General features: G+C 41.4%; 3 protein-coding genes across 8 annotated transcripts; 2 read left to right on the top strand and 1 right to left on the bottom strand.

Annotated features, from left to right (window-relative positions):
• The first annotated feature begins 5,069 nt into the window (after positions 1 to 5,069).
• LOC107397329 (meteorin-like protein) lies at positions 5,070 to 12,030 on the top strand. Its single transcript, XM_015977287.3, has 5 exons — positions 5,070 to 5,354; positions 5,985 to 6,168; positions 6,243 to 6,468; positions 9,663 to 9,722; positions 11,407 to 12,030. The coding sequence occupies exons 1-5, from the start codon at positions 5,260 to 5,262 to the stop codon at positions 11,721 to 11,723; spliced, it is 882 nt and encodes a 293-aa protein (XP_015832773.1). The 5' UTR covers positions 5,070 to 5,259; the 3' UTR covers positions 11,724 to 12,030.
• An 8,867-nt stretch (positions 12,031 to 20,897) lies between these two features.
• Positions 20,898 to 35,287, top strand: LOC107397326 (polymeric immunoglobulin receptor). 2 transcript variants are annotated; one of them, XM_054738800.2, is made up of 8 exons: positions 20,898 to 22,026; positions 23,789 to 24,115; positions 25,305 to 25,622; positions 25,715 to 26,023; positions 28,129 to 28,152; positions 28,416 to 28,520; positions 28,615 to 28,670; positions 34,865 to 35,287. In XM_054738800.2, exons 1-8 carry the CDS (start codon positions 21,990 to 21,992, stop codon positions 34,949 to 34,951), a joined length of 1,263 nt encoding a protein of 420 aa, XP_054594775.1. In that variant the 5' UTR covers positions 20,898 to 21,989; the 3' UTR covers positions 34,952 to 35,287. The 2 variants fall into 2 exon arrangements, with proteins under 2 accessions (XP_054594775.1, XP_054594774.1); XM_054738799.2 differs by having other exon boundaries at positions 20,920 to 22,026; positions 34,829 to 35,287.
• A 246-nt stretch (positions 35,288 to 35,533) lies between these two features.
• LOC107397330 (uncharacterized) lies at positions 35,534 to 48,127 on the bottom strand. 5 transcript variants are annotated; one of them, XM_054738801.2, is made up of 9 exons: positions 48,009 to 48,103; positions 47,880 to 47,925; positions 47,554 to 47,607; positions 45,931 to 46,008; positions 39,715 to 39,825; positions 37,240 to 37,323; positions 37,061 to 37,153; positions 36,879 to 36,977; positions 35,534 to 35,836 (listed from the first exon to the last, which is right to left on the bottom strand). In XM_054738801.2, exons 2-9 carry the CDS (start codon positions 47,896 to 47,898, stop codon positions 35,661 to 35,663), a joined length of 714 nt encoding a protein of 237 aa, XP_054594776.1. In that variant the 5' UTR covers positions 47,899 to 47,925; positions 48,009 to 48,103; the 3' UTR covers positions 35,534 to 35,660. The 5 variants fall into 5 exon arrangements, with proteins under 5 accessions (XP_054594776.1, XP_054594777.1, XP_054594778.1 ...); XM_054738802.2 differs by having other exon boundaries at positions 47,880 to 47,920; positions 48,009 to 48,101; XM_054738803.2 differs by lacking the exon at positions 47,880 to 47,925 and having other exon boundaries at positions 48,009 to 48,127.
• Positions 48,128 to 57,566: the final 9,439 nt, after the last annotated feature.

The following is a 57,566-nucleotide window of genomic DNA, read 5'->3' as shown; positions in this document are numbered from 1 at the left end:
AGCAGTAAATCAAACCCAGAACGAAGAACGATTCATGATTTTTGTCCATGTAGTGCCACTTTTGTGCTAAAATGTCAATTATTCTCAAGTCATCATCAAGTCAACAGTTGCAAGTTGATTCAAGTCGCAAGTCATTGGCATTCAAGTCCGAGTCAAGTTGTAAGTCCTTTTAGATTTTATCAAGTTATGTCAGAAGTCATTAAAATAATGACTCAAGTCTGACTCGAGTCCAAGTCATGTGACTGGAGTCCACACCTCTGGTTGATGATTTTCACCTCTCACGGTTCTTGCTGGTCTTTCACACATTTTCTTCAGATGATTCAGTTAGGTTTCAGTAATGTAAAGTGTTTCCCTTCATGTCATTGGTGCCCAACAGGTCCTCGATGGCCAATACTGCGTGTTTCATTTTCATGGTTGGGCTTCTTTTCGGCAAGTTCTACTGACGCCTGTTAATCTCTTAAAGATTTAAATCACAAAAACATTCATAAGATCCAGGATCGAGCTGCAGGACGAAAGGTGGACACCACTGGTTTGTTTTTTTCCTTGCTAACAAGCTTTAGATAATTTAGGGGGTTGTCCACTGATTGGAAGGTGAGTGTGCCAATCCCAGGCTCCAGCAGGCCATCCTTGAGCTAATCCAAATCCTGAAAGTTGGGTGATGTACCAACAGCAGCCCACTGCTCATCCAAGTGCAGAGAAATCACTTCCCAAAGGGATCAATGAAGTATCAGTTACAGCAAAGGATGCAGTAGAACATGAGCAAGATCAAACCTCCACCGTGTTGTACCATAGGCTGGATGTTCATCACTTTAATGAAAACTACATTTTCAAACATGTCTGATTCATGAAAGGATACAATTCCTTCAAACATTGTCCGTCTTTCAATATTACAGTAAATGTGGACACCTCCACTGCCTGAAACTCGTATGAAACCTTTTAGATGTCATCAGTATGAGTGTGTTGAGGAACTTTTAATATGTCCGTCTGTTTTGCTGCTGAACCAGGATCAGTCTGAGTGTGAGCTTCTGTTTTTCTGTCCTTTTTAGGAAGGTGGAAATGAAAATAACCTTTGATGGAAACTTTTATTTTAGTGGTTCTACGAATTTTAGATTTTTAACCTGATGGGGTTACGCATGTGGTTCAATGCTGGTCCTTTTTGGCGGCCATCCTGTATGTTTCAGATGTTTCTCTGCTCCAACAGCTGATTTGAATTAGTCCCCTAATTAAGGAAGGACATGTTGAACTAGTATTGAAACAAAACATGCAAAATGGTGACCCTCAAGACCAGGACCGGACACAACTATGGATTCAAAAGTAAGGCTGTGTTCTATCTGACTTTTCAATACGTTGGTTCTCAGTGTCAGACTTCACATTTAGATGATGGAGGGTGTAGTCAAACATCTTAAAATAACGAATGTCTGAAACTGAAAGAACAGTAATTTTTTGGTTGTAGAAATTTGTTATAAACCATAAAAAGGTCAAAAAGGCGGAATTGCAATCTGTCAGCTGCATAAGGCCCGAAACCATTTCTCCCACTTTCACTACCCCACAGCATGAGGTGGCAAACCTCCTTGCTAAATGTTCTTTCCTCTCTTTCAACAACTACCGTTGATGCCCTTGAGCAAGACACTTAGGCTCGATCTTGCTCAGCTGCTCACTGTAGATAAATTAATATTTCTCCAAAAGAGAGAGGAAATAAAGGTCACGAGGTCTGAAATGAGAGATACGGGAATGCGCGTGAGTCAGAGGAAGCATTGTGAGGACAGACGGAGCGTTCCTCCTGTCAAGCTGCTTGAGGAGAGCCAGGTGATCCCGGGAGGGATAAAGGGAGAAGGTCAAAGGCTCTGCTGCTCTGTAAATACTTCACATGATGAAGGAGCATCTGAGGTCAAACGGCACATCAGCAGTAAAACAATGGTGAAAGCATTGAATTTGAGCTCAGAGCTGGAGTGTTTTAGTCGTGGTGAGGGACGGTGTGTGCATTAGCTCCAGGAAGGGGGAAGCATGCATTACAGATCTGGTTATTGAAGAGTAGCGCCAACTCTTTATTGGTGATAAATGTGATACTAAATACTTATAAATGTGTTATTAAGTCACTCATCCGTGAAAAACCTGCACCAGTGTTCAACACTACTAAGCATAACATTAAAATAACCAGTGAGTCCAGCTCCTAATACTTAGGACTCCTAATACTGCCAACACTACGGCCTGTTGTTGCAACAACACTTAGGGAGAAATGTGAGTGTGTATTTGTGGAGAGGGGAGTACAGGAGTGTGCAGGACTTTATTGCAGTGTACCTCTAAAAGCGTTACACAGCTCTGGAAACGGAGCGGGAATGTGACGACTGAGTATCACGCTCCCTCCCCTCTGACTGGGTTCTCACGGGAAAGCCGAGCGAGATCCAAACAGGCGTTTAGAGCACATGTGTGACTTTCTGTCTGGTTGAATCTTTCATTCTTTTCTTTCCCGAGAAGACTGTCACGCAGCAGGTCTATAAAAAGAGTGGTAGAGCAGTGTCAGCTATAGAGCTGCCATTAAAACGGGGTACCAATGGTGAAGTGACACTTAAAACCGTGTTTATGTTTACTCAGGTGGTTATTACTGTTAGTCTAAATCAGGGGCCTGTGACCCTCATGATTAAAAGCACCATTCTTTACCAACTCATCTACGAAACACTATTTAATTAATGTGGACACAACATCTACTCAAGCTTGACAATCCATATAAGGGAACAGATCAAGTTTCATACACTGAAGCGTGTTGTTGTATTGTGACATTTTATTTGTCTTTAGAGAAGAAAATGTGTACAAGAAAAATGTTTTAAATGACTGAGTTGCTTCCGTTTTTTACTTATTTGTAGAAAATGAGGAAAGTCTTCATTAAGATGGATAAAGACTTTAGGTTGCACCTTAATGCGTTCAACAAACCTGAAGCCATGCATCAGGTTGTTGATTAGCCATGACTATAATAACCTTGAAAGACTCAGAAAAGGGTTGAATGCCTTCTCCAGGTCAGGGACGAGGTCCTGCCCCAAGTGGAGGAGTTTAAGTGTCTCAGGGTGGAGGCCGACCGATATTTTTTTTTGAGCTAATGCCGATGGCTGATATCTAAAGTTGATTATTAAGGCTGATATATACACATTTTAGCAGCACATTGATTGTGAAAGACAACTGAACAATCACTGTGTGCAATATAAATTAAATAAGCCAATAAATCTCTTAATATTTATTGAACATCAAATACTAAACAAATTGAAAACATAAAAAAAGCTGTGTGTTGGGGTCTTTTGGGTCTTTTCTTCAGTCTAGTAGTGGCGGTTTTTGGCCACAATGGTGCCTGATTTTTTTTCTTTTATGATCGTCTTTTAAAAATAATTTTGGCCGATGGTCGATATAGAAAATATTTAATATATTGACCTGATATATTGGTGGGCCTCTGTCTCAGGGTCTTGTTCACGAGTGAAAGATGGAGCGTGAGATCGATAGACGGATTGATGCTGCGTTTGCAGCGATGCGGGCATTGTACCGATCCGTCGTGGGGAAGAGAGCCGAGCAGGAAGGCAAAGCTCTCGATTTATCGGTCAATCTACGTTCCAAACCTCATCTTCCCTTGCACAATTTGACCAAAAGAAAGAGATTGCGGACACAAGAAATGAGTTTTCTCCACAGGCTGGCTGGGCTCTCCCTTAGAGATAGGGTGAGAAGCTCTGTCATCTGGGAGGGGCTCAGAGTAGATCCGCTGCTCCTCCACAACGAGAGGAGCCAGTTGAGGTGGCTCGGGCATTTGATTAAGATGTCTCCTGGACCCCTCAGTGAGGATGTTTGGGTGCATCCAACCGGGAGGAGACCTAAAGGAAGACCCAGGACACGTTGGAGGGACTATGTTTCTCATCTGGACTAGGAATCCCAGGATTCCCCCGAAGGAGCTGACCCAAATGGCTAGGGTGAGGGAAGTCTGGGCCTCTCTGCTGAGGATGTATGGAAAACAACCTTGAAAGACCTCACTATTGTTATAATAGTTTGTTTATTCAAAAATTTTCTGAATAATTGGCCGCATACAATCAAGTTACCAGATATTGATGTCGGGCAGCAGCAGATCAGGAGGCAGAGAACGTTGTGGGATTGATCTTGGCTTCCACCAGAGAATGCTGCTGGTGTGTCCTTGGGCAAGATGTTGCCTGCTGGTGATGGTCGGAGGGACTGCTGGCACTGGCGCCAATGTTCGGCACAATAATGTGAAAAAAACGTATAAATTATAGTAACTACCTATCTAAAAAAAGAAAAAGACTGTTATACCAGTGTTTCTACATATTTGACTGGAAACACGCAATGGTTACATTTAAAACACAAAATCGTTTTACACAAAGGTTTTTCCGCTTTTAAAAAGAGAAATATTTCAGCTGGGGGCTCAACAAACACATTTTGGTAAAACCCAATCACATATAGTAAGTTCTGGTACTGAAATGATGTGAATGTTTACAAAAATAAATAAAATGGCAACAGTTATGGTTTTACAGGCATCCTGAATATTGTTACTGAGTTGTGATAAGTGCCATGCACATGTTGCAAAGAAATTGCACAAAAAACTACTAAAACAACCTTTTTTGGTTGTTGTCAGCAGAAGCCACATGTGGCCAGAGCTGCAGGTTGAGAACCCTACATAATTAAGTTTTTAGAAAGTTTGTGAAAGCTGTAAAGCAATTACAGGAAAGCTGCTGCTGCTCCAAACCTACATGCTGATTTATTTTTTTTCCTACAATAGGATCCATGTGTTTCTAAACCAGCCCACGCCCACAGAGGCACAGGCTGGAGGTTTATAGTAAATCTAAAGCTAACCAGGAAACAAGCATTAATATTCTTCACACAGTTTGAGTAACATGGCAGCAAAACACGCATAAAGTTTAGCTTTATTCGTGTTAAAGCTGCTTTATCACTTATCCTGTTTAATCTGTGGGCGTGGCTTGGAACGAGAGCTCGCGTGGCGGAGTCAGCGGCTGGCACGCGCCCCTGGAGTGCGCGCAGCGAAAGTTTTAAACCACCGCGCATGCGCACTTTTACTTCCATAGACTTCAGTGGAGTTTTCTGCTTCAGGAGCAGCCAGCTTTACCTCCCGAGATGTAGCCCGCTCAGCTCAGCTGTAATTCCCAGAAAGAGTTGTATTTAACTGGATAATTTCGGTTCGGAAGCTTCAGCTCGTCTGGCTGAGCTGGTTTGGTGTCCGGGCGGCTATCCGGTGACCACCGGAGCGGAGAGTCCACCATGCTCCGGCCGTGGGCAGCTCAGTGGGTCACGGCCGTGCTCCTATGTCGGGCGGTGGCTCAGTACTCCAGCGACCAGTGCAGCTGGCGAGGAAGGTGAGCGTGGAGCCATTTATCCTTTATAATTTAGTTATTCGGTCATTCCTGTTTAGTTAGAGTTCCGTGTTGCTGTTGGGTATCTCACAAGAGGTTTGCATTTTTCTGAAGAGTCAGGTTTAAGATTAAAATCTCCGGAAACCGCTGAGTAATAAAGTTGGGTTAAAAAAGGAAATCCAAAGAATTTGCTCTACTTGTGCAAAGTCTTATTTAGCTGAAAGTATGCTTCTGCAATCACTTTTCTGAAGATAATGGCAAACAGATCCAGAGAATTACCAGTATTGGACAAATTTCTGCAAATGTTTCACTACCTGAAGCAGGTTTTGATCTCAGGAATGTCTTTGCTCCAGTTCCTATCTTGAGTAAACAGCCGCATGTCGCCTTTGTTCATTCTTTCAAGTCTCAAAGTAGTAAAATATAAAAGCTCCCACCTTGAATTGTGTGTTATAAAGTTCATTAACCTCAAATTTCCAACAGTTTCAGTCTGTTTTCTCCACAGGTGTGAGATTTGTTATCCAACAATCCTCCTGATGGGTTTAAAATAATCCCCTCTGTGTTTATGTTGGTGGACATGTTGATGCTTTTAAAGACCTCCTTTCTGTTTGTGATGGATTCTTGTCTCATCCGCAGTGGTTTGAGCCACGAGTTTCACCGCAGAGACGTGGAGCAGGTCTACCTTCGCTGCTCTCAGGGGTCTCTAGAGTGGCTCTACCCCACCGGAGCCATCATCATCAACCTCCGAGCCAACACAGATCCTTCATCGGGACACACAGCAGGTGTTCACGTGTGCATCAAGCCCCAGCCTTACTCCCAGGTAAACCTAAACTAGAAATAAATCATTAGAGTTTAGTCATTTGGTTCTGAACAAGGCCTCCCGTTCTCCTTCAGGGTTCTCATGTGTACCTGGAGCACAAAGGGGACCTGAGGCTGCTTCTGGCAGAAGAAGACCATGTTCTGGGCGAGGTGATCTGTTTCAGCCTGGCAGAGGGGGCTCTGTTTGTAGAGGCCATCCCACAGATGGACATCAGCAGGAGGATCACATCTTTCCAATATGAGCTGGTGCCCAGTCATGGACCAGGAGCACACATGTACCCGTACCTACACCCTCATTCAGGTATCAGAACCAGTTTTCTTTTCTTCTGTTCTTCCTAAAAAATATTATTTTATAGCATTTACTGGAAAGACTCGTGAGCAAGATGACTTTCCAGTTTTATGCTGCTCACAGAGCGGTTAGAAGAGTTCACCAGTTTCAGTTTCTCAGTCTTTCAATGTGTAAGAAATAGTTTTACTTTTAACCCTCTGATGCATGAATTATGAAATCTTCAACCATGATTTTTTTTAACAATTTTTTTCCATTCATCTTTAGGTGTGAATGAAACAAATTTCAACAAATAGTTTTTGTAAAATTTTATAATTTACAAATAATTTATTACATGTCCACATCAGTGGACAGCGTGCATTCTGAGCATGAAATATGTTGGTTTGACTTACTGAAGTCCAAATGGAGGGGCTCAAATGCAATAAAGTCTTCAACAGCTGTGCTTAATAGCAAAAACAAATAAATAACTATTTTGAGTACTTGTCCACTGTAGTGACCGTTATGCATCAAAGGGTTAAAGTCACACTAAGGCCTGACTCCCTCTGCGTGGGTACGGAGACAGGCGACACCATAATGTGTCGGTGCAAGGGCTTCCTGATGAGCTTTTAGAGACTGATGGAAAAATTCCCATATTTCAACTATCTGTCGCAGGTTTGTGACCGGTCAGGACGTTACTTCCTTTAACTTCACTGACGGCACCGCCATTGCCCCCTCAAATAACAGAGGGAGCCAAAGATATTTAGCAGCAAACGTAGAACAATTTGAAGAATGTCTCGTAGAAAAAGTCCGAAATTACTGACGTGCATTCAACCGTGAAGGAAGGAGTACAAAGATAAGCAGCAAGAGTTTTATTCGTGGGCGGAAATGATGGGAAACTTGGGTTTAGAGGTGGCAGCCGCATAAAGAGGTGGAGGAGAATGAAGGACAAATGTATCTATGTTAAAACGTATCTGAAATACACAAACAGTATAAACACAAGGGATTGGTACCAAATTCAGTACATTTTAAGGCACCAACTGAGGACTTGCAAGACAGCAATTTGCCAAGATAGACAGCAGCGTGTACACAAGAGCGTAATGTCATCAAGTGCTGCGGGCGAGCTGTAAACAAAGGAAGCAGCATGTCGGAGGGAAATCCTTTAAAGTTTGGGTCCACTTAACTAAACGTGATGGGTGATGATGACAACATCGACAACGATCCAAGTGAGACACCATCGTCCTAATTTGCTCCAGCAGGTAAATAAATGGTTTAAGGTTACGTTAGCTTGATATTTTAGCTTCCGTTAGCCAATGGTGCGTTCGCTTTCTCTTTAGAACTCGGAAATTCCCACTTCTGAGTAGGAAAAATCAACAGTTTGAAAATGAACAGCAAAAGGAATGAAGACAGAATAAATTTAGTTCACAGCTAAGATGTTCACTTCAGTTTAATTTGCAGTTTTTAATACTACAAGGAAGCACCCATCGCACAATTTCTCCAGAGGGGAAAGGAGAGGATAAGGAGTACATGGAGCTGAGTTTTAGTTTGTGAAACTCCACAATATTAAAATACAAACATTTGTACGGAATCAAAGTTCGTTTTTGTTTCATTTGTAGTTTATAACACATGGTCTCGTCATCAAGTTAGATTAGGGGTACACGGAGCTCGGTGTTCATTTTTGTGTCATTTAGAAACAGTTGTTGTTAAAGGTTCTCGCACTGAAGAATTTTGTACGCTACGATGATAAAATACAAACAGTAGTATGTTATTTATCGTGATAATTATCAAATATGGTTTTATGTTGGGTTATATTGGGACAGCAGCAGCTCAGGAGGTAGCGCGTATTGTCCAGTAGTCGGAAGGTTGCAGGTTCGATACCGGCTCCAACCAGAGAATGCTGCTGTTATACCCTTAGGCAAGACACTTAACCCGCTTTGCCTGATGGTGGTGGTCAGAGGGACCGGTGGCGCCAGTGTTTGGCAGGCCTCGCCTCTGTCAGTGCGCCCCAGGGCAACTATTAAACACTTTAACGTATCAAAAATTGGTATAGTTAAGTACTGGTGTCAATTCCAAGTTAGCGGTAATTGGTACCGACTAGATGAAAGTCAAAGTTCGCCATCCCTAAAAAACGCAATAGTAAACACACTGTTGTGGACGGGATACGTGGCTGTGGTGCCGCGATACTCACTAATGAGGCTCCGTTGTCCTCGTGGAGAGTTGCTTTGTGGCACTCGCCCAGCACATTTTGCTCGTTCTTCTTTTGAACTTTTATAAAATTCTCCCAAATGTTCGATCTCTGTTGTCAGCACGCCGTGACTGCTTGGGCTTTTCCGATGACGCCACAGCTGAACCTGAATACCTCTGCTGCAAATGTGCATCAAGAGCAGCACAGCGGCAGTTTGGAGAGAAAAACAAAGCTTCAAACAGGAAACGATGATATTGTTACATTTGTTGTCTACGATTTTCGTGAGTCAACGCAATTATGACCAATCGGCCAATCTCAGCAGCGATAACATATGAGAGGTTGCAACACTGAGTGAGACTGAGGTGATTTGACCAAAACTGCAAGAGCATCATGAAAAGCGGCGGGTAATACGCATCAATTCAAGGAATGTTGGTCTTTAATCTTAAACGGTCTTTACTTCTTCATCCCACCACCATGACAGTCTCCTCCCCCATTTCCTCCCCCCTCCACACTCCCTTGTGTCAGGCACACGTATGAAAACAAGCAGACCAATCACAAAGCCTTGTCAGGGTCAAGCACGGGGGTCAGCTAGTCCTCCCTCAACTGTCAGTCAAAAGTCCACCCCCCTCCTGCTCCCTTCAGCAGGAGTTGTGGGGAGCCCACCCGCCACGAGTGAAGTGTGGTGGTGGTGGGGGGGGGGGGGGGCGTAGCTTCCTTTATAATGACTGAGAAGAAAGCTTCCCCCCTGAAGTTTCCTGTCAGAGTGTGTGTCTGGCGGTTTATAGCTGTTTTTATAGCTGACGGGGTCAAAGGGTAATTCTCTGAGTCAGTCTGCTTTTCCTCTGGTTAAGTCACCTGCTTTTTTCAGCCAGATCCACGTTTTACTTGTTTGGATGTCTCCTAAAAAAAACGCCACAACTGCACACGAATAAGAAAAGAACAATTTTAGATGGAATAAGGTCACTTGTTTGCTGAAATTGTAAAAATGCTTTTCATGTCTAAGTTACACAACATTTAATGTTATTTCCTCCCATGTTTCCTTTCCTAGTTGCATGTAAACCCTGCTCGGATGAAGAAGTCCTCATGGCTGTGTGCTCCAGTGACTTTGGTAATTATAAGAATCCAAAAACCTACATTTTATCTAAAACAATTCAAAATATCCATTATGCTGCATATTTATCCCACAAAGAAATGGATGTTAATGTTAACTTTTTAAATATAATTCATAGAATGATAAACTTTTGAGGCTAAATCTCATTTGTTAAATATTTGCATAGAAAAAAGTAAGACAGTAGGAGGTTTTGCATGAGTTATGAACTAGATCTTTATTATCCAGTCCACTACTACCGACTGAAGTTTGCAAGTCTTTTGAAACTAAAGAGATACTTTACAAATGTTCATATTTTAAACTATTTTCTTGAGCCAGTTTGTGCTAAAATGACCCTTTACGGGGTTAATGAAAGGCCACCCAGCTCCTATTGCTCCTTGATGTTCTGACATAACTGGTGCTGCAGTTTCCTGCATGTTTTAGATCGTGAACACGGCTGATTTGTTTGATTTAGTGATGAATCAATCCTGTAGACACTAATGAGGGCTGGGGAGACATTTCAGCTGTTAGATTAAGGTGTTAAAAAGATGAACGCACAGCGAGGAGATTGGCTTTGCTTTTGATTCTACAAACACACACTAGGGGGTGTAAAAAGCAAGCAAAACTGCCTAATTCCCCTTTAAAATAAAACAAAGCTGATGGTGGTTTTGGCTTCTTTTTAAAGCACCAACTTAGAAAGTAGTTGATTTTCTGGCCTGGCACAGGTTGCTGACTGGTAACCACTGTAGGAAACGATCACATAGCGTCACATTGAGGGGAAAACAACCTTGTTTTACAATTTCATTGAATCTCTTGCATGATCTGAGAAATGTTTCCAAGTCAGGAGATTTATTTTGATGTTATATAATATCAGTTTAAATATACAAACATCATAAACTCCTGATCAGACCAGAATTTAAGTATTTTTAGCAGAAAAACTTTAAGTTCTGTCAGAAGAATGTTTTTGTTAGAGGTTGTTGAGCAGATATCAGCAGTGTGCAGCAGTTACACGCCTGCACGACCAAACAGAGAAACTCTGTTTAACAAGGAAAGGAAGTCTGCAGTTTCAGAGCTTTAAAAAGAAAACATGCAATTATTTACTGAGGAAAACTGACAACTTTTGTGAAAAAGTGTGTAAAACACATCCTCTCAAAGCGCAGTAATGATAAACACCATAAAAGAGCCGTAAACCGGCGATGTCTGCAGCTGTTATGTAGACGTGAACCCAGACGTAGATCACGTTTCACCCTAAACGGGACCGTCTTCACCATTTCTGGACAAGTTCTTGTGCCCCATTTAGCTACGTCCTCCCAATAATAGCCAGCGAGGTGGTGCTTGGGTCAGGAACCAGCCTCAAAGCCTTCCCACTTTCATTTCTGATGTTTGCAACCAAAGTGTGGAAGTAATAAAACAAAAAGGGTCAATTTCAAACCAACTGAGACATAACTAAGAACCGTTGTGACTAAATTGCAACAAGAACATTATCAAGACAGTTGCACAGCCCATGATCCAGCCGTGCTCCATACGTGTCCTATAAATAAGTTTTTTAGGTCCTTCTAGCTTCCAAATGTCACAGCCCACTGAGGAACTAGCAGCTAGCCTAAAAGACCTGAACTCTATTTTGCTGCTGTCAGAAGTCACTTAGTTCAGATATTTGGATGATTTTAAAGTTTATCTCCTTCACGTCTTGTTTCGTCTCGTCTAGCTGGCCGTGGCGTCTTTCGAGGCGTTGCATCAGCTACGAACGACCGCTCCCTGGTCGCCGTGACTCTGAGTCGACTGTTTCGCCAGAAGAGCAGCGTGTTTTCCTGGGGCGGAGTCAGAGGACGCGGCTGGAGCGGACGGGTCAGTGTTCCTGCTCAGTGTGGTGTCCGTCCAGGGGAGGACGAATACCTTCTGACCGGTTCTGTCCACTTTGGCTCGGCGTGGCTCGGCTGTGCACCTCGATACAAGGACTTCTTGAAACTTTACACCAGAGAACAGGAAGCAGGAACCAATCCCTGTCAAATAGACACAAACTGAGAGGTTTCCTTCAGACTCGGACTTGTGCAGCACCAAAGACTGAATGTGCTGCCTCCTTTGTACAGTGCATGTGTAAATATGTGATAAGTGCGCAGCACAGAAAAAGATTTTTGTAAATTAGTGACCTGAAAGTATTTTTATTATAAAAATGACTCGGCTCATTTTTTAAACAAATTTGCTTTGTAAAAAGCTTTTTTTGTAACATGTAGAGTCTTCTGACAGAAGTGAGTAGTCTGCAGCTCTGTGAGTTTCAATCTACTGGGTATGAGTTTACAGAAAAATAAAAACGGCATTTTTGTTGACTGAAGTATATTTTGTTTGCTTGTGAATGCATCAAAAATCACAAACCCCGTAAAAAGAAAAAGAAGCAAATCTTTTCTGGTCCTTGTGGATTCGAACAAAGACGTGTTATCCAACTCTGCACCCAGAAGAACGGACCGTTACGAGTGCTTGGTGACCATCGGCTGGCAGCAGAGCCGGGGTGCGTCGGCGCTTTCGTCGCTGCCCCCGCGGAGCCACTTTTCTGGTTGGTGTCCACTTTCCCCTCACGCCTGAGTTCATTCCTCACTGAATCACAGGAGGAGCAGTTTAGTTTTCCACCACAGCAAACCAGAGCCAACTCAGTAGATGGCTAATATTTTTTACATCAACGTAATGAATTTTATTTAGAAGCAGAACCTCTGCTGACGACTGGGATGATGCAGGAGGTCTGTAACTCGGCGGCAGCAGAAATAAAGACGTATTTTCTGATGGACGGTGTGTGATGGGCCGGGCTGAGAGGAGGCGGATGTGTCGGTGACCTTAAACGTCTGTACGTGCACCTCTCCCTCCGCCTGCTGTCAACAGGAGTGTGTGTGATGCTTTCTCTCCTTCCTCAGGAAGAGAGTATAGATGGAATGTCACCTTCCCACACACACACACACACACACACATATGAATGGCTTGTATTGCAGATCCTCTTGCTAATATTTTATAGGCTTTTTACATCAAGCATACAAAGCTGAATCTAAACCTTCAACCTGAGTCTGAAACATCCAGCTCTTTAAAGGGCTGCAGGAAGAAGATGATGAATAACTCACATTTGCTTTACGACGTAAAGGAGCATTGGCGTGAAGTGCACGCTACTTTCAAACACTCCAGCTGTTTATTGATGCATTTTAGGAACTAACTAAAGCTTTGTGGTGATAGCTGATGAGGCTTAATTACGACGAGCGGCGCAGTGGTTAGAGCTGTGGCCTTGCAGCAAGAAGGTTCTGGATTCGCTTCCCGGCCTGGGATCTTTCTGCATGGAGTTTGCATGTTCTACCTGTGCATGCATGGGTTCTCTCCGGGTTCTCCGGCTTCCTCCCACAGTCCAAAAACATGACTGTTAGGTTGACTGGTCTGTCTAAATTGTCCTTAGGTGTGAGTGTGTGTCTCTGTGTTGCCCTGCAATTGACTGGCTCTCTGTCCAGGGTGTACCCCGCCTGATTGCCCGTTGACCTCTGGAGATAGGCACCAGCCCCCCCCCCCCCCCCCCCCCCCCTGCGTGGACAGGCGGGTGCAGAAAAAGGATGGATGGGCTTAAATATGTTTTTCTGCGTTTGTTTCCCAACCCTCAGGGCGCACTGACCTGCATGTTTTCCATATCTGCTTCAACACGCCTGATTCACATTGCCTCATCAGGAGGACATCAAGTGTTGCAGATGCCTGTTAATCACTCATTCGTTTAAGTCGGGTGTGTGGCAGCAGGGAAACACTGGTGTAAGGGCAACGTGGAAAACATGGAAGACCGTGTACCCTGAGGACCAGGGTTGAGAAACACTTGTTTGCGCTAGTGCACAACATTTAAAAACATCTTTTGGGGTGGCACCTGCTCTGTAGCCAGTTTGTCTTCTATTCTCTAGCATAGTTGACCTCGTCCTTTCTGATGCATCCTGGTGTGGAAGCTGTGTGTTCGTTTTTTCTGTTTGACATCAATTAGATGTGGATTCGGCTTTCTAAATGTGCTGAAAGGGAATGAAAACAGGGTCATGGTGAGGATGAGGTTGAATGAATGCGAGTCCTACTGAACTTAAATGTGAGGAATGAAATCAGCTGCAGAGGGACGCACTGTGAAGAGAGGACGGTCTGTGTAACACTCTTGTCACACACACACACACACTTTCTGACTGACGTGTGTGTTTGCGTGCATGTGTGTTTGTGTTGGGTCGTAGCTTAAAAAGACCATAACACACGCGCCTCACACACCGTTGACATGCAAACAGATCTGTCTGCAGAAACTCGACCCACGTAAGCAACACCCTAAAACCTCCCTCTGGAAACGACCCCCCCGTCTCACCCCTCTACCCTCCTCGGTATCCTCGCTAATTCAGGACACACTCATCCATCGGCACGGGTGTCTTAATGTCAATCTTTCTGCGGGAGAGTGTGTGCGGTGTGGAAAGAGTGTGTGCTGCAGTATGTGAGAGGCACAGCTGAGCGGTCAGCTGGGCTGGAGGGAATGGCTGAGCTCAGGGAAAACAGTCACAGGCTTCCACCCACGCTGAGTAGTAGCAGCGCTGGCATTTTTTAAAGCACTGGCCAGGGTGGGGTCACTTGTTTTACAAGCTGGAGCGGTGTCCAAAATTCTAAATCTTCATCTGATTTCACTAACTCACCAAAAAAGGACACACTTTAGCATCCCTGAATTATTATGTTGAACAGAGAGATCATTTCAAAGAGCTATTTGCCCAAAACCATCTAGAGCAGATGGATATGATTACATTTTTATTTTTTTAGAAAATAGGGTAAATTCAGCTAACGGAAGCCTGAGAAACCACTTGAGCTCTCTGAGACATCTCTGCTGGCTAAAAGCTGCATGAGAGTTGCAGCTAAGTTGCTCGTCGTGGCTTCTGGAAGTTAAAGTTAAAGTCCCATTAGTTGTCACACACACAGGTGTGTGTGCGAAATTTGTTCTCCGCATTTGACCCATCCCCTGAGGGAGCGGTGAGCTGCAGACACGGCCGCGCTCGGGAACCATTTGGTGGTTTAACCCCCCAATCCAACCCCTTAATGCTGAGTGTCAAGCAGGGAGGCATTGGGTCCCATTTTTTCAAAGTCTTTGGTATGACCCGACCAGGAATCGAACCCTGATCTCCCAGTCTCAGGACGGACACTCTACCACTAGGCCACTGAGCCTAGTGAACACAGGAATATGTCTAGCTGTTTGCGCATAAATCACAGCACTACCTGAAAAACATCTCATATGCTTCAAGCATGATGGTGGGGTGGTCGATCATTTGGTCTTGATCTGCAGCCACTTGACCCAGGCACCATAAAGAGCAAGTCACCCCCCTACCATAATCCTACGACTCCTTCACTCCTTCAGCGGTGTGGAACGGTTTGCTCATGAGCTTCACTGTGCGCACATCCACACCGGGAGAATCTCAGCCAAGGAGCAGCTTCTCTGCTTCCTCCTGGCTCGACTCGCGAGCAGTGGCGGCTGGTGAAATTTTTGGGTGTAGCACAACTTAACAGGTGTTGTGCTGAAAAGAGCATGCCAGGCGAGATTTGCATGCCTTGTTATGGGAAGGTGCTTATGAATAACGAGGGTTTTAAATTGCACTATTAACATTTTTCCTATCCATTTGCTTCCACACAAAATGATTTACAAAGTGGTTTATGGGCAGATGCATTTAAATACATTAAATCTTTTAAATATTTGTCATTTCGAGTCACATTCCATCCATCCATCCATCCATTTTCGTCCACTTATCCAAAGTCGGGTCGCTGAGGCAGCAGCCTAAGCAGGGAGGCCCAGACTTCCCTCTCCCCAGCCACTTGGACCAGCTCCTCCGTGGGAATCCTAAAGCTTGGTTTATGCTTGACGCATTCACTTTCCGCTTGGTGATGCGGCTCGCGGATGGAACGCGCTTCACAACTCGCAGCGTTTATGGTTCGTGCGGCTCGTCTCTGCGGTGAGCCAATATTCTCCCAAACTGAACGAGGCAGCATGGAGCTCTATGGCATGCATCCAACACTACACCATAGTAGAAGTAGAAATGACTGTTTACAACATGGCATTCCAGCATTTTTAACAGCGTCCTCGTCTTTTCCGACAGTGCGAGCTATTTCTCTCCAAGAATTATTAACAACATGTTGATCCCGGTGATCTCTGAGAGCTGAATCATACAAATGTCTGTATTTACCAACCTCTGCCATACTAGTTCTTGCCGGTCCGCCATGTTTTTCCGCGTCCGTCCGTCCGCGTGGTTAGAAATTTTCCGAGGTGTGCGTTGTGGAAATCTTGGGACGTGCGGAGACGCGGTGGAGGGGCGTGGTTGTTAAAATGACGCAACTTTTCCGCGCGGAGCCGTGCGAACCTCGCAGACACGTCAAGCATAAACCAACTTTAAGGCGTCCCTGACCAGCCGTGAGACATAGTCCCTCCAGCATGTCCTGGGTCTTCCTTTAGGCCTTCTTCTGGAGCGACGTGCCCAGAAAACCTCACCAGGAGGCATCCCAACCAGATGCCTGAGCCACCTCAACTGGCTCCTCTCGATGTGGAGGAGCAGCGAGTCTACTCCGAGCCCCTCCCGAATGACCAAACTTTTCACCCTATCTCTAAGGGAGAGCCCAGCCGCCCTGCAGAGAAAACTAATTTTGGCCGCACGTACCCACGAGTCACATTCCTGTTTTTTTTTAAACCAACAGCAAAATTCAAGCAGGCAGGAAAAAATAAGTATTTACTCTCTAAACATTAGTCTCTATTGTGTTTAAATAAAACGTGTAAAAAACTTTTATATTTGATCATATTTAATCATATTTCTAGTCAAAACGAAAAGATTTTCAGGAGAAACACAGATTAGAAAAGTGTTCACATTATGAATGTATTAAAATTGCCTCATCGCTCATAATTCTAATCATTAAGTCTGAAATGTGTGGTTGTGATGGAAGGGAGGACGGTTAATGGTGGAGGCCAGCAGCCCTGAGCCGTATCATTTTATGTCGGTTCATGAGTGGCCGAGGAAGCCGGGGGCGTGGCTAACACTTGGCTGCTGCCCTGTGCTTAGCCAATAGCGATGGCTGATTCTAATCCAGATGTAGCACAGATATTTAACCCACAAGAGGGCGCCACACTGACAGTTTCAGGCAGAATGTTTCTATTTAATTAAGGTGCACTAAAATGGTTAAATAATGACTACACATGTCAACAACACATCTCATTTATACAGTTTATCAGCAAAACACGTTGATTAGGGGTGACTTGCTCTTTGAGATTGAAGCACATTCGTTTACATCTTTGCATAAATGAGAGTCCTACGGTTTAGGGCCAGCAGGTGTTTCAGTTTGTATAATTGCAAAAAACTCAATTTTAAAAGATGCAATCAAACATTCTCATACAGACTGAAAAAAACTAACAGAAGCTCATTTCTTATAAATATATCTTGTCAATTTTAATAAAACAAAAACATACTCCATCCTTACACCAAGCATGCAAAACAGTTAAATTTAGTCATTACCATCAAATATAATAGAAGCCCTATTGTTTTTTATGAAAATGGGAAGTAAAGCTGTGTAGTTTCACCAGAACTGATCTGCAGTGGAACAGGAACTAATCTAACTTTTTTTTTCTTGTTTTGCAAAACATTCAGGCATACTGACATTAAACACTGATTAGTCAGGTTACATTTTTACGTTATCATGCTGTCTACCTTTTTTATGAGTAGGGCAGAGACCGTATGATAGCTGACATTTAATGCACGTGCAACGTGCAACTTTTTGTTGCAAAGCTTTTGAATTTATTGTTTTATAAGTTAGTCTAAAAAACTTAAATAAATAGAAATACAATTTAAAATAAGCGAACAGTGAGTTTTATTTATTTATTTTTTTATCTTATTGTTTATTTAATAATATTTTTTATTTAACGCCAGACAAAAATATTTCATCTAATAAACTAGAGATGATGTCGCGTATTTCCTTGTTCATTCCAGTTACCATACATTATTACCATATGTTTTTTTATACACAGTGACAGTTTGACCACATTGTTACCGTTTCTTAGTTCGTCTTCAGCAGCATACGTGAGATCACTTTTTATTCTCATAACAAAATTGATTTGTATAATATCCAAATGTGACGCCATCGTGCCAGAGTACATGCTCCCGGAGCTTTCTGACCAATTTGTTTTTTATCTTTGTAAAATCATGTCTATATGTTAGCAATTTGTTTTCATGCATATGCATTTATTTTACAGATTTTTCTTTTAGATTGAACTTTTTTTTGCTACAGATAACCTGGATCCGGCTGGATGTACTTCCACAAAATCAATTATTTGAATTGGGTGCCCTCTGATGGTGGCGGATGTAATTACATTAAAAAAATCACCAATAACGGTGCAAGTGCTGGTCATAAAATTAGAATATCATGACTAAGTTTATTTATTTCAGTAATTGTATTTAAAACGTGAAACTTGTATATTAGATTCATTCATTACTCACAGCCTGATATAATTAAAATGTTTATCTCTTTAATTTTGAAGATTATAACTGACGACTAATAAAAAAAACAAACTCTGTATCACCAACCAATGATGTAAAATGCAGTTTCAGCATTGGCCAACTGTAAAGTATGAACATGTAAGTATGAGCATGTGGAGCACTCAATATTTAATTGGGCTCCTTTGGCCTGAATTACTGCAGCAACGCGGCGTGGCGTGGAGTCCATCAGTCTGTGGAACTGCTCAGGTGTTATTTGAGCCCGTATTGCTCTGATAGTCACCTTCAGCTCTTCTGAATTGTTGGGTCTGGCTTATTGCATCTTCCTCTTCACAATATCCCATAGATTTTCTATGCGGTCAAGCTCAGGCGAGTTTGCTGGCCAATCAAGAACAAGGATACCATGGTCCTTAAACCAGGTAGCTTTGGCACTGTGTGCAGGTGCCAAGTCCTGTTGGAAAATGAAATCTCTAGAACTTCCTGGTAGACGGCTGTGTTGACCTTGGACCTCAGAAACCACATTGGTCCAACACCAGCAGATGACCTGGCACCCCAAACCATCACTGACTGTGGGACTTTGGTTTCCAAAGGAAATGCTAAACTTACTTTCATCAGAGAACATGACTTTGGACCAATCAGCAGCAGTCCAGTTTTTTTTTTTTTTTTTTGTCTTTAGCTCAGGTGAGATGCTTCTGATGCCGTCTTCTGGCTTGAATGTGAATAATGCTGAAACCCGTGTCTTGCATACACCTGACTCCAGCTGCAGTCCTCCACTCTTTGTGAATCTCCCTCACCTCTCTGAATGGGCTTGGTTTCACAATCCTCTCCAGGATGTTGTACACTTTTTTCTACCTTATTTTGTCCTTCCGTCACCTCTATTAGTGTGTTTGCACACAGAGCTCTGTGAACAGCCTGCCTCTTTAACAATGACCTTTTGTGTCTTGGCCTTTTTTTCATTGGCCTTAATTGATATTCTAATATTCTGAGATACTGAATTTGGGATTTTCATTAGTTGTCAGTTATAATAATAAAAATAAAACATTTGAAATATATCAGTCTGTGTAATGAATTAATCTAATAAACAAGTTTCACTTTTTGATTGGAATTGCTGAAATAAATCTACTTTGTCATGATTTTCTTTTGTGACCAGCTCCTGTATACACACACACACACACACACACACACACACACACACACACACACACACACGATAAGCAGTAATTTAATCTTCTGTTTCAGTTCTTCTGTAAAGGAGACCAACTCAACAACTGCACAGACATGATGGCAAATCCAACAAAGTTCAGGCTGCACCAACTTTCCTCCAGCTGTTTCTCTGTGACCATCACAGAACTGGAAGCAGGAGATGCTGGGAGATACTACTGTGGTCCAGACTCACAGCGGAGCTTTACAGACTACACCAAGATTCAGCTGGAAGTCGGTAAGATCAGGAAAACAAAACAATAAAAGCAGGTTTAATGACCTAAAAGGGTTATAAATTAAATCAAAGTTTGTTTATTAACTGGATATAAAACAGTTTTCTACTGCAACTGATCGATGTCAAGAAAATGTGTAATGATCAAAACACCAGAAGTTTAAAAATCAGCAAAGTCAGTTTATAGCTGAACGTTCATTTTTTTCATTATTCTGTAAACAAAACAAATAAAAACATCCATTCACTCATTTATTGATAGTTTCTCCACATGAAAGCAGCACCGTGAGCCTGAGCACCATGACTGGACACGTTACATCACCACCACCACCACCACCACCATCATCATCATCATCACCATGTGAGTACATGTTTAAAAGCTTTAATACCAGACCTGATTAAAGTAGATCCGTTTCATGTATCTGTAGCAGTGGAGACATTGAGTGTTTGTAGTTTGACTTTTGCTGCTAATTCTATGAGAACAGGAACATGAAAGTAAAGACCGGATGTTTCAGGTCACAGCCATTAAACCATAAATATACCAAATAAAGCCGTCATGATGGGGTAAAACATTCACGTTGGTGTGAAAAACACACACTAACTTCTCTATTTTTGTCTTTGCAGGCATGACTTTATTTTACATTCTGCCTGCTGTAGTTCTGCTGCTGATAATAACTTTAGTTATTTTAATGTAAAAGTCAAAATAAAAGTTTTTTAAAGGAAGGCTTGGTTTCACATCCTCAGCTCGTCTTATTTAAAGTTCATCCTCTATGTCGAGAAAGGTCACAAAACTTGAAATAAACATGTTGGTGATGAATAAGAACATAACCTACAAGGGTAGCATGAATGCACAGTCAAAATACTCCTCATGTGTCTTTCTCTATTGGACAGCAGTAGCGAGGAAGTTTGGTGGGTTGTTCAGTAATCAAAAGGTTGCGGGTTCAATCTGACCAGAAAATGCTGCTGTTGTGTCCTTGGGCAAGACACTTAACCCGCCTTGACTGCTGGTGGTGGTCGGAGGGACCGGTGGCAGCAGTGTTCGGCAGGCCTCACCTGTATCAGAGCGCCCCAGGGCAGCTGTAGCTTCGTCGTAGCTCATCATCACCAGTGTGTGAATGGGTGAATCACTGATTGTGTTGTGAAGCGTCTTGGGGGGTTGTAGAACCCTAAGAAGGCGCTGTACAAATACAGGCTTTGTACCATTCTATTAGAGCAGAAATCAGGAGGTTTTTTTCTCCTTGAAGCTGCTATATCAAATTTTGAAAACAACTTAGCGTAAAACGTTGTTGGTGCATTAATGCTTCTTAACAATGTTCTAACATGTAGCTATAAATACATTGTGCAGATAAAAAAGAAAGTAATGAGGTTGCAATAACACGTTTCGGACCAAAAACACTGGACCATCCAGTTGTAGGTGCCACCGAACATTACACACTCACACGTTTAGCAACAGAACACCACTGGTGTGAGAGGTTCTCCGCTCAACAATTAAGGAGAAACAGCCGGCTGCTACCAGAGTCCCAAAAAGAAAAACACCATTTGAAGTCACAGACAACAAAAGACATTTGGACCTAGAAAACGGCGACTGGTGTTTAGCGCTATCTCGTTTTCCTCCGGCATCCCGGGTCTCCAGTTCCATCAGAAGCTTCTCAGGGAAGATACCCAACATGATGGATGGACGAGTTTTCCGTGATCGTGTTTGCATTCGAAACCCAGTTTGTTTGCGGATTAAATTATAACAGCTTTAAGCCCCTCTCTTCTTGCTGGAAGCAACACCTCTCCTGTAAACACACCTCTAGCACCTCAGTGTTGATGTCTTATGTGCTTTATTAAGATTTTTTTGTAATTTATTGTGTTTCATACTTTTTAATCTTTCTAATTTCATAATCAGCTCTTTGATCAGTGCTCACTGTTTACTGTTTTGTACTTTACTAACAAAGTTGGCTGTAAGAGGTTTTGGTTTCAGATAGAACAGAATAGCTACATAAACAACAACAACAACAATAACACAGCTACGGTTTGGTGAGATTAGATGAGATGTACTGTACTTTACTGACCACAAAGTTGGTAAATAATCAGGCATTTCTGGGACAGATAATAGTCTAAAACAGTGGTTCCCAACTCCTACATTCATATAACCATTGAATGTGGTTATTTACTAACTTCATAGAGTTTTGATTATAATATTTAGTGTGTTTTGGGGATTTTATGAATGCTATTTTTGGGCCTCCCTTTGGGCTGGCGGACCCCAGGTTGGGGGTAGGTTGGTCTAAATGCAGAAGTAAAATAATTCGAAGTGCAGCCATCACACTGGTTAGCTGTGAGAATGAGTCTGTTTTCTTGGTCTCACTTCCTGGAAGGTTTTGAAAGGAAGCAGAGATGTGGAGCCTTCACCACCTGCACTTCATGCTGTACGGTAAGTCGCTGACACAATATTACACAAACTTATGTTTGTTTGCAGAAGATATAAAATACACACTTGACAAGACAAATATTTTTTAAATGCTGTGCAGGAGGAGGCAAATGCCAAAGCGGCTTATCTGAAGCCTCCTCTGAAAAACCTTTACACTGTGAACCCATGTTGAAAATAATCAAATATATTGAGTAGGTGACACTCATAAATAAAAAAAAGTTTTCAGAGCTCAAATGTGTTGGGTTAGTTCAATCTTCTCCTTGTTTTAAGCACATAGAACTCAAACGTTTTAATTAATCTGAAAAAATATATATATTTAGTGAGCTTAACTGAAATAAATAAATAAAGAACATTCTAACTTGAATGAGTAATATGAACAAAAAATAATTATTTATAATTTTATGTTTCTATGTTATTCTATCCATCTGTATGTCAACTTAAAGTGTGTCTAATGAACAGACATATTTTTCTTCAAATATTTGTTGATCTATAGGAAAAAACAAGCACAAACAAGCAATTTTGGTGGATTTCAGGCACAACAAATAACTGGTGGGTGAGGTGCATTGTGGGTAGTTATGTTTTTAGTTATTTTGTTCTGTTTTGGGGTGTTTATGCATGTTTATTGTGGGGCATTGTTGTTCTTAGTTATTACTTCATTCAGTGCTGAAAATGTGGTGTTAATTTTTGTATCATGTTGGCACCATAAGTGAGAAGGTTGGTCAAAGGAATGACCACCCTGTGCCGTTCCACTTTTATTGATACTGTGGTGGTTCACACTTGATGTTCTTGACTTGGCTTTGGATGCTTCACTCACTGGCTGGGTGTGTGAATCATGTGCTGATAGCAACTTGCCTCGGATAGTGTAGTACAACGTTTTTCTGAGTTATGTCAACTTATCAAGTTTGAGTAAAAAATATCAACATCTGAGTATAGTTTCCAAATAATGAGTTGAAAAATGTTGAAAATCTTGAGTGAATTACTCCCTAATTGTAAGTTAAGCAACATCAATGTTTTTTAAGATAACGTTGAGATAATTTAGGGCAAGTACAAATGTTGTTTACATTTTCTGTAAACTTAAAATATTTAAAAACATCGCCTAAATATTTTTATGTAATCTGTTGCAAAATAATTTTTGAGTTCTGTGAACTTATTAAGGTTTACAGTGTAGCTTTACTTTAGTGTCACTGAAAACAGACAAAAACTGACAAATAGTAAGAAATTGTAGTAGAAAAATAAAAACGTGAACTACAACAAAATAAACACAAAACACACTTCCCTGAAAGTGGCAGTAAAGTAAATAAATAAACATTAGACTTGTGCTCTCCCTTCATTAAAGACCCTTTTAAACCGTTTTAGATGTGCGGTGCAATCAGTGGTGAAATGGGGAAAAGTGTTCCACGGGACTCAGCCTCGATAACGGATGGAAAATTCATCTAGACAAGAAAGATTTTTCATTTTATGTGAATGAAAAGGATGAATTAGCTTTAAAGAATTACTAAACTGTTGAGGTATTTTGCCATGAATAAATAAAATCTCATAAATGATGACACATATTTAAAAAATATTTACTTGATAAATAGTGGATATATTTGGTCTCTGAAGTAAAGGAACAGAAGTTGCACGTGGAGCTGACCTAGTAACTATTCTAGGAAAGTGTTTCTGAAGAAGCCGTGTTAATTATGAGGATCTTGATGCACTTATAAATGAATATAAAATAACACAAAAACTTGGTATTGTGTAATTTTATTTAATTTTGTCTCCCCAGTTGCTCTGAGCTGTGTGACCTGTACTGCTGATGTGATCCAAGTGTTTGGATATGAGGGCAGGGATGTTTCTGTCTCCTGCCCTTATGGTGGCGGTTATGAGAAGCATGAAAAGTACCTGTGTAGAAACGAATGTGGTAGCCGTGATGTTCTCATTACCACATCACAAACAAACGAAACCAAATACTCCATCTATGATGACAGAAGATCAAGGATCTTCACAACAACTATCTCAACTTCTCGTTTTACTGATGCTGGTAAATACTGGTGTGGAGTGACCAGGGATTTGAAGGACGTTTATACTGAAGTCCGACTGAAGATAACTCCAGGTATGTGAAGAAAGTTTGAACAAATGTGACCAACCTAATAAGATGGAATAAATAATGAAATAAAATTTAAGATTACAATTAAATAAAACTCTACAATAATTATTGCTGGTGAAAAACATGTAATAGTAAATGGTTGCTGTCTTTTTGAGATTTTATAGAGATTTTTTTAAAGTAGAAAAAAAAGTTTCCGTTATGTGTCAACATCATTTGTTTAACTTAATTCTACCCAAACCACAAGTTGTCCCAAAAAAAGATGAAAGACATATCTGTATATATATATATATATATATATATATATATATATATATATATATATATATATATATATATATATATATATATATATATATATATATATATATATGTATATATATATATATATATATATATATATATATATATATATGTACATATATATATATATATATATATATATATATATATATATATATATATATGATGCAGAAAATAAGTATTTAGCCAATGAGAAAAGTTCACTTCTGTTATGTAACCTTGGTTAGTGGTTCATCCAAGCGGTCTCTGGCAGGCTTTAGATGGCCCTGGACAAGCAGACGGACCTTTTGAGTGCTGCAGAGTTTTAATCCATAATAATGTGTCTTACTAGTAACCTTTGTTACTGTGATCCCAGCTTTCTTCAGGTCACTGACCAGCTCCCCTTGTGTAGTTCTGGGTGGTTTTCTCACTGTTCTCCAGATCATTTTTGCCCCACGAGGTGAGATGGAGCCCCAGCTGTATTTATTCCATTTCTTGATAATTGCTCCAACAGTTGATCTTTTCTTAACAAGCTGCTCGACTGTTGTAGACTGGCTGATCCCAGTCTTGTGCAGGTCCTTAGACGGCTCTCTGCTCTCGGTCATTGTGGAGGTTGGAGTCTGACTGTTCAAACGGGCACCGTTATTACAGATTACAAGGGTATGAAAGAAGGGCTTAGGAAACAGGTTTGTGCGGGCCCACATTCTTCCTTGTTTGTACTTTTTTTGGACACCATTATACAAAAAAAAATCTTTATAAACTAAACCATAAGATTTCCTGATAAGTTTAACATTCTGTCTCTCACAGTTGAAGTGTACTTAAGATGAACTTTCCAGAGCTCCCATCTTAGTGGGACAACTTGCACAGTTGGTGGCTGCCAAATCTTTTTTGCCCCTCTGTGTTTATATCCTCACAGACAGCTGCTGTAACAGCACGACTCAAATCAAAGCTGACGGAGAAGGTTCAGTGTCCATCAGGTGTCCGTATGAGTCAGAGAATGAAGACAGCCTGAAGTACATCTGCAGAGGGAAGCAGCCCTCCACCTGCCTGCAGCGGGCTCTAATCACCTCCAGCAGGCAGAGCGGACGATTCAGTTTCACTGATGACAAGAAGTCAAGAACATTCACGATCACCATTTACAATCTGACGCTGGAGGATTCTGGGTCGTATCTGTGTGGAGTCCAAAGTGACTCAGGACTGGATGATTTCTCTGCTGTTGAACTGGAGGTCAAAGGTGAGAAGTCAATTGTAGTTTTTGTAAACAAAATACCTTTAGTTACAGTGAGAATCGTTTATTTCATAATGTTTTCTTTTCTTACCCATTAGAATGGTGCTGTGTGATCCCAAAGAACATGACAGGAGTTGTGGGACAATCAGTAACGGTGCAGTGTCCTTATCCACCTGAGGACCATAACAACAGGAAGTTCATCTGCAAAGGAAACAAACACGACTGTAGAGACGTGATGATGATGATGATGATGATGAGCCAAAACAGGTTCATGCTACACGACGAGTCCTCCAGTTCTTTCTCCGTGACCATCACAAACCTGGAAGCCAGTGACACTGGGACGTTCTGGTGTCGCTCTGACTCAGAGTGGAGAGTTGGAAACTACACCCAGTTTCATCTGTCTGTAGGTGAGAGCAGCTCTGGTGCACATTAGAGGATGTGCAGAAATAGTTGTTTGAGCGGAACAAAACCAGCAAACTGTCTCAGTTGTATTTATGAGCTCAGATGTGAGAACATGAAAATATCTTCTGCTTTAAAGACCTGCTCAAATAGAAGATTGTTTCACATGTTATGAAGAAATAGATTAATATCAGAACCAGATCTGTGATCAGAACAAATAGTTTAAAAGCATTAGGATTTCTCCAGAAAATAACTTGTCATGGATACGTCTGAAGGCACAAAAAAGAAATTTGTACAAAACATGTTCACTCGGAGTTAGGGCTGCAGCAACGTATCGGTCAAATCGATCGATTTGTTGTGTTGTGCAACTTTTTTTCGTGTGGTGCAACTTTTACGTGACAGTCAATGTGCGCAGCTCATCTGTATGCGGCAGCTTTAGCTGTTGCTGGAATGACATCACTCTTGTGACCAATCGCTGAAGAGCTTTGATGTACGCCCGCCTACCGCGGGCACCCCATGGCTATATAAGTGGAATGACTCCACTGTTCGTCTCCATTTCATTCTTCATGACCGTTATGCTAAGAGCTCATGTTAAAGAGCGAGTCACCCCTACCATAATCTTACTCAACTCCCCCTTCCTGTTTGAAAAATGCAAGAAATGCTGTTGCCTAGCAGACCAAGAAGGCGGAGCTGCTAACAAATACACACACACAGGCTCACAACGACATTGTGACATCATATGGTACCAGCTAACGTTCTAGGGTACTTCTTAGCCAATAATGATGGCAGATTTAAATTCAAATGCAGTGCAGAGTTTTTACTTGACAACGGCACAACACTGACAGTTTCAGGCAGAACATTTAAATTTTAACTAAAATGCACTAAAGTATAAAACTACTGACTACACGTGTCTGCAGCATGATTAGACACACATTTATATAGTTTATCAGGAAAAATAAGTTGATTTGGGGGTGACTTGCTCTTTAAGTACATGTACAGTGATCCCTCGTTTATCGCGGTAGATGCGTTCCAGACCTGGCCGCGATAGGTGAAAATCCGCGAAGTAGGGACACCATATTTACAGTATTTATTTAACAGGTACATATTCAGTATTCAGACTTTTAAAACCCTCCCTTTACATAGTACTGTATTTTTATTTGTTTTTTTATAGTTTTATTACAAAAAGTGCATTTTATGATGAAATTGATGGAAAAAACAGGAATTTCTTGATATTTCGCATAGAAAAATACCGTGAATCGGTGAAAAATACCGCGAATCGGCGAATTTCCCTTGAATAAGGCTCCAAAGAAAAAATCCGCAAAGTCGTGAATCCGCGATAAACAAACCGCGAAGTAGCGAGGGATCACTGTATTACATTATGATCCTCCATTATGACTGTGTTAGCTTGCTAGCATGTGTGCTAATATGAAAAGGAATTACCTTACCTCAACTTTTGTCCACTTCATGGCTGTGAGCAGCAACCTTCAACATATAAGGTATGTTCCAGAGCTCCGGCCCCATTTATGCAGCTCTTCCATTCAGCTCAAGCACCCTACCGAGTGGACCTATTCATGTCAACTTCTGAGGACATCTCCTGGCGGCTGAGGATTATTCACTGTATGTGGTGGCACTCCAGATGAGGACGATGATGATAGGACTGGCTACAACAGCCCTCCCGTCCCTCCTGGTCTATCTGGAGGTTGACAACGAGGCCTTCAGCCATGTTTTCTATGTTTGCAGTTACCCTTTGCTGGATAAATTATTGCTCAAGTGTTAACTAGGTTCTAAGAATTGGGGAAGAAGTATGCTGTTGATCTAAGATGTGCGTGATGGCCGAGGTTGTAGATTGCAGCTGCAGAAAATTCTTAACTTATACTTAGTTCAAAAGGAACGTTTAGAAAAAGATACAGGAAGTACTTTAACCACTGAACTGCGTGTGTAGGAGCATGGGAACAACTAAAACATGCTATATGGTGGCACTTGAGGAGGGTTACCCACTTCTGCTGTACAATGTTTCACATGAATCTATTGAGTGTGTTTCTAAATCACTAATCCATCATGTCAGTTATCATTAGTTATTATGTTAAATGTGATTCTCTCTTCTATCTTTCAGTTTCCCCACCGCTTCCTGAGACAGGTATTAATGGTGAAGTGTGTGTGTGTGTGTGTGTGTGTGTGTGTGTGTGTGTGTGTGTGTGTGTGTGTGTGTGTGTGTGTGTGTGTGTGTGTGTGTGTGTGTGTGTGTGTGTGTGTGTGTGTTCGTATAAGACTAAAACCAGAGTGTTCTGCTTCTGCTTGTATCTCTATTATTAAACGCTGACATATCTATAAAAATGTTTAATTGCATGTGCGTGTGTGTGCGTGTGTGTGTGCCTTTTTATTCTTTTAAATGGTTTCCAGGTGCTGTTTTTTATGTGCTTCTTTCTACACCTGCTGCTCTTCTGCTGATACCGGTTGTGGTCGTTCTGGTTATGGTCTGCAAACACCGATGCTCCAAAGTGAAAGGTGACTTTTATGTTTTCTCAGCCTTCAAGTCATACAGGAACCAACAGGAGATGACATCGTTGATATGTTCCTATCTGCTTTTTTACGTTTCTAGAACCAGAAGTCATCGTGGACAGAAACAACATTGAGGCTGAAAACAATCATGAACAGGTGAGAAACTGAGGTGATATTAACAAACTCTGCTTGGTCAGATGATTTAAAATATCTGACACCTATATTTTACCATAGCACTTTTTTTATAAAGTGCTTATAACAAGGCATTACAGCCAACGAAAGAGCAGCACATAATAAAATACACAAAGCATAAAACAGTTGCATTTAAACTATATAAAAATTATACAACAAAATACAGTTAATCAAGCAAGCTGGAACCAATAAAAACAGACTGCGGATTTTAAATTAAAGAACCAAAGTGGAAGGGGGATAATGAGGAGTATTGCTTTAAGAATCGAAGGCCCATCTTCAAAACGGGGTCCATTTTACTCCCAGGTTTGAAGTCTAGGATGTTACATGAGGAGAAAGAGTGGAGGCCAGGTGACTGGGTCGCTCTAATGTTGTTGGGACTAAAAACATTGACCTCCGTTTTAATAATAATAATAATAATACATTTTATTTCAAAGCGCCTTTCAGGACACCCAAGGTCACTTTACACAACACACGTAATAAAATACAATAAAACAATAATAAAACCCAAAGAAGAAAAAACAGAGAGAAACATTTCAATAAAATCAGAGGTTGTAGGCAGATTTAAACATGTGTGTTTTGAGTTTTGATTGGAAAAGGGTAAAACTGTCGATGTTCCTGATGTCTGGGGGAAGTGAGTTCCAGAGTCGAGGAGCAGAGCGGCTGAAAGCTCTGCTCCCCATGGTAGCGAGACGGGCAGAAGGAACCGCAAGATGGATGGAAGAAGAAGATCTGAGTGAACGGGACGGGGTGTGAATACTTATAAGGTCTGAGATATATGGAGGAGAGAGGTTGTGGATTGCTTTGAAGGTATGGAGGAGAATTTTGAAGATGGGCCTGAATTTAACTGGGAGCCAGTGGAGCTGCTGGAGAACCGGCGTGATGTGGTGAAAGGAAGGGGTTCTGGTGATAATACGGGCTGCTGAATTCTGGACCAGTTGCAGTTTATGAAGGAGTTTGTTGGGGAGACCATAAAGAAGTGAATTGCAATAGTCGAGACGGGAGGTGACGAGGCTGTGGACGAGAATGGCGGCAGTGTGAGGGGTCAGTGAGGGACGAAGACGGTTTATGGAACGTAGATGGAAGTATGCTGACCGAATTAAGTTATTAATGTGAGCCTGAAAAGAAAGGGAGCTGTCGAGAATGACACCCAGACTCTTGACATGAGGTGAGGGGGAGACTGTGGCACTGTCAATAGTTAAAGAAAAGCTGTCAGATGTTGAGAGGGTGGAGTTAGTGCCAACTAGAAGAAGTTCAGTTTTATTGCCGTTGAGTTTGAGGAAATTAGAGGTGAACCATGATTTGATTTCAGAGAGGCAGAGTGTAAGGGAGGATGGTGGGAGAGTTGAGTTGGGCTTACTGGAAATGTAGAGCTGGGTGTCATCTGCAAAGCAGTGAAACTGGATATTGAATTTGCGGAAGATTTTGCCGATAGGGAGGAGATATACTATGAAGAGGAGGGGCCCCAGGACAGAGCCCTGGGGCACACCTGACTTGACTGGGGAGGGTTCTGAGGTAAAGGATTTTAACTGGATGAACTGAGTGCGGCCAGTAATGTAAGATTGAAACCAGCGGAGGGGGGTGTGAGTGATGCCTAAGGAATAGAGTCTATTAAGGAGGATGGGATGAGAAATGGTGTCAAAGGCCGCACTCAGATCGAGGAGAATAAGAATAGAGATTAAACCAGAATCAGCAGCAATGAGTAGGCCGTTAGTGATCTTAATAAGTGCTGTTTCTGTGCTGTGGTGGGGACGGAAGCCAGACTGAAACTGTTCATAAAGGTTATTGCGGGTGAGATGTGAATGGAGCTGAGATGCAACAGTTTTCTCAAGGACTTTGGAAATGAAGGGAAGATGGGAAATGGGACGGAGGTTATTGAAATCATTGGGATCTAAACCAGGTTTTTTTAGAATAGGGCTGACTGAAGCGGATTTGAATAGGGATGGGACCGTACCAGAGGATAGTGAGGAATGAATAATGGCTGTTATAAAAGGGAGCAGAGAAGAAAGGCAGGATTTAACTAAAACAGTTGGAATAGGGTCCAGTTGACAGGTGGAAGGTTTGGATTTGGTGATGTAATCTAATATTTCTGAGGGATGGGGAAGTTCAAAGGAGGAGAACGGAATGGTGGGTTCAAATAAATCAGGAGAGGGAGGGGAGGAATGAGGTAAAGAGAGATGGATTCTATTGACCTTCTCATTAAAAAACTGAAGGAGAGAGTTACAGGTTTCTGAAGAGTAAAGATGGATGGGTAAGGAGTCGGGAGGCTGAAAAATGCTGTTCATGATGGAAAATAATGTTTTAGTGTTGCTGGAGTTGGACGAGATGAGACCGGAGTAATACTGAGATTTGGCATGGGAGATGGAGTCCTTGTAGAGAGAAATCTGAGCAGAATATAAGTCTTTATGGATGGTGAGACCGGTTTTCTTGTAGAGTCTTTCAAGCCTCCGGTTGGTAGCTTTCAAGGAGCGAAGGGCAGGGGTGAACCATGGAGCAGACCGAGTAAAATATACAGAGCGGGATTTGATGGGAGCAAATGAATTAAGGATAGAAACCAGACCGTTATTGTACTGAATGACAAGATCATCGGGAGTAGAGGACAAATTAGGGGTCAAGGTGGCAAAACTGGAGGACAGGGAGGCTAGATCAATGTCCTTAATATTACGAAAAGAAATGATACGTGGTGACTTGATGATGGAGAGACGGAGGGGAACAGAAAAGGAGATGAGGAAGTGGTCCGTGAAAGGGAGCGGGTCAGCTGTACAGTTGGAGGGGGTCAGGCCGGAGCAGCAGATTAAATCCAGGGTGTGACCTTTAATGTGAGTGGGAAAATTGGCATATTGATGAAAACTGAGGCTGTCCAAAGATGAGGAGAAGTCTTTGCTGAGGGGGAGGGCCATATTGTCCATATGAATATTAAAATCACCAAGTAAAATTACATTTGGGGAAAGGGCGGACAGATGGGATAAAAGAGCAGAGAGTTCATTTAAAAACTCAGGGCTGAACTTGGGGGGACGATAAACAGTGACAATTATTGTGGGGGTCGGGCCGGAGAGTTGACAGGCGAGGCATTCCAGAGTGGTGAGAGGAGGAAGGTTTACGGGAAGGACCTTCCAAGTCTCGCGATACAGTATCGCGAGACCACCGCCGCGGCCCGACCCACGGGGTTTGGAGAGGTAAACAAATCCGGGAGGAGTACAGTCATTGAGTTGTGAGAAATCGCTGGGTTGTTGCCATGTTTCGTTCAGACAAAGAAAGTCTAGCTTATGGTCACTGATGGTATCTTGGAGGAGATGTCCTTTACCAGAGAGGGAGCGAATGTTGAGAAGACCAAAATTAGCAGTGCGGAAGTCCCTGGCGACAGGAGCATTAGCCCGACTAGCCAGCCGGGCTAACACGCTGGAGTCGGCAGCTCGGCAGGTATTCCTGGGTAGCCGCCGGCTAGTCGTGGACCAGAAGGAGGGTATTCCTTTGGAGCCGTCGAGATGGAGGTTCCGCCGGGACCCCCGATGGATATACCGACGGCGAGGCTGGAAGGTGATGTCGGGGAAGAGGCACAGAGCTGGTGGTGGAGATCCGGAGTAGCGAAAGCGGAGGTTGAAGAGCTCCGCCGCCGAGTACTGGAGAAGGCCATCCACGGACAGAAGAATGAGCGACAGGATGATCCAGGCCAGTGCGAGGCACACAGAAATCCTGCTGGACCACATTATGGAGTGGAGCAGGGAGGTGGTGATGTGCAACCAGAACGCAAGCTGAGCAGGTAGGTGAAAATGAGTTTTCACCGACACAGGGATGTGACCAGGGTGAAAAAGAAGAAAAAAAAATACAAAAAGTTTGTTTGCCAGCGAGCAGCGGCAGCGAGACGCGCCAGCGTTCACTCAACCGGAACCGGTTTAGAGTTTTAGAGTCATTCAGATGGAAAAAAGTTTTCAGCCAGCCATTCCTTCACATCATGAAGACAATCAAAGATGCTTAGTGGAGTTGGTGGGTTTAAGAGAAAATAGATCTGGCAGTCGTCTGCATATACATGGTATGAAGTAGCATGCTGTCTGAGAATGGCTCCTGAAGGCAGAATATTGAAGGAAAACAGTAACAGGCCAAGAATGAAACCTGGAGGGACCCGCCAGGGATGGGACACCAACTGGGATGAGTAGTGGTCCAGCATGACCCTGATGGTCCTGTTAAAAAAGTACAACCGGTTCCAGTCAAAAGCCAAACCTGAGATGCCATCCCTTGTTTGTAGTCCGGAGATCAGGATGTTATTATCGATCATATCAAAGGCTGCTGATAGATCAAGAACATGGGACCCTAAATCCAAAGCCATAATGATGTAATTAAAACACACTTAAGAGCAGTTTCTGTGCTATATGATGTCATCTAAACCCAGACTGAAAAATGTCCATTACTTGATGGTCATTTGATAAAAAAGGTCATTTGGAAAATAGTCGGAGATTGGAGAAAACAGCGCGATCAAGACCAGGTTTTTTCAAAATCGGCTGAACAACAGCGTGTTTGAAGGTACAAGGAACTTCAGCCAAGGTCAAGCTACCATTAATAATGTCCAGTACATCGTGGCCAACCACAGGCAACACATCTTTCAGTAGTCTAATGAGCTTTGAAAGAAAAGCGTCTGGACTTCTTTGAGTTGCTTGAAGACGTTTCACCTCTCATCCGAGAGGCTTCTTCAGTTCTAAGGTCAAATGGTGGAGAGTCCCAGATTTAAACCCAGTGGGAGTTTTCCCCCGAAGAGGGAACAAAAGACCCCCTGATGATCTTCTACATAAACACATGAGCCAAGTTGTGAGGGTGGGTGTGGGTCCTATTCAGCCAGAGTTTTGGGTGAGCTCATTGTGAAACCTGGCCCCACCCTATCATGTGAATTCCTGAGGTCAGATGGCCCAGGATATGCGTGGGCGTTGAGGCATCTGGGAAGGGATCTCAAAACTGGATTATAGATGGCAGACAGTTGGTGTCGTAAACCACCGCCTCTGTTCAAAGATGGTTGCTCACAGTGGACATAAATGGCTTCCTTTACTCCTCTTTCAAACCATCTGTCCTCTCTGTCCAAAATGTAAACGTTGGCATCTTCGAAAGATATCCTGGGCCATCTGACCTCAGGAATTCACCGTGAACATGAAACAGCCTGCTCAACCCGAGCAGCTCTCTTTTTCTGTGATTTTACAGAAAAACAGGCAATCACAGTAAAAATGCCAGGGCTCATTCTACAGGACCAGGGCATTGCAGGAGAATGTATGAAGAAGAAATGTATTATTTCTAAACATGTTTTGGCTGTCAAACTTCCATAATGCCCCTTTAAATATGTCTTTTGCTACTTTTTTATATTTTAAAATCATTTTCTTGAGCCAGTATGTGCTAAAATGACCCTTTACAGGGTTAATGAAATTCCACACAGGCCCGATCGCCCCATGGCCAGAATGTATAATACAACCTATCCAGATGTCTGACAGCATACACGTTACGCCAAAAATACAAACAGATGTTAGGTTATTAGAGTATGGCAGTAACATAGACCCTGATTATAATTTCTTTAACTACAAAGCACTGATGAATCTTTTATTAGGACGATTGTTACTACTCAGGGTTCATCTGCACTGTGAATGTTTACATGGTGTTCAGTAAAAACATGGAAACATATAATTATTTGTGTGATATTAGTTTAGGCAGACTGTGGCTGTCTGTGATGAAGATTAGATCAAATTTAATAACCAAATTAGTGTAGAAATCCATGTAATTCAAAGGGGTTCACATACTTTTTCTGGCAACTACATGTATTGTACCGAGCAACGTTCAGTTATGCGTATAATCACTGTTCAGCGAAGAAGAGGAACAAGGTACAAGACCTTTGTAGCCCCGCTGAGCTCAGTGAAGAGCGGTCTTCAAACACGACTTCACGTGTGAGTAGGCGTGGCCTTTCCCCTACGTGACGTTACATAATACATCATGTGACTGAAGGTGTGTTCAGTTAGACCACGCAGGGGCATGATATCCCACTGTGTTGTACCTCGTTCCTCTTCTTCAGGGAAATATAGTTACATAACTTGATGTTTAAACTATAATAATGAACGTCCTTTAAATTACTTCCTTTTCTACGTTTTTTTTTTCAGGTGTATGGAAATGATGGTTTTCTTATTATGCTGCAGAGAAACACCAAACAGCAGAATCCTTATCAAGAGGAAGATGAAAGTGAAGCAGATTATGAAAACATCACAAGAACACTGGACCCCTAATGGAATGGAGACTTCTATTATCCCAACAGGAGATGAAGAGCTTGGAACCACTGTTTTACACACACACACACACACACACACACACACACACACACACACACACACACACACACACACGCATTCTTGTACTTACTACATACTGAGGACCAAGTAAAATTACTCACAAACTGAGGCCCACCATTTGTGATGTACTTAGAGACACAAAAAGATGATTTCTGGACACTGGGTGTAAAAACCAACCTAAACACTCCTTTAGATATTGCAATATTGCCATTTTTCAAAAAAAGTTTTTAACCAGCATACTGAGGACCAATTGCTCAGCTGACACCCCCCCCCCCCCCCTAAAGTTATGAAATAATAACTGTTGATCTCATATTTTGGAGCAAAAAAACATGTCTGATATGTTTTTAATATATATACTGTGAGGATTAAATTAATGTTATAAGCAAGCAGAAGCCCACTTTTAGTTTTTAGAGAAAATGGTCAATTTACTAAAACACAATAAGGTAACTTCAGTTGTGTGGTTCTTTGATAAAGTCAAACTTACAAGTTAATATATTTTTAAATAATTTGATTCCATAGCATTTTAACACATTTTTATTATATAAACAGAAGCCTTACAGCTTTTTAAACATTAACGTTTGTGTAAGTGTCGAGAAACTTAGAAATGCCTTAATGTTTTAGTGATTTTGCAATCTTTATCATTTCATTATACACAATATTTCACATCTTTCCAGGTTCTCTTTTGGAGAACAGGAGAGGATTTTTCAATGCATAGGAGACAGTCTTTTTTCCTGGCACCTTCCGCAAAAACAGCCAAGTGTCGCTTAACTGCCAGCTTCTCCTGCTCATTCCATGGGGTCTTCCCTTTAATTTGCAAATGACCTACAAAAAAGAAGATACATCTTTAATTGATGCTGCCTTTTTTTTGTTGCCCTCAATTTCTTTATGATTTTACTGTATGTCATGTTAAGATTAACATGACATACAGCTAAACGCAATTTCTCAAAATTACAAGTATATATATATATATATATATATTTTCATCTGACTTTAACACAATTCAATATTTTTCTTCACTATTGTGAGAATACGAAACCCTCATAAATGCATTAAAGGCTTTAATGTTTCAGGCCTTAAGTGTCTCAGAAAATATAAAATATGCAAGATAAAAGATAAATGACCCACACTTGTATAGTGCCTTTCTTAGTCAGAGAACTCCAAAGTGCTTTAAACTACAGTGTATCATTCATCCATTCACGCACACATTCACACACTAGTAGTGATGAGCTACGATGTAGCCACAGCTGCCCTGGGGCACACTGAGAGACGCAAGGCTGCTAAGCACAGGCGCCACCAGTTCGTCCGACCACCACCAGCAGGCAAAGTGGGTTAAGTGTCTTGCCCAAGGACACAACAGCAGTATTGTTTGGTCAGAGCCAGGATAGCACCTGCAACCTTCAGATTACTGGACAACTCACTCAACTTCCTGAGCTACTGCTGCCCCTATAAGAGAGAAACATTCAAATTAAAAAGTCTTCTATGCATCAATACTTGTCTTGGCCTCATTTTGCTTGAATTCATGCAGCAATGCAGCTTTAAAGAATTCCTAATCCAGACACAATGATTGGACAACATTGTGGTCCCTGTTCAAAGCTCAAGATTCTGCTTACAGGTCAGGTAACTGGCTGGTTTTTAATTTGACATCTCAATAAAGGATATTGAAAAGAGGTTGTTTAAGGCACATAATTACTTAAACCAAACAATAACAGAAAATGTTTTGATAATTTTATTTCATGTTTGTAGTGTTTACAGAGGCAATTGAGACCTCAAATCCAATTTAAATAGCCAATTTCGACTTATGAAAGTCCTCAAGTTGACTTTTGTTTTAAACTACCACTATACAAACAAATTTATTTGTACGAACCGCATTGAGCAGGATCAGCAGCAGCCACTCCATGCTTGGTTTTCATTTTCTTTCTTTGGACCGGGCTTGTGGAAGAAATCCCAAAAGGCTTTGCTTCATCTGAAAAGCACAAAACCATGATATAGAAATTGTTCAGAAAGAAGCCAGAGCACATTATCTGCATTCCCAAAGACTGGACTTACACTCATCTCCGTCACTGTCCTCGTTGAGAGTTGTAATAGAGTTTTGTCCTTTGCCATGTTTCTCTTCCACAGACAAGTTCAGCAATCCCCTGTCTAATTAAAAAGTTTAAATCAATACATGTGAATCAGCATAGTTAATATCAGTCTTGGCCAAATTTCCAAAGTCTGCCATAACATACCACCATCATTGTCTGCATGTCTTTTTTGGGCTTTTCTTCTTTTGACAAGTTTCTTTGATAAACATGTGGGTTGCAACTCTCCATCTAAGGAACAATAAAATTTATTTAAGTAAAGTATTTGAATTTTCAGCTAAAAAGCCTAACGCTGGTGAAGGTTTACATGCATACAGTTGCATGAAAATTGGAATTATGTGAATTCCAGCACAAATTGATCATAAAATATGATCTGAACTTAATCTAAGGCACAATAATAGACAGTCACAATCACAGTATGCTAAAACTAAAACCACACAAGTAATTGTTTCCATGTTTTTATTGAACACAACATGTAAACATTCACTGTGCAGGTGGAAAAAGTATGTGAACCCCTAGACTAATGACATCCAATAGCTAAATGGAGTCAGGTGTCACCCAACTGGAGTCCCATCAATGAGATGACATTGGAGGTGTTGTTTAAAGCTGACCTGCCCTATAAAAAACTCACCAGTTATGAGTTTGCTTTTCTCAAGAAGCATTGCATTATGTGAACAATGCATCACACAAAATAGCCCAGAAGACCTAAAATTAAGAGTTTTTAACTTGCATAAAACTGGTAAGGGTCATAAAAGTATGTACAAAACATTGATGTTTATAAATTGAGAAGTTCAGCACTGCTGCTATTGTCCCTAGGAGTGGCCGTCCTGTCAATGTGGCACAGAATAATCCTCTAGTGTAAAGACTAACAAAATCGGTGGCATTTGCCAACATTGGCAAATGTACGATACATAAACACTCAAGAGTTCATGGGAAGCCACTGCTGTCCCAAAAAAATGTAGCTGCATCTTTAAAGTTTGCAAAAAAGCACCTGGATGTTCCACAGCAGCACTGGAAAATATTCTGTGGAAATATTGAGTTGTTGAGTTGTGGAAGAGCCACACAACAGTATGTGTGGATAAAAAGAGACATGGCACACCAACAAGAAAACCTCATTCCAACTGTGAATTATGGTGGAAGGGGCATCATGGCTTGGGGATGCTTTGCGGCATCAGGGCCTGGACAGATTTCTATCATCGAAGGCAAAGTTAATTCCTAAGTTTATCAAGACATTTTAACGTTAACTTTTTGCAGGAGATCTTAGAGCCATCTGTCCACCAGCTGAAGGTCAACAGACGGAGTGACACAACTGGACAATGGCCCAAAGCATAGAAGTAAATCAACAAAATGGCTTAAACAGAAGAAAATACACCTTCTGGAGTGGCCCAGTCAGAGTCCTAACCTCAACCCGAATGAGATGCAGTGGCATGACTTCCAGAAAACATTCACACCAGACATCCCAAGAATATTGCTGAACTGAAACAGTTCTGTAAAGAGGAATGGTCAAGAATAACTGATCGTTATGCAGGTCTGATCTGCAACTACAGAAAATGTTTGGTTAAAATTATTGCTGCCCAAGGAGGTTAGGGTTTAGGAGGTTATGAGTTATTAAAACCAAGAGTTCACATACTTTTTCCACCTGCACTGTGAATGTTTACATGATGTGTTTAATAAAAACATGGAAACACAATTGTATGTGTGATATAATAGGGTATTTCCATTGCCGGGTCTGGAACGGTCAGGTCTGGTTATTTATGGACTGGTGTGTTCTGGTATGGGTCTGCTCTGGCGGTCCAGCCTAGCTTTAAATTCTTCATCTTGGCACAATACTGTGCCGAAGTCCACTCTGATCCTTTGGCTTCCATCCGCTGATAACCCACAAAAAAAAAAACAACCCTTTCTTACCTTTCAATCTAGCTCTTCCTGTGGACTGTCACGATGTCGGTGAGAAATGTATGGAACTCTGTAGGTGACCATATAGAACTATGAATGTGACCAAAACTTGCCACTTGCTGGAATTTTTTTCACATTCATGTACAGCTAACAAAAATACAAACAACGGAACTCCGTTTGTGTTGCTTGCTGCAATTTGTGAGTAATTTCTGTCAGCCAATCAGTGGCCTGTGTTGTTGCTCTGTCCTAACCATACCGCTCCAGAAATTTCTGGGCCTACAAGAGAAGGAAGCCCAAAAAGTCCAGTGACTGGCGTGGTACAAGTAAGTTGTCTAGACAGAACAATCGGAACAGCAAATTTAGCGACCCGATCCGTCCCATTCCATGCTAAAACGGTCTATGGAAATGAGCTATTCATTTAAGCAGACTGTGATTGTCTATTGTTGTGACTTAGATGAAGATCAGATCACATTTTATGACCAATTTGTTCCAAAAATATAATTCCAAATAGTTCACTTACTTTTTCTTGAAACTGTAAGTCATGTTAATATTAGTGTGTTTGAATGAAGACAACTGCATTTTGGTTGCCTTAAAATGTTTCCTTCTTACTCGAGGAGCAGAACTGAAACATTGAATAACAAGTGAAACCTCTTCAGAAAACCAAAGAAGTCAGTTGGTATTCATTCAAAGTAACTAAGAAGCTCAATAATCAACTGTACTGGCATTTACCATGAATATCACAGTCGTCTTCCAAATCGCCATCAGAATCTTGGATAGCTGCAGTCAACGTTTGGTTTTCAGTTTCACTTGTTGAGTGAGCTGAGAGCCTCCGGTCTTCATCTGAAAACAATACAAAATAAACAGTCCAAAACTCAGAGAATCTTAGTGCCAGTTTATGCTAGTGCCTGTATTTACCTGTAGCAGAACTGCTCTTAATCTCTCTGTCCCATCTTATGACAAGTCTCTAAAATAAGTAAAATTTTCCAGTGCAGAGTGGAGACAACCCATAGCAGCACTGATTTGATCTCATTTCAGAGAAAAATAGAACAGGTTAGATGCACCTAATAAATAAAATTACTAACAAACTCAGGAATCTTTCTTTGCTTCACTGTTCTGGTAATGAGAATATCACTTATGCGGATCAAAGGAGATACACAGGTGAATGCACCTCTTATTTATTATTTGGAAACTACATTTACTGCAGCTGGCAGAGACAGAGATTTTTTCTATTGGTACACGGAATTTACAGAATCATTTTAAATTTTAATAGGGGAAGACTGCAGGAGGGAGCGGTAAAATACAGGGGGTCCCCAGCAAAATCAAGAAACTTCGAGTCTGATGAAACCCACTGGTTTTCCATCAGGCAGTCACGGGGCAGCTCCAACGACCCAGTGGCTGTGCTGGGTCAATGTTATCGAGCTCAGTCCGGCTCGGCCGTGAACGAGCCGAGGCGATGTCGTGCTCTGCTTCAGAAGAGGTGTTATTTTCCTGCTTCAGAAGAAGCGTCCGTGTTTTTACGCTTTCTCCGAGACATGTCACGTCGCTAAGTTGTTAGCGCTGCCTGCTAACATGTCAATAGTGCAGCGTAGCCTGCTGGAGGTTTTAAGGGTTCAGATAAAACACCCGACCTCTCAGGCTGCTCACACATCGATCTTAAGTTGTCGCTGTTGCGTTGTCACGCCGTAATACAGTATTAGATGCGGTTAAAGTCAGACATGAAAAAATAAATAAATTTTACATGAATAAGTGATGCTTAGCCTGGTGGGGGGAGGAAAACCTGGCCTAATAAGCACTGGAGGAAACCCTGTCAAGATCATCAACACTCATTTATCTTAATGCTATTGAAACATGTAAACCAAAAAGCATTATATCCACTGCTACCTTTCTAATTTTAAACTCAGTAACTTATGCTGTAACTTCACCTTGCCCTGCCTGCTCCTTGCTGCCGCCGGCTGTGATCACAAGCGACAACATAGTAGTTCCCGCTGCTTCTTTGGGAAACAGCGCAAAAAAAACAAACAAAAAAAAAACAACAACTTGGGATCTTGTAGGCGTGGCGGTGGGATTTCAGCCGTGGCGGGCCGCCACAGCTACGCCTATGTAAGGGAAACCCTGATGAGGCTGCAAGGAAAGGAGCCACATCCAAATACCTACGAGTAAGACAAATCCCAAGAAGTCAGCTCCATGGCGAGAACAATATTCTGGCAATCAACTTCTACATCCTGCCAGTAATCAAATATACTGCATGAATAATAAACTGGCCGAAGGAAGGAATTCAGATCAGATGTTAAAGGCATGAAAGTTCCTAACAATGCATGGAGGGTTCCATCCCAATGCATGGAGGGTTCCATCCCAAGTCCAGCACCCTGACACTGTACACCAGCCTTAAGGAAGGAGGCCAAGAACTAGAAAGTGTGAGAGCCACTGACCAGGATGAGAAAGATTCATAAGTACAAGGATAAGGCCCCAACAGATGATGTTGTCAGTCAATGTGTCAGACAATGACGAACAGAGTAGGAGGTGCTTGAAATACTGTCTTGTGAGGAAAAACCCCTACATTGACAGATAACTGAAGTGGTTGATGAAGAAATCATACTAATGGCTAGAAAGAGCTGGTCTGAATTATAGTACGAAGGCACTTATCATGGCTGCACAGCAGCAGGCCCTGCACACCAGAGCAACAGATGCCAAGATCTACCACACCAGACAAGACTCAATGTGTAGGCTATGCAAAGAGGCCCATGAGTCAATCCACCAAATAACTGCAGGGTTTAGGATGCTGGCAGGGAAAGCATACATGGAACAACACAACCAATTGTACAGGAACATCTGTGCAGAGTATGGACAGGAAGGCCCATGGTCAAAGTGGAAAACACCCCCAAAGGTTGTAGAGAATGAACGAGCAAAGCTCCAGTGTGACTTCCAGATGCAGACCGAAAAAATGGTGATGGCGAAACAACCACACATTTTGATGGTGGGCAAACAACAGAGGACAGCGGTTGAGGTTTATGTAGCAATACGAAGTGATAGAAAAATCAAGAAAAAGGAACACAAGAAACTAGAAAAGTACCAGAACTTCAAACCCTTTGCCTTCAGAACTGCCTTAATCCTTCATGGCATAGAATCAACAAGGTACTGGAGTTTTTCCTGAGATTTGGTCCATACTAACATGGTAGCATCACACAATTGCTGCAGATTTGTCACCTGCACATCCATGATGCAAATCTCCCATTTCTCCACATCCCCAAGGGTGCTTTGGATTGAGATCTGGTGACTGTGGAGGCCATTTGAGTACACTGAACTCATTGTCATGTTGAACAAACCAGTTTAAGATTATTCAAACTTTATGACATGGTGCATGGCCCTGCTCGAAGTAGCCATCAGAAGATGGGTACACTGTGGTCATAAAGGGATGGACCTGTTCAGCAATAACACTCAGGTAGGCTGTGGCATTGCAACAATGACTATTAAGTACTAAGGGGCCCAAAGTGTTCCAAGAAAATGTGCCCCACACTATTATACCACCACCAATAGCCTGAACCATTGATACAAGGCAGGATGGATCCATGCTTTCATATATTGATGCCATATTCTGACTCTACCATCCGAATGTCTCAGCAGAAATCAACACTCATCAGACCAGTCAACATTTTCCCAATCTTCTACTGTCCAATGTTGTTGAGCCTGGGTGAACTGGAGTGGCACCCAGGTGGTCTTCTGTTGCTGTAACACATGTGCCTCAAGGTTTGACATGTTGTGCATTGAGAGATGCTCTTCTGCATAACTTGGTTGTAATGAGTGGTTATTTGAGTTACTGTTGCCTTTCAATCAGCTTGAACCAGTCTGGTCTGGCCATTCTCCTCTGACCCCTGGCATCAACAAGGTATTTTTACTCAAAGAACTGCCGCTCACTGGATGTTTTCCCTTTTTCAGACCATTCTCTGTAAACCCTTAATATAGTTGAGTGTGACAATCCAAGAAACTCAGCATTTTATTAAATACAGTATTTTCCGCACAATAAGGCACTATTAAAAACCTTTGCTCTTCCCCTGAACCAGCAGTGCACCTTTTAATACGGATGCACCTTATATACATGTATTATGGACATAAGTGAAGCCAGCCACACCTGCGTCCGCAGGAAAACAAAGAGCAGTAGCACCGCCCACCCTCACCAAAATAAAAGGTGTGGCACTGCTCCACACAGGTACACCGGTAACCAGCTATGGCACCAGCGAAGAGACACGCTAATGAGGCAGGGTTCAAGCTCAGAGCCATCGTTCACGCCGTTGAGCATGGAAACAGAGCAGCAGCAAGGGAATACAACATTGACGAGTCGATGGTCTGCAAGTGGAGAAAGTTGAAAGACCAGCTGCTACAGGTGAAGAAAACAGCGTAGCTTCAGAGGCAACAAGGCAAGATGGCCACTGCTTGAAGACCAAGTTGAGCAGTGGGTCGCAAAGCAGCGAGCAGAAGCGTCTCCACCGTCTCCATTCGTCTCACAGCTGCGGCATTAGCAGGAGAGATGGACATTGTGGACTTCATAGGAGAACCTTCCTGGTGTTTTTGCTTCATGCGGAGGCGAGCACTTTCTATCCGCACCAGAACTACCGTCTCATAGAGGGTACCTGCCGACTACGCTGAGAAGCTAGAGTTGTTCCACGCCTATTGCACTAAGAAGATGTCAGACAAAAACATCCAGCCCCAGTACATCATCAACATGGACGAGGTCCCGCTTACCTTCGACATCCCGATGAACCGGACCGTGGAGAAAATGGGGAACAGCACGGTGTCTGTGGGGACGACCGGCCACAAGAAGTCCTGCTTCACCGTCATGCTCGAATGCCAGGCTAATGGCCAGAAGCTGCAGCTGATGGTCATTTTCAAGCGGAAAACTTTACCCAAAGAAAAGTTTCCCACCGGCGTGATCATCAAGGCGAACCCGAAGGGTTGGATGGATGAGGACTTGATGGCGGCGTGGCTGCGGGAGGTGTACACCAAAAGACGGGACGGCTTCTTCCACACTTCTCCAGCCATGCTGATCTGCGACTTCATGCGGACCCATCTCACCGACGCCGTTAAAATCCAGGTGAAGAGGATGAACACGGAGCTTGCCATCATACCGGGTGGATTAACCAAAGAACTCCAGCCGCTGGACATCGGGGTGAACCGGTCCTTCAAAGCGAAAGTCCGAGCAGAGTGGGAGCGCTGGATGACTGATGGCGAACACACGTTCACCAAGACGGGCAGGTAGAGCCGATCGACTTATGCCACCATCTGTGAGTGGATCGCTGATGCCTGGGCCAACGTTTCCGTCCAGACTGTTGTTCGAGCTTTCACCAAGGCCGGGATCACAACGGGAGAGCCAAGCAACGACAGTGACATTGACTCTGACGCTGGGTCCAGTGCTGGATCAGCTCTTCATGTCAGACGTGGAGAATGAGGATTTTGAGGGATTTATGGACGAGGAATGAAAAAAAAAATGTGAGTACCATACTTTTTTCTGATCTGAACGGGCAACAGCGCTCTGTATGAAACTGGGACTTTGAATATGTTTATATTAAACATAAGCAAACAGTTGTGTTGCCGCTGTCTGAATGCGCATCATTGCTCCAGCTGTGCCTGCATGTAAAAATGGGACTTTTGTTTGTTAAACAGCCTTACGTCTGATTGTTTATTCTTGCTGCTTAAAGCATCCATGCAAAAAATGACACTGAAAATTACGAAATTGTTATTTTTACTGTGAATGAGAGGAATAAACTTTGATTTTGATTTAACTCCTTCGTTTGGCTTATTGTACCAATTATGCACTACTAGGTGGAGTGTTCAGTCAGTCATGTCGTTACCAAATCTTCATTCTTGCTGCTAAAAGCACCCTTGCATTAAATTGGGACTAAATGTTACTTTAATAATGAGAAATTTATTTTTTAGCATAGATAATGAGTGGAGTAATGTTTGACTTAGATCTAATTGCCCAAATTGTCTTAAGTGTGCGCTCGTTTGCTTTGCTGGGTGCGCCCTATAATCAGGTAGGCCTTATGTGCAGACCAAACCTTTAACTAGGACACTGATTGGCTGTGCGCCTTATAATCAGGTGAGCCTTATGGTGTGGAAAATACGGTACTCAGACTAGCCCATCTGGCACAGACAGCCATGCCAGATTAAAAGTCAATTAATAACCTTTCTTCCTAATTTTAAATCTCTGTTAAAACTGCTGCGAATCGTCTTGATCATATCAACATGCCTAAATGCATTGAGTTGCCACCATGTGATTGGAAGATTAGAAATTTGCTTTAATGCGTTAAGTGGCCAAGGACTGTACATCACACTGACATGGCATTCATGGAGTTAGTCATCTTCATTCACGATGGGGAAGGTTGTTGTTTTATTGTTTGGTAATCAACAGCAGACGTCATAGCTAGTAGAAGTTAACCGTTAGCAATAGCAACACCACCACATGGCAGAAGCTCCCTCAGTCATTTGTGGGTATAAAACATCCACGTTGCAAGCCAGTGGTAGAGTTGCTTTGCTGTTATAGAATCCGGGGAGAGATGACAAATAACAGGAAATAAGACCCCAGAACCTGCCGTGTGAAGCTCATCTGTAAAGTGGGAACTTTTAGGTCTACAAAATGGCGCACCGCTTTGTTCCCCCACCAAGATTAACTTACAAGGCATTAAATCCTACTAGACACCACTGTAAATGTATTAAATCATACACTCCTTTAAATCATGGCAATTGCAAAAGAAACTTACATTTCCAGTAGTCAATTTTTAATTCTTAGTGGCAATAATAACAGTCTTTCCTTAACCAATACTTGGTCTGCCCATAGTTTTAAGGTTTATGCTCTTAGATTTCAAAGATAAGCTATGTGATCAACATTATTGCAGTTTGCTTGATATGTATTTATTTATTTATTTTCTTATGTTTCCAGAAGATTTTACTCACTATCAACTTGTAGTTCTTGTTCCACAATGACTCTCGACCTCTCTTCGATTCCACAATCAAATGTGGAGTTCTTTTCATCTAATGAGGTGGTTTAGGAAAAAGACATTTAGTCTAGTGAACTCACATGTAAAACTCAATTGTATTTTCTCAAAGTCAAGAGGCACTTTCACACCAGATCGGTTTGTTTCACTTTCAACAGATCAGTGTTTTTCCTTTAGGAGTTGCTTCACCTTGAGAAAGCATGGCAAATGTAACCTGGCAAGGAAACCTAAATATGTAAATGTATAGTCTGGAAACAACCCATTTAGGCCTTTTCAAATACATAGTAACTTGGATTAGTGCAGATCGGGCTGGTAACCTTTTCCAAAAACAGTTTTGGATTATCTCTCCACCTTTTCTCAATTTTTGTAGTCCCTGCTCTGATGGTTACATGGGTTGAGTCGCAATTATTGGCAAAAGATTTGCAAGGGTCTGCCTGCTGCTTGCAACCATTTCTTGGTTTAGAGTCTGACAAAAGGTTATTAAAACTGAGCAGAATGTTCTACATCACCACAATTGTTGTGCTGAGTTGTGTTTATGTGCATCATACAGGTCACCTCACACTGTTTACTGATCCCCTCATGCTAACTAATTTCTGTATAAATTTTAGGGTTGGGCATCGAGCATCGATTGGAACCGGTTCCAACTGTGCATTTTTCCCGCAATTGTTCTAAGTTATTTATTTCAATTCCTAGTTTCGATTACTAGAATGCCAACAGAAGAGGAATCTGCGGCCGATCTCCATGAAAACTAAACATGATCAGCAAATTGTGATCAATTCTTTTCAGAGCTGATCACACCAGCTGTCTGTGTGCAGCACAAGTCCCCCCTCCCCCACATGGCGCGCAGTGGCCAGATATAAACAAAAGTGTCTGCCGAACTTTGACTCCGTAATGTAAACTTTAACTCCTGCAGCGTAGAGGAAACTTGTTAAAATACGTCAACACGGTGGATTTAATAGTTGCTTTAAAGAAAAAACTCTGGACGGTGTGAGGTGAGTTTGTCTCACTGCAGAAATAAAAACACACACGGAGCGTCAGCAGTCAGATGCAGCTGCTCACCAACACTGTGTGTGAGCGTGAGCATCAGAAGGCTGAACAATAACCTGTAGGTGTACCACACCAGCTTCTGCCACAATAACTATTTATAATAATAATAAATCACACACAAAGTTGTGAACATTTTAATTTCCTTTCTGAACTATTTCTGTTGAGAGTTGTAATGGCCACAAATGGTCACTTTTCAGTTATAGATTGACATATATGCCATCGGTCAGTGGCAGACAGGAAGTCTGCCTCTGTGTCCTGTTAATCATTCAAGTTGCAGAAGATTCGACATCGCCTGCTTGTTGATACCCAATAAAGTTAACAATATTATTAAATTGTGTTCAGACAAAATTTCAGCAAAAAGGCTATTCTTATGTATATTTACAGAGTAAAGGTAAGTTATAGGACAATAAAATGGCAAAAATTGCCAATAGTTGTTGATGAATTTTTTAAAACCATTATTGGAAACTATTTAAGAACCAGCCTGATTAAGCACTAGAACCACATTAGTTGAAAATACACAAATGGTAATGATTACCTGAAAATTGTTGGTCTTTGTATTCATCCATCATTTGTGATATTTTGATTTTACCTAAAAATGTAGAAGAGAAAAATTGTTTTAAAAAAATAAAACCATCAACTTGAACATCACAAAACAATGTGAACTAACTTCAGCCTTGTGCCCAACTTTCAATCATTAAGTTTCATTTTAGCCACCATTTTGTAAACTGCACTAACTACACATTACCATTAAATAAAACAAAAAATCTGTAGTTTCTTTGCTTCTGACATGTAGGCATAAATAATCCATAATGTTTTACAGCTTTTATAAGTGTTTAGTGGACAAAAGTCACACAAACTTGCCTTGCAGTGAGCTTTCCATATATCATTTTACAGCTTCAAGCCTGACCTAGACAAAATTCACATGGAGTGCAGAACTCTGCTGTCTGGGCTACTTAATTGTACAAAAGCACAAAACATTACACATCTTACCTTTTCTTTTGTACATCTACCCTCCTGTCTCTTCTGGTGAGCTTTCCTCCTCCATGAAAATGGCTCCCTGTCTGTGGTGCTGGGCTTGGGAGGAACTCGGAGGAATAGGTAGCATGACTCTGATTGGATGACTAGTTTATGGGCCCACCGCCTCTGCAGCTGTCCGGTGGGGGATGGGCAGTTAGGCAAAAGTCAGCCTTCACTGAGAACTCAGAGAATCGTGCCACAATGGAGCAGTAGGGCTGATGACTGAGGATGAGTGAAGGTCAAAGCCACCCAAACTAATCATAATAAATATTAATTCAATATTAATTTATAAAACTGTCTCTCTTTGTATATTTTTTAATTTGTATATATTTTATGTAATTTTAACTTTTAGATCAGGATGGTCAAAAGTACACATTAGTGGCCTTCAAGTGATTTTGAGCAGTCCACATTTGCATTTGTAGAATGATTTGGTCTGTCCAGAAGGCTGCTGCTGTAGACTGATACTTTCATGCATTTATATTGTAAATGTTCATCAGTGTTAAAAAAATTCAGCAGTCACAGTTAAACGAAAAATCAACATTAATCAAATCTTCATAAAAAAGGCCACATTTATGTAAAATAACAAATGTTTGAGGGCATGTTGTGGGTCACATGAGCAACGCAGGGGTTCAAAAATCTGCTTACTTCATGGTCATAGCCCTGCTTTCTAGGCAACCATGTTTGCTTTCTGATATGTGACTTAAGCCCTTTTCAGATAGACATTCTGGAACATTTGCGGACAATTCAATCCGGTTTTTAACCGGAACTGTGTTTTCAGACACACCACTTTTGTACCGGAACTTGTCCTTTCGGCTGCCTTCACACAGCAGGGAAAAGTTCCAGAAGTCTGACGGTGCGGGGGTGGGGGGGTGGGCGGGGGGGATCGGACTCATGTTAAGAAGAAGAAGAAATCATTTCTATAGCGCCTCTCAAGATAAAAATCACGAGGCGCTTAAGCATAATTCTGCGCACATGAAGACGCATAAGAGACCTGGATAATGAAGCTCAATGGTTAAAGGAATCACTGAAGCGGTGTGAAGCGCTCCGGTGCGTGTCTAGGCGGTACCGTAGGAGGCGAGCTGCCGTGGTTCGCCGCATGCTACAGCAGCGAGCTATGTAGGTGCGCACAGCGTCCCCCGGTCCCCTCCTCCTCCCCCTCCCCCTTGTCCGGAACTTTACCTCACCAGTCTGAAGTAGCCACCCTGTCCGTAACAAGTCCGGACCTGTTACTAGGGGCTTCGTCCGGATAAATTCCGGAACACGTTATCCGGATGTTTGTATTCAGACACAAAGGTCTTACGGACAGATTCCGGAACATTTCCGTTTTTCATGGCCTGTCTGAAGGGGGCTTTATAAGTGAAAAGGCCTCCCAGAATATACTGCAGAAACGTCCCATTAATTAACATTGCCTTTTCAACTAAGTTTGAGGTCACACTGTGGGTCACATGAGCAATGCAGGGGTTCAAAAATCAGCTCACTTCTTTGAGCTCTGTGAAGCTGACCCCCGCCAGCTTCAAAAGTGCAGGCAAATAGGCTGTTCAGTTAGTGCTTCGCTTGTGCTGATTTGTGCAGGTAAAATTGACGTTTGTGCTGCTATGGTTCCTGAGATAATAAAATTTATTTTATAGGTCATTCAGAGTTCACCGTCCCCCCCGGACTGCTCCAAAATGGACCATATTAGTCTACTTTTTTAGTGCTTTGTTTGTACTGATTTGTGCAGGTAAAATTGACGTTTGTGCTGGAACGGTTTCTGAGATATTACAAGTTTTATTTTGCATGATGACATCATCAAATCAAGTCACTTTTGTGCTCTGTGTCAGTCTAAAGCAGTGTTTTTCAACCCTGGTCCTCAAGGCACACTGCCCTGCATGTTTTTGTATTCTCCCTGCCTTAACACACCTCATTCAGCTGACTGCAGTTCAGCAAAAGCTTGTAAATCAACCATCAATTTAAATCAGCTGTGCTGAAGCACGGAAAACCTGAAAACTCCCTGGACAGTGTGCTTTGAGGACCAGGGTTGAAAAACACTGGTCTAAAGTATATTTGCTTTTCAAACTCAAGCCCTTTTCAGATAGACATTCTGGAACATTTGTGGACAATTCAATCCGGTTTTTAACCGGAACTGTGTTTTCAGACACACCACTTTTGTACCGGAACTTGCCCATTCGGCTGCGTTCACACAGCAGGGAAAAGTTCCAGATGTCTGACGGCGGCGGGGGGGTGGGGGGAGAGAATCGGACTTATGTTAAGAAGAAGAAGAAGAAGAAAATATAATTTCTATAGCGCGCCTCAAGATAAAAATCACGAGGCGCTTAAGCATAATTCTGCGCACATGAAGACACATAAGAGACCTGGATGATGAAGCTCAATGGTTAAAGGAATCACTGAAGCGGTGTGAAGCGCTCCGTCGCGCGTCTAGGCGGTACCGTAGGAGGCGAGCTGCCGTGGTTCGCCGCATGCTACAGGAGCGAGCTATCTAGGTGCACACAGCGTCCCCCGGTCCCCTCCTCCTCCCCCTCCCCCTTGTCCGGAACTCTACCTCACCAGTCTGAAGCAGCCACCCTGTCCGTAACAAGTCCGGACCTGTTACTAGGGGCTTCGTCCGGTTAAATTCTGGAACACGTTATCCGGATGTTTGTATTCAGACACAAAGGTCTTACGGACAGAGTGCGGAACATTTCCGTTTTTCATGGCCTGTCTGAAGGGGGCTTCAGTCAGCTTCACCTCTATAAACATGAAGGTTATATTTTTCTTTCAATAAATTTGCCATGTTTATTGTGTCTCATTACCAAAGTCATGTTTCACTCAACTTTACAATTTTAGAGTCACTATTCCTAAGCCACAACAAAATTAAATGTATAGCTGCAAAAAAAAAAAAAAAAAAAAAAAAAAAGATTAGATTTGTGAATCTGTACTAAATATAATGTATGTAATTTATGTCCACTAAAATTATTGTCTTTTTTTGATTTTGGAAACGTGTAATATCTCAGAAACAGATGCAACACAAATGGTAATTTTATCTGCACAAATCAGTACAAACAAAGCACTAAAAAAATTGATAAATATGGTCCATTTTGGAGCAGTTTCGAGCAGTCCGGGGGGACGGTGAACTCTGAATGACCTATAAAATAAAGTTTAATATCTCAGAAACCGTTGTAGCACAAACGTCAATTTTACCTGGGTCACATGAGCAACGAAGGGGTTCAAAAATCAGCTCACTTCATGGTCATAACCCTGCCTTCTAGGCGGCCATGCTTGCTTTCTGATATGTGACTTATATGTGAAAAGGCCTCCCAGAATATACTGCAGAAACATCCCATTAATTAACATTGCCTTTTCGACTAATTTTGAGGTCACGCTGTGGGTCACATGAGCAACGCAGGGGTTCAAAAATCAGGTCACGTCATAGTCATAACCCAGCCTTCAATGCGGCCATGTTTTCTTTCTGATATGTGACTTATGGGGTAAAAGGCCTCTTGAACTGCAAATAAAAATATTGCATTTCATTTACATTGCTGTGTTGCCTAATTTTGAAGTCATGCTGGGGGTCTCATGAGTGATCTAGAGTTATAAAAATAGGGTCACTCAATTGACATAATATTTCCTTCGAAGAAGTGGTGTTTGTTTTACACACGGTACATTTACATACATTACTCCAACACACAAAGGCGTCCTAAAGTGCACTTAAAAAACCTGATATTCATTTACATAGCCTTTTTCATTTACTTTTTGGTCAGGCTGTGTTTCATAGGAGGGATGTAGAGGGCTGGAATTAGTCAGTTCATCTTCATAAATAGGGAGCCTAAGTCTCCTCACTTTCCGGTCGGCTCATGGTTCCAAGGAAGAACGAAAAAAATAAATGCAAGTCATTGGGGCTAAAAGCGCTGTTTTCTAATTCCGCTTGTTGTGTGCCATGGATTTCACATATGCTGTCCGTGAGTTTTAAAGACACATTTCGATACCAAGAATGCACTTTTTTTTAAGGGGAAACGTTATTTTAGGATTTGTGTGAAAATAAGCCCAGAAATACAGATGTGTGTCACGAAAATGACGTCATCGACAATGACACACAGAAAAACGGAGGGAAATGGCTGTAGGTTCAGCGAACTTCAAATCCTTCCTTCAGGCGGAGAAAAGCACAATAAATCTGGCCATTTGGTAAGTACCAGCTACGCTACAGGAGAAAAGATTATGTGTTGATGTCATATATGCGACATGCCAATGTCGGATTTGTAGTCATGCTAATTATGAACATTTACAAACTGATAAATCTCGAAGTACGTGGCAAGCATGGTCAAAACACCCATCATTAGTTTTAATTAAATTTGCAGTACAACCTTTGTGTGATCCAGGGCCTAAGGCAAAGCGGATTAGAAAATAGAATTTTTAGCCCATAGACTTGCATAAATTTTTTCTTTCTTCCGGGGACCCATGAGCCAGAAGTAGATGGGCGTGACTTTGCCTCCCCATACATCTCATAGATGATACTGTTTGCATTCTGATACGTCACTGGTAAGCAAAAGTGCCCCCCAAAATACTGGATAAATATTTTTCGTAGCATTTTTCACTAATTTTGAGGTCATACTGTTCCGTACAGGAGGGCTGTTTGCATTCAAATACTTAATTCTAACAAAAAAAGGACCCCAAAATGTACTGCTCCTCCTTTTACCTTTTATTTTCCACAATTTTAGAGGTCATGCTGTGGGTACTAGGAGTGGAGCCGTGCATAAGCAGTGTTCTACAGGTCAGAACATTTGTTTGTGAAACAGTTTTTTTTTTTTTGCTGAGCTTAAGTAGGGTTATATTAAGGACTGGATGCATAGTTTTTTAAAAGATTTCCCAGATCATCTATTTATCACATAATACCAAGAGTTTGCTGTTTAAAGATATATAAAACACAACCTGTTTCAGTGTCATTTAGACTTGCATGTTCTGTCCATTTATTGTTTCTCCCTCCGCCACAGTCTCATTTGATAGGGTATATGGATTAAAGACTAACAATATAAACAAGCAGCTGGTCCACTTCAACGTGTCCATGATGTGTGGCTTCTCCTCTTGACGTTGTTGCATTGGGTCTGAAAGTCTTCTTGCTATATCCAGCCAACATTAAGCTGATCCATGGATCTGAACAATTTTTTTTTCTCGGACTTAGCAGAGGAAGTAAAATATCTGGGCTCCCTGAATCCTGTTGTAATCATTAATTCTGTGGATCACTAAAGATAGCCACTTCTGGTTATAAGGTTGGTGGGCTGTTTTCATTTTTTTTTTTTTACCTAACACCATAATGAGCTATTGTGTGATCAATGGAGGAGGAACTTGTTATTTTTGGTGGTGTTTAGATAGAAATTTCCCTGATGTTTTCACCTTCACCTTCTGTTTTAATAGTGAAAATTGCTTACCATTAAAGTTTTATTATCACTAGGTCACTTTTATTTATTCATATTCTGCTGCCTAACTGAACCTTCTCTAATTGTTCTTTGGATTTATTTTTGTCTTCTTTAATAGCAGTTAGCATAAAGTTAGTCAAGGTTGGACTATGGTATGCTCTTGGTATAACACCATCTGCAATAATGGCTTTGCTGGTGATGATTTTTTATTTAATTTAGTTTTTCTTTTTTTTTTGTTTGTTTGCTTTTTTTTTCTTTAGGCGTAAACATTTTTTGGACTTTTTCCTGTTTGATTTCTATATTTTTTTCTTAGGGCTTGGCACTTCTGTTATGGGTAAACGTCTAAATATAATTCCTCTCAATATCAGAAGTCTTCTTCTAAAGATTGATTGAAAAAAAAAAGAGATTGGTTTAGTTAGAATGAACCAAAAAATAATTACCCTTTCGGAGACCTGGTTAAACGATTCTGTCTCTAATAATGCAGTTAATTTGGATCATTTTAACCTATTTCATGCTGAGAGACATGGGGAGGGCGGGATTGCTACTTCTGTTTGTTCCAGTCACAAGTGGTTGTAGTCCCATCAGTGAAACCTTCACAGGTCATCTTCATTGAGGTTATATTTAATGCCAGCTAGGGTTGTCACGGTGTGAAAATTTAACCTCACGTTATTGTGACAAAAATTATCACGGTTTTCGTTACTATCGCTGTATTTTTTTAAACATGTTATATTTTCAGGAAACTAAATAAACCCTGTATATCAGGAAAATATTGTCCTCAGTTTGTGTCTAAATTTTACCTACAATTTGTTATTTTGTAATCATGTTGTTTATTTGTTTACATATTTCCCCTTTAGTCTTTAAAATACCAATATTTGCCCATAACTTCTTATTTTTTGTCTGTTTGATGTCATCATTTAAAAAATATTAGATCAGATGATACTCAGTACTCAAGTAGCCTTCTAATTAGATAATTTTTTACCCTTACTTGAGTAATAAACCCTATATCAGGAAAATATTGTCCTCGGTTTGTGTCCTTCCAGTGAGCTTTGCAGATTTGGGAAAATGTCATCAGGCAGTAATCATTGTTAAATTCATAATTATTCTCAGAGAGAGACCAACTCTTATCTGCCCCTGGGAGTCCCGTAATGCATAGCGTCATTTCAATATGGGGATGTCCGTGACACGGTTTATATGCAGGTAGCGGTGCTGCGGCTGCTTTATATAGCGACTCGTTGCTTTCTCCCTCAACCTAAATCCTCGGATCACGCATTTTAGATAAAACGCCTTGCGTTGACTGTAGAGTTGTGGGTGATGGTCACGCAGATGTGTCATGAGATTTGAAGCGTTGCTGCCTTTCACAGACACTTTTTCCTGCACGTGCTGCAAACAGGATAGCCGTCTTCTATCAGCAGTCCCTCGGCATTCTTCAAATATCCAAAAAATGCCCATACTTCCGACTTTGTCTTCTTTGAGGAATAATAAATGTCCTGCGCGCTGCCGTCTCCTTCTTTGGCCATTATTTCAGCTTTAGCTTCAAGAAAATTTTGGTTGTAAACAACAAAGTGTGCATGTACCGCTGGCAACTTCAGCAGATGATACGGTGGCTGGTAAGGGTCACTGCGCCTACACCGTAGCCACGGTAATCCACCAAGATAATATAGTTTTTTTTAAAACAAGACGGTTATTATTATTGTCAACTTTTTTACCGGGGTTTACCGCTACACCGGTTACCGTGACAACCCTAATGCCAACAAGCATGTCATAGTTGGGAACTTTTTTCTGCCACCTTCTTTGCTAAAAATGAAGCTGTGAAAAATAGTATTGCCACTGTTCAATCATAAGGTACTGCTAAGGAACCTATTTTGTTGGGACACTTTAACTGAAACTGGCTCAATCAATCAACCCTTAATAAACTTAACCTTTTAAACGGCTCAAATGTCACTCAACTGATTCCTGCTCCAACCTGACTTGGCTCTAGCAGTTCTTCTCTTAATGACTGGATTTTAGTTACTCACTCTAGCTGGATTGTTGATTCAGGGGTTCTACCAGATTGTTTTAGCAACAACTCAATTACATACTGTAAATGGAAAATTTAGATTCTCTAGACTCCTCCTAAAATCATTAGGTTATACGACTTACATCATTTTAGTAATGAGTTCTATCTCCATGACTTACAGTCGATTAACTGGGATAGACTCTTGTTATTACCTGACCTAGATAGTGCTTGGAAATATTTCTATTCTGAATTTCTCAGTGTTCTTGATAAACATGCTCCTTGGATTAGTGTTGAAGTCATGGGCAATCACCTTCCATGGATCAGTATTCAACTCATCGCCCTTTACAAACAACGTGACAAAGCATGGAAAACTGGTCAATTGACTGGTAATCATGTGGACTGGTGTAAGTATAAGAAACTGATAAATGACTGCACAACTCAAACTAGGAATGCCAAAGCAGCTTATTATAGAAACAGCTTAAATAACTAATTTAAACAAAGTTACCCCCCCAACCACCCCCCGCACACACACACAATAATTTTCAGTCAGATGAGAATTTTTTGCTTCAATCCCTGTTATAAACGCAGTCGGAACAGAGGAGAGGTTCCCGTATGAAATAAATAAAAAAATTTAATTTGATAAATCACGGATTAACGGGTTGTCATTTATGTAACATAGCAAAACAGCTATGTTTTCTTCATCATGCACCAGAAACTAACTTTGATTTACAGGTCATGTCAAGATCTCTGGATGTCCTGTTCTGTTCTACTACTCCTTTAATCTACAGACTTCCTGACTTCTTTAAGATATCAGAACTGCTTTCTATCTATATTATCTCTCTGTGTTCACAGAGAGAAGTGTCAGCTTTCTAACGAAAATGTACCAAAATTATGTTTGATCATATTTTGTTCAATTTAAATATGCTGAATCTAAGTGTTCTAGTAAAAATCTTTAATGGTACAGTCCAAGCTAAAACATAAATGTTTATTGTTTTATAAATACTAGATATTATTCTTTTAATCACATTTGATGATTCTGAAATGGTTAACCAATCATTCATACTTCCATAATCATATTATGATTAAGGTTAAAATATTCACCACACACACAATTTTGGATATAATATATTTTTTAAAAACACATTTAAAATCATAAACCCCCAAGCTTTTGTGGAAAGAGAGGGGTGTCTGAGGTATATTGGTAAAACCTCCTACAGAACTTGGCAAACTCTGATTTGTCTGAGTTTGTCAACTAGAGACTATAAGTATGGCAACAATCTCTGAGAATGTCAGTTCTGCCTCTGAACAGCCACTGGCCAGGCTGGCTCAGGAAAAGCTTTGAACGCCATCCACCTCTCAAAGCTAAACATTTTTAGCAGCTATTTGCGATTAGATTCAAAAATTGCTTCCTCCAACACCATAACTCATTTAACGTGAAATGTCCTCAGCAACAGACCTGGGGTATCTTACGGACGGACTGTTGACCTCAAAAAGGCGGCTATGGCCTTTAGAATTCCAGAAGCCTAAGACCTGCTCCTCCACTCCGTCGGACAAAGGGCTTCTCTTCTTCGTACCACCAAGAACCTCCAAGACAAAAGTCAGTTTGTACTCTGCGTTGGATGAACACCTTTTATTAATTGATACGATTGTTATACCCAATAAGCAAAACTAAATTCATTTTAAAACCAGACACCACTAATTTCTTATCACGCTTAACAAAGCTCCCACTACACCTCACTTTCATTACATCGCTTAATTCATTCAGCTATAGTTTGTTAAACACTTGTTTCTCATAATTTGTTTGTTTGATTTTCATAGAAACATAGTATAATAAACAGATTTTTATAAAAACTATATTTCTGAATTTCAGACTCCATCTTAATTAAATAAGGAGGGTTTGAATCCCTGAACAAGTAACAGAAGAACAAAAAGTAATGTTAATTCAAACCCTTAAATATCAATAAAATTGATTAATAATATTCATATGATTCATTACATCTTATAGATATTTATTAAGTGTTGTGTAACAGTCCCTAAACACGAAATTTACATTTAATGAGTCAATCTGTTTGGAGCTAGTTTTATTTGGAAACTTTTGAGCTGTCAGTCTGGTCATCTTGGCAATGCGGCGTCTATGATCAAGGAACA

Source organism: Nothobranchius furzeri, chromosome 6 (assembly GCF_043380555.1).
Source record: "Nothobranchius furzeri strain GRZ-AD chromosome 6, NfurGRZ-RIMD1, whole genome shotgun sequence".
Taxonomy (NCBI): Eukaryota; Metazoa; Chordata; class Actinopteri; order Cyprinodontiformes; family Nothobranchiidae; genus Nothobranchius; species Nothobranchius furzeri.
Note: the sequence above shows the minus strand (reverse complement) of the source record. Positions and strands in the feature narration are given on the sequence as shown.

What these genes read in the sequence shown, in the direction of transcription:
- LOC107397329 (XM_015977287.3), top strand. Translation starts at nt 5,260, where the DNA reads ATGCTCCGGCCGTGGGCAGCTCAGTGGGTCACGGCCGTGCTCCTATGT. An exon ending in CAGTGCAGCTGGCGAGGAAG is followed by an intron (nt 5,355 to 5,984) that starts GTGAGCGTGGAG and finishes TCTCATCCGCAG; the next exon opens with TGGTTTGAGCCACGAGTTTC. An exon ending in AGCCCCAGCCTTACTCCCAG is followed by an intron (nt 6,169 to 6,242) that starts GTAAACCTAAAC and finishes GTTCTCCTTCAG; the next exon opens with GGTTCTCATGTGTACCTGGA.
- LOC107397326 (XM_054738799.2), top strand. Translation starts at nt 21,990, where the DNA reads ATGTGGAGCCTTCACCACCTGCACTTCATGCTGTACG. An exon ending in TGTTGAACTGGAGGTCAAAG is followed by an intron (nt 25,623 to 25,714) that starts GTGAGAAGTCAA and finishes CTTACCCATTAG; the next exon opens with AATGGTGCTGTGTGATCCCA. An exon ending in CCCACCGCTTCCTGAGACAG is followed by an intron (nt 28,153 to 28,415) that starts GTATTAATGGTG and finishes AATGGTTTCCAG; the next exon opens with GTGCTGTTTTTTATGTGCTT.
- LOC107397330 (XM_054738801.2), bottom strand. An exon ending in AGACGACTGTGATATTCATG is followed by an intron (nt 37,324 to 39,714) that starts GTAAATGCCAGT and finishes ATTGTTCCTTAG; the next exon opens with ATGGAGAGTTGCAACCCACA. An exon ending in TGCTGATCCTGCTCAATGCG is followed by an intron (nt 35,837 to 36,878) that starts GTTCGTACAAAT and finishes TCTTTTTTGTAG; the next exon opens with GTCATTTGCAAATTAAAGGG.